The following is a 72089-nucleotide window of genomic DNA, read 5'->3' on the forward strand; positions in this document are numbered from 1 at the left end:
AAGGTAAGGATCGCCCTGCTGTGACCAATTCTCTGCCTTTAGGTCGGTTGTACTGTCAATTGTGTAGTGATTTTTCCATCTGCTACCGCAATTTCAGCTCATTTCAGATCTTTGCATAGATGAGTTTGTATGGTAATTAGGGTTGCTGAATGGGCTGCCTTCATAATTAGAGCATCAACCATTACATTTTCCTTTCCTAAATGATACAAAATCTCAAAATCATAATCCTTCACCAACTCCAACCATCTGCGTTGCCTCAAATTTAACTCCTTCCAAGTGAAGAAATATTGTAAGCTCTTATGGTCGGTGAAAATATGTATCTTCTCTCCACATAGATAATATCTCCAAATCTATAAAACGAATATCACTGCTGCCAACTCCAAATTAGAGTAGGATAGTTATGTTCATGGTTCTTCAACTGACAAGTGGCATAAGCAACTACCTTACTCGCTACATCAACACGCACCCCAATTCTTTCTTGGAGGTATCATTGTAAATAACGAAACTTCTTGACCTATCTGGTACTATAAGAATTGGAGCAGAAACCAACTTCTGCTTGAGATCCTGAAAACTATCTCTACAATCCTTACTAAAAAAAAAAAAAAAAAAACTCCTTTTCTAGTCAAAAGAGTCAAATGAGTGGCTACGCGAGAGAAATCCTTCACAGGTCGACGAAAATAGCCTGCTAACCCAAGAAAACTATGCACTTCACTGACTATGGTTGGACGAGGCCAACTCGTACCTGCTTCAATCTTTGTAGGGTCAACAAATACTCCTTCATTTAAACATCAAATGTCCTAAAAAGGACACTTGCCGAAACCAAAACTCACATTTAGAAAACTTGGCATATAACTTATTTGCCCTCACAGTCTCCAAAACTTTTCGCAAATGCTCTTCGTGTTTTGCCTCTGTCTTGGAGTAAACCAAGATATCATCTATAAAAACTATCACAAAATATCAAGAAATTCTTTGAACACCCTATTCATCAGATCCATAAACACTGCAGGGGCATTAGTCAAACCAAACGACATTACAATGAACTCATAATGTTCATATCTCAAATGAAAAGCTGTCTTGGGTATATCGATATCCTTTATCCTCAACTGATGGTAACCTGACTAAAGGTCAATCTTGGAAAATACTGTAGCTTCATGCAATTGATCAAACAAGTCATCAATCTTAAGAAGTGGATATTTATTTTTAATAGTCAATTTATTCAATTTCCTGTAGTCAATACAGAGCCACAATGATCCATCTTTCTTTTTCACAAATAGCATTGGTGCACCTCAAGGTAACACACTAAGGTGTATGAAACCCTTATCCAGCAACTCCTGCAACTAAATCTGAGCTTCTTCTACTTTGTTGGAGCCATTCTATATGGAGATTTCGAGATAGGAATTGAGCCTGACTCCAACTTGATAGCAAAGTCTATCTCTCTACGTGGTGGCAACTCTGGAAGATTCTCTAGAAAAACATCTGGGTAATCTTCTACCACTGGCTCTAAAGTCAAGGAGACCTCAACCTTTCTGGTGTCAACCACACTGGCCAAGATACTCCAAATACCTTGGTTAAGCAACCTATTGGCTTTCATAGCTAAAATGACTTTGGGCAAAACCGTCCCATCCCCTTTAAACTTAAAGATAGCTTCTGTTGGACGGTTAAAAATCACCTTCTTACAAGAGCAGTCTATACTGGCATGACCCGAAAAAGATCCTGGTTCCTGCAATCTCATGTTCCATTCCCCTGCATTAGAATATATTCTTGTTGCTATACATAGTGTTGTTGCATAACTCATGGGCTCATGAGTCAGCACATGACCTCTCACTTCCTTCTTCAGACCCTGGATGAACCTTTCTACCTTGTCCTCTTCTGTGGCCACCGTTTTGGGAGAAAAACGAGACATCTTGGTAAATTCCCATTCGTACTCTACCACAACATAATCCTTTGCTTCAGATTCATGAACTTCGTCTGCTTATTGTACCTCGTGTCAACGGAGAAGTATTGTTCATAAAATTGCTCCTTGAACTAATTCCAAGTAACCGACCCTCCACTGGTGTCAATTGATCTTTCAGCCGACTGCCACCAAATTTTAGCATTGTCAGTCAACACAAACACCACAGATTGAAGCTTTTGCTCCTCCGAACATTTCATATAGCGAAAATTAGTCTCAATGGATGATATCCACATTTCTACCTTCGTAGGGTTCGTCAACAACCCTTCGAAGGTATAAGGATTGTGCTTTTGGAAGTCCTATAAGTGTTTAGCCTCTACTGACAAGTCTGGTTGATTCTGGACTTGTACTTAAGACACTTGGATCAATGTAGGTGGGTTTTGTTGACTTTGGTGGTTTTGGGCTAATTGCTCTGCCACAAGATCCTTCAAGTGTCCAATCACTATCCTTCTGACTGCTTCTCCTATTACTGCAGCTAAAGCAGTATACTCGACTGAAACAACAGGTGGAACTGGCGTCTATGTAGGCGTAGTCGGATTCCTGGTTTGACCTCTTGTCTGTACTCCTTGCCTCTCTATCCTAAAAGGGTCACGCGGTGGAAGGGGATCCTCTGGTACAAGGAGATTCTAATCCTCTGGGTTCTGCACCCATGATGTGGAAGGATCTTGGGCAGGCAGGACTGGATCTTGTAAATTCTGAATGTTGGGGATGATGCCCTAAAGTCTCGTGTCTTGTAGTCTGTAAACAAAATTTTGTACAAACGCTTATGATGTATAATATGTGTTATTTTCTTCACTACTTGACTTTGAACATTAGATGTTTTATTTGCTTTACCACAAACCAATAAACTAAAATCCTTGGTTGTCATTATGTAACTTAAGCATGTATGTGATGACAACTGACATACAAGTGGATCATGTCTTAAGTGATAACCAAAATGGTCTGTAGTATATGGATACAGGAGGGAAACCTTATCCTGGTAACGCTACGGATGCGGTCCTCTTTGTGGAATAGTTATAAGTGTTATGACTTGCTACAGATGGTTTGATTCTGATTATTTATGTAGGGACATGCGAGCGGGGGCGTCCTTCACAAAGAGTTTGTATAAGACCTGACCACGAAGTGTTAACGTTTCGTTATATAACGCCGTTCATGACAGAGACTTCACTTCACTAGGATGACCATAGGTAACATGACATCAATCTTGAGTAAGTTGGGAACTTCTGCCTTTGAGGGCGGTCCTTTGATTTGCATGGGTGCGAGTGCCAGGTCACCGACTCAAACCTACCACTTTGGAGATTCGTCTGATTTGGGAGCTTGGAACTCAGCTACACAAGATGGAATTCACTCCTTCCTCAAAGTAGGGGTAAGTAGATAGATTGCTCCCTTAAGGGCTGATCCCAGAACTTGAACAATGTGGCGCCACACACCTTCTCATGGCCCGAGAGGTGTCCACACATAGTAGGACTATGTTGTATTGTTCATTAGAGGAATCAATGGTACTTAAGGAGTTAGATGTAACTACAGGGGCAAAACGGTAAAATGGCTCAACAGTACTTACAAGCATCTGTGAAGAGTTATCAGACTGTTGATTGGTTATATTCGATGAACACAGAAATATATCTGTGGTAAGGAGAGTTCAGCTGTCGGTCTTTAGTGAAATGCCTGGCAGTTAATGGATGGTGGATCTCGTGGCTAAAGGTTTTAGTCAGCTATTCATGTACTGTTGGAGCTTCGAGCCATAGGTCTATAAGGTCCCCTTGGTAGCTTAATGGATTCAAGTTGAGAATCAGTTTTGGGTTAACTTGAAATGATCAAATTGACAAGAGGGAGTTCGATTATATATGATATGATTAACTTTATATATGAGATATATTAATTGGAGAAAAATGGATATAAATATGATTTATATCTAAAGGAGGAGAAAACACTATGGTTGATATATGATATTAAACTATAGGTTAATGAATATAATATGATTATATTTATTATTTTATTTTGACAATTATGAGATAATTGTACATGTCGTTTTCTCCGTAACCGTGTGTTAGTGGGAAGTTCCAATCGATTTTCGTAACTGAAGAATAAAATGAAATTGATTTCATTTTGCAAAGATCACGGTTATTTGCTCACGATGTTTTTGCTACCCATCGCTTAGTAAAATCAAAGACTATACGGTAGCTCGCTTTTACTACACGATCGCATATACGCGCGCGCATCTTCTAAATGACCGCCTACCTTTTCCTAAACGATTGTCTAGCACCCGAGCATTTATTAAACGATTGTATAGATGATCGCTGCCTATTTCCTACACGATCGTGTACTTGCTGCTTGTTCAAGGGAGTTCGTGATTTGTTCGCTGCTCGTGAACAAATTTGATTGAGGGATTTACTTGAAGAAGGGTTCTTCAAAGGTATAATCTCTTATCCTTTGTTTTTATTTCAGAAGCATGCTGTAATTTAAGTTTTGTGCAACAAATTTGATCGAGGGATTTACTTGAAGAAGGGTTCTTCAAAGGTATAATCTCTTATCCTTTGTTTTATTTCAGAAGCATGCTGTAATTTAAATCTGTCTCTTATACACATCTAGATGTGTATAAGAGACAGGGTATATTCTTTAACTCTTGTTCATTTATTTAAAAGCATGCTATAATTTAAGTTTTATGCATAATCTATTTTGTATGACTGTAAATGTATGAGTTCATTCACAATGGGATTTGATGATCCGCTTCCGCTTAAAGGTTCTCTATAAACAGAGTTCCTTTAATTGGTATCAGAGCCAGGTTATGTTCTGATTTCCAAATTCCATTGCTGTATTGAATGTCGTTTACAGTTTAGTGGGTTTTAACTTTCTGCAATACATTTAAGTGTTAAGTATTTGTGGATGTTGTTGATGGATGTTTCAGGATAATTGTCTCTATTTATGTTTGCAGTTTACTTTTACAAAAGTTAATTGTAAAGGCCCCTGTGTTTTTTGGCATAAATTCTTGCAATCGAGTCTGTATTCATTTATGTTTTGAGTCGTTTGTAAAAAAGCTTCAGAGGCAAGAGTTGTTGTTTTCTTCGATGGAAAAGATGAAATGATGGTCGCATCGTGTAGCTCAAGCTAGACGATCGTTTAGATTTGGTATGTGTTCGTGTAGAACTATTCTACTCGATCGTGTAGTATTTGCTAAACGATCGAATAGCTAATGCTACGCGATCGTGTAAAGAGTTTACTCGATCATATTGCATTGGCTACATGATCGTGTAGACGCTCGAGGGTAAACGATCGCATAGTATTTGATACTCGACGTAAGGCATGCGCACTAAATGATCGTGTAGGCTATCATGCTCATCGCATAGTCAGTCGCTACACGATCACATGGTATACGATACTTGGCGCTTGCTACTTGATCGTGTAGACTATCATGCTCATCACATAATCGTTAGCTACACGATCGCATGGCATGCGTTACTCGAAGCGCACAACACGATCGTGTGGACTTTCATGCTCATCGCATAGTCCTTAGCCACGCAATCATCACTACATGATCGTTTACACTCGATGTGCGTTACTCGACGATCAAAGGATTTACTACACGATCAAGTGACGAGGCTTCAAGGTGGGTGGTTCAAGACCCGGTTCACCTGTTCGAACCAGTTGACTCAAATCTTTTATAATAGTTTAGCTTTTATTTCCTTTTTAAGACAAATTATCCCAGTCCATCAACTTTTATTAAATATGCATGTGATATATGTTTATCTTATATGCCATAATGTATGTCATATAGTTTTAAAGCCCACCATAGGTTATGCGTTTTTTCATGCATCGTCTTTGAATTAAAAGTGTTATAATATATTAGTTTGCATGATCAAATTACTTAAAGCATTTTTATGCATCATATAATATAAGAGTTATAATATATGCATGCATTAAAGCATCTCCATGCATCATTTATATTATAAATGTTATAATATAAGGTTGAACGTTAGCATGGATTGAATGCTTAGTTCATCACTTTATTATATAAAAGTTATATATTAGTAATGAATGAACATTATATGAAGCACGACACTTAGGTTTATTTATAGAAGTTATAAATACCTTGTGAATGTCTAGCTTAGCAATGTGGATGGTTCTAATTGTTTCATTCTTTATAAGAGTTATAATTAATGAAATTAGAATTAAAATTAATAATGAAGAGTTGCATGCAAACTTTAGGCTCTAATCATATTTTAAAGAGTTTTAAAATTTGATCGAGATAGACCTAAGATCACGTTTCTAATAAGATTAGAAACCTAAGTTTAATCTTTTAATTCGGTCTAATAGGATTAAATTGACTAATAAAAGATCAAATATGTAACAAATATATCTATAAGATATCTTTTTGCTAAGACTGGTTCTATCTAGGCGTGGGTACTTAAGTCAATGGAAATGTTGCACCCCTACCTGGAAAGGTGAATTAGATAGATTTGTTATATACATGCAAATTTGATGAAAGTTTGTTAAAGTGTTTAATAAGACTTGAATCAAACTTGTTTAATCATCAAAAGCAAGTGTTGTTTTTTAGCAAATTTAACAAACCACTTAGTTAAAATCAGTAGCCGAATTTTCTAAGTTAATGAATCCCTAGGTAGAACATTCAGTGGGAGGTAATTGGGGTATATGATACTTCACTTTACTTCTACGCATTTCTCCCTTAAAAGTTCACATCGTGAGATCTATCCTCGGCCTTGAGGCACCTTGGGAGTGTCCCCCTACGGATGGCATTTACGTAGGTCAATAACAAGGTGAATGGAGAGAATGTTTATAGTAAGTGGGAGCGGGACGTGTGACAACATATCCCTCGGTCTCTCTCATTAGATTGGATAAAGTTTTAGTGCATCACCTCGGGCACCCTGGGAGTGTCCCCCTAAAAGATGGTTGTTTTGCACTACTCTTTATTTGATCCCTAACAATGGATAGGGTTGCTTTAGTCTCTTGTCCTAATCGACTTTTCCCTAAGGTTGGCTGATTAGGGTGGGACTCTAGGGCCTAAAATGAGGGGTTACACTTACACAAAATTGTTAAGGATGTTAACATCCCTCATAGAGATTCCATAATCTCTTTTGCGGTATGTATGCGATCGGTATACATGATAATCTCTAAGGATAATTCCAGATATATAGGAGTTCATAGTTAGGTCAGGATTAAGGTCAAGTTACCTAGATCATCGCTTTGAAATAATCGGTCTTAAACAGTAAATAGCGATATAAAGTAAGGGTGACTAATTTCTTGATCCGATCTTATACAAATTCTTTATATAGGACGCCTCCACTTGCATGTCTCCATATGAATGAATTAGGATCACTTCGTTTGTAACACTTTATAACAATTGTAACATCTACAAAATGGGCCGCATCCAATAGTGTCCCCAGAATAAGGTACCCAGCCTTATCCGTATACTATAGACCATTTTGGCTATTTACTCGAACTTGATCCACTCTTATGTCTCTACATAAAGTTTAAGTATTCATGTAATAGTCATGGATCTTAGTTTATTGGATTTAGGTTATTTCTAAAATGAAATGTGCAATTCAAATATTCAATAACAACTTTATTGAATCAAACTTCAATAACATCTATATTGATTAACATAATAAGTTGATTGTTTACAAACCACAGTTTTAGGACATAAAACCCATCGTTCACTCTCTTTTTCCTATCAATCCCTCTCTCACTTTTTTTTTTATCGATTCACTTCAACGCGACCATTAGAGCATCACAATTACAACGGGAAACAAATTCAAGATCAACCACAATTAATAAAGATTTTATATTTTACTTTTTTTTTCAGTCATCATTTTTTTTCAATTGTCATTTTCTTTTTCCTTCTCCTATTTGCCATTCAAATGCTTCTGGAATGATTTATCTTCTTGTATAATTTTTAAACTTTTATGTTGTCCAAATGCTTGTGATTTTGATATGTGTTTTATATTTATATATGCTAGTTGGGAATTCCTTATGATGCAAGAATATTTATGTTTGCTATATGCAAGAGTGGTTTAAATTTTCCAAAGCCACCAAAAGGTATCATTTTTAAAGTCCTAATTATACTCTTACATTATATGAATAGGAAAATATTATCTAGTGGATGTTGGATGCTCTCAAATAAAAGGATATTTGGACCATATAAATGAGAGAGATATCACCTTTCTAATTTTCTTCAAAGTAACCAACCAGTGGGATACAAAGAGATATTCAACCAAGCACATTCTTTTCTTAGAAGTGTCATTGAACGAACTTTTGAAGTGTGATCGAAGTGGTCTATGACACTACACAATTATATAAGAGAATATGATCGAAGTGATCGTCATTTTGAAAAAGTGCGGGATGTCCATAATAATGATTTAAATGAAGAAATGAAGAACGAAATCAATATTTTTTATGCGAGTCATTGAAATAATTATTTTTACATTCAATAATTAGAGGCTCTAAGATACAATATTACTACAAGTTTGATGAGAGCAAAATAGATAACGTAGTTTTTTTTTTGTCAAATTTTGTTTATACTTAATTCAAATAACATTTGCTCATTACAATTATTTATACAACAATTATTTTCTTTCAACTTTTTATCATATAATTTAAGAAAATAACAAGATGTAGTTTGTACTTTTTTTAGGGTTAAATATAGTTTGTAATTTAAACTATAGAAATTCTAAATAAATAACTCATGACAATTTAATATACTAAAAAATAATAATTAAATAATTAAATAATGTCCAATTCGATTATTATAGCTAAACTATAGCAAATCTTGTTTGAACTTATCGAACACTATTACATGCTTTTTTATGTTTCAGATTGAAATTTATCAAACATCAATTAGCTTCCTATAACAGTTGATTTTTCTAAAAGCACAATTACCAACAATTATTTTAAAAGCTACAACAATTCCAAACGGAGCCTAAAACCCTCACAACCTTCCTACACTATATCACTTTTCTTCTAGTTCTTCTCCCTCGACATTATTTCACTGGGTTAGTTTCTATATTGTTGTTTTCTATTTGGTTTTCTACTTTGTTCATTGTTCCCTTTATAGTGTTCCTTTATCATATAATAATTTCAATATTTTCGATGCAAGCTTCTCGATTTTAACTTTTTTTTTAAAAAAAAAAATTGTATAACCAATCAAATGAAGATAAGTTTTCTTTTTGCTTTGTTCATCTTAAATATGTTCACTTTCTATTTATTGATGTGATTGATAGGAGTTCTATATTTTTCTTGATTTCTTTCTATTAATAAGAATAGTATGTTCTTTTTTGTTCTAAATGAATTCAGTTTGTTTCATTTATCTAAAAGTAAATTAGCTAAAACAAAAATTTGTTTCTTTTCTATTTTCTTTGAGGAACAAAAAAAATAATTAAAACCTTATTAAAGACGGGTTAGTAGTCGAAGATACAATGCTTATTGGTTATATATATATAATACTTGTTTATTTTTTTTTTTTTTTAAAAAAATCTTAATTATTAGAATGAACATGCTAATAAGTAACAATGAAAATTTTTTTTTGTTGATTTTTGTTAACTGATGTGAGCCAAAATGTGGAGCCTCCAATTAGTTGTCGATGTTGTCCCTGAAACAGAAAACAACTGAAAAATAGTTAGAACAGATTTTAGCTTCTTGTAAACTCTCTTGAATATTATATATAGCTCTGTATGTAAAGAAAATAGTGAGAGAGTGATTTTGTAAAAGGAGAGTCATTGAAACTTATTTCTTCTTTGAAGAATAAAAATTACTCTGATGAGCTTCAACAGTGGATGTAGGTGAAAATCGAACCATTATACCTTTTCTTGTTCCTTTTCTTATACTCTACCCTTTCTATTTTTGCATGCTAGATTCACCATGGATTTGAGCTTCGAAATCCATCAGAAAACAAAGTTTACAAAAGAAGAATGAGGAGGATGAAGAGGGTTTCTGAAAACGAAGAAGAGAAAGTGAGAGAGAAGTGACAGAGCCATTATGTGACTTCTGTAATCTTTTACAGATTTCATTAAGACTTTTACCACAAGAAGAAGGGAGGAATCCTGGCTCGATGTCCATCATTCATTTAACTTTTCTTTTGGACCAAGCAGATGGATTGGGCTTTCATCATATAAGAAAACATTAAGGCCCATTTAATTAACAACTGATATCAGAGTCAGGTTGAAGTACCAAAGTAACTCCAAGAAAGTTGCAAGAAACACTCCAAGAACCTATCAAAGAACCTGTGATTAATCAAGACTCATTCAAGAAGTAAGTGATTGTTGGGGAATGCTCTAAACTCTCGTGTCCTGTAGTTTGTAAACACAGTTTTGTACGAACGCTTGTGATGTATAATATATGATATTTTCTTCACTACTTGTCTTTGAACATTGGATGTTTTATTTGCTTTGCCACAAACCAATAAACTAAAATCTCTGGTTGTCATTATGTAACTTAAGCATATATATAGTGACATATAAGTGGATTATCTCTTAAGTGATAACCAAAATGGTCTGTAGTATATGGATATAGGAAGGAAACCTTATCTTGGTAATGCTACGGATGCGGCCCACTTTGTAGAATAGTAACAAGTATCGTGACTTGCTATAGATGGTCTGATTCTGATCATTCATGTGGGGACATACAAGTGGGGACATCCTATATAAAGAGTTTGTATAAGACTTGATCACGAAGTGTTAACGTCTCATTATATAACGTCGTTCATGACAGAGACTTCACTTCACTAGGATGACCATAGGTAACATGACCTGAAGCAGGGGTAAGTAGATAGATTGCTCCCTTAAGGGCTGATCACGGGACTTGAACAATGTGGCGCCACACACCTTCTCATGGCCCGAGAGGGATCAATAGTACTTAAGGAGTTAGATGTAACTACAGGGGAAAAATGGTGAATTGGCCCAATTGTACTTATGAGCATCTGTCAAGGTTTATCGTACTGTTGATTGGTTATATCTGATGGACACAGAAACATATCTGTAGTAAGAAGAGTTCAGCTGTCGGTCTTTAGTGGAATGCCTGCCAGTTAATGGATGGTGGATCTCGTGGCTAAATAGTTTAGTTAGCTATTCATTTACCGTTGGAGCTTCGAGCCATAGGTTCATAAGGTCCCCTTGGTAACTCAATGGATTCAAGATGAGAATCTGTTTTTGGGTCAATTTGAAATGTTCAAATTGGCAAGAAGGAGTTCGATTATATATGATATGATTGAACTAGTTCATTATATATGATATGATTGACTTTAGTATGTGATACATTATTTGGAGGATAATGGATATAAATATGATTTATATCTAGTGGAGGAGAAAACACTATAGTTTCTATGTGATATTAAACTATAGGTAAATAAATATAATATGATTATATTTATTAATTTTTAATTGGACAATTATAGGATAATTTTGCCGGCGTTTTCTCCGTAACCATGTGATAGTGGGAGGTTTCATTCAGTTTTCGTAACTGAAGAATAAAATGAAAATCATTTTCATTTTACAAGAGATCGTCTTTTCGCTCACGCATAGTGTATACAGCCTATCACATAACAAATTGAGAGACTACACGATAGCTCAAAGTTTCTACACGATCGTATACACGCGCGCCTCTTTCTAAACGATCGCGTTGGAATTGCTAAATGATCGTCTAGCTCTTTCCTAAAGGATATCACGCCCGAGCGATTACTAAACGATCGCACTATTTACTAAACGATCGTGTACCTTCTTCTAAACGATCAAGCATCGTCTATACGATAGACATAAGCCTTCTTCTACTTGCTTGATCGTTGTATACGATCTTCCTTTCCTCATTCCCTCTACCAAATCCAACAGAGCCCACACCTTCTAGATTCTCACCCCGAGAATACCGAGGGTTCTAAGTGGTGGTGTCATCCTCATTCTTGTGTTCGCGTGGAGGTCGTTCGTGGGTAGATGACCGGTGATTTGGTGAATGATTTCTTGGACGTTCCAACGAGAGTGAAAGGAGCGGTCCCTGTTCGAGAGCGAGATTTTGCTGAAGAAGAGTTCTTCAACTGGTATGTATTTCGTTCTCTTGTTATTTAGTTCTCAAAGCATGTCGATAATTTTTTTGTATAATGAATATCTTGTCTGTTAGATTGTGAATGCGGTAATTCTATCACAATGAGTTTGGAACGATCTGCTTCCACTTAGAGGTACTCTTGTATAAGAGTTCCTTCATCGATGACTGCAAATAGGTATGAAATAAAGAAATTTAATTGTTCAAACGATTTTGCATTATGGTCCAAGAAAATTCAGGTCATTCTCACAGCAAAGAAGGCTTTGAAAGCCTTGGAAGATCCAAAAATGTTGCCTGATACACTAATAGATGAACAGAAACAAGAAATGGAAGATATAGCCTTCACAACACTTATTCTAAACATCATTGATACGGTGTTGATCAATGAATCCACAACTTATAATGTCTGGGAGAAATTGAAGCTATTCTATGACAGAAGGACTTACCTAACAAGATCTATGTTTGTGAGAAACTGTTTTCTTTCAAGATGAACACATCAAAGTCTCTTGATGAGAACCTATATGAATTCAAGAAATTGACTAATAGCTCTAATCAGGGAGAGGAAAAACTTGGGGCAGAAAGGGAGGCTGCAATCCTTATTAACTCAATACATGAAGTTTATAAAGAATTGAAGTTAGCTTTGAAATATGGCAGAGACAGTGTGACAGTGGACTCTGTGATTAATGCTCTAAGGTGTAAAGAACTTGAGCTAAAAATAGAGAACAATGCTGGAAGAGCTGAGTCTTTCTACACAAAAGGGAAGAATTTCACTAGAGGAAGTCGTTTTGACAAATCTCACAAGAACCATCAGGATAAACCTCCTTTGAAGTGCTTCATTTGCCACAAGGAGGGGCACTTCAAGAGGAACTGTCCTGAGAAGGGAAAACCCTATAGAATAAACTCAAGAAGGCATAGAGATAGTGGCAGAAATGATAGAAACAGAGACTATGAAAGAAATGACAACAAAAGGCCAAGAGATGATGGTAGAGGTAATGTTTCAGTGGGTGTAAATTCCTATGAATACACTGAAATCCTAACAGCAACTCATTTGAAACCCGTGGGCTATAAGACTGAGGAAAAGGGAGTCTGAGTCATGGACTCAGAATGTACCTATCATATGACTTCCAAAAGAGAATGGTTTGTGAGCTACAAATCATGGGAAGGAGGCTCTGTCTACATGGGGGATGATCATGACTGTAAAGTTGTGGGAATTGGCTCAGTATGCCTAAAATTAGGAGACAACAGAGAAATACTTTTAAGGGAGGTAAGACATGTACCTAAACTTAGAAGGAACCTAATCTCTCTAGGAATGCTAGCTGACCAAGACTGTTACTATACTGGTAACAAAGAAAATATACATGTAAAGAGGACTGGAAAGACAATTCTACTTGGAGTGAGGATGAATGGCCTATACTACTTAAAAAATGTGTCTTTTCCTAATGTTGCTTTTGTACCCCACGATAGCAAGACAAAAGGCATTGAACTATGGCATAAGAGACTCTCATATACCAGTAAACAAGGCCTGAATGAACTAACAAAACAAGGGCTGATTCAACCTAAAAGCTTAAAGAGGCTAAGTTTTTGTGAGCATTGTGTCTATGGCAAAGCTAAGAGACTCAAATTCACAAAAGGGATCTATACATCAAAGAATAAACTCAGTTACATACATGCTGACTTATGGGGACCAGTTAGAGCTCCTTCATGGAGTGACTCAAGGTACTTCCTATCTCTAGTAGATGATTACTCTAGAAAAGTATGGACCTATTTGCTGAAATCTAAAAATCAAGCCTTTGATAAATTTAAAGAGTGGGTTGAAAAAGTTGAAAATCAAACTGAAAAAAGAGTAAAAACTTTAAGAATAGATAATGGCCTTAAGTTTATAAATAATATGTTCATTAACTTTTGTAATGAGCATGGCATAATCAGACATACAACAGTTACCTACACACCGAAACAAAATGGGGTAGTTGAAAGGATGAACAAAACTCTTATGGAGAGAGTAAGGTGTATGTTATTAGAAGCTAATCTCAATGAAGTATTTTGGGCAGAAGCCTTAGCAGCAACCATCTACACTATTAACAGAAGCCCCTGTACTTCTATTGACATGAAAACACCTGAAGAGATGTGGACAGGTGTACCTCCAGATCTATCAAACCTTAAAGCCTTTGGGTGCACATCATATGTACATATAAGGCAGAGCAAACTTCAACCTAGGGCCCTAAAGTGCATGTTTATAGGATATCCTAAGGGAACTAAAGGCTATAAGCTCTGAGACTTCAGTTCTAATCAGAGTATTGTGAGTAGAGACATGGTTTTCAGGGAAGATGAAATATTTTCAGTATCAGATAAAGACAAACAACCAGCTGAAGGAGTTTTAAATGAGAACTCCACTACCTTCAAGGTGGAGCTTCTACCTATAACTGAAAAGACAACATCAGAGAATGATGTTCAGAATCCCCAAGCTATTGAAACAGAAGTAAGCGAACAAACAACTCAAGATCAAATCACCCAGCCTGAGAACCTAACTAATTATACACTGACTAGAGACAGAAGAAGAAGAGAGATCAGGCCCCCTGTCAAATACACAAATACCGATTATGTATCAGATTTTGCTAACCTTGTAGAAAGCCCACTTGATGAAAAACCTCAGAGCTTTGAAGAAGCTATGAAAAGCAAAAAAAAGTAATAAGTGGCAGCAAACCATGGAAGCTGAAATGAATTCTTTAAGGAAGAACAACACTTGAGACCTAATGTCTCTACCTCCAAACAAAAAATCCATCCCCTGCAAATGGATTTTCAAAAGAAAACTTGTTGATAACAGCTCAGGGTGGATAAAATTCAAAGCTAAGCTAGTTTCCAAGGGTTTTAGGCAGAAAGAAGGGCTGGAATACACTGAAATTTTCTCACCAGTAGTCAAACATACTTCAATCAGATTGCTACTTGCAACAGTGGCCTGTGAGAACTATGAACTTGAACAGATGGATGTGGCTATAGCTTTCCTACATGGAAAGTTAGATGAATAAATCTATATGGATCAACCTAGGGGTTTTGAACTGGCAGGGAAAGAAAATTTAGTCTGCAAATTAAATAGGTCCTTGTATGGCCTCAAACAAGCTCCTAGATGCTGGTATAAATGGTTTGATGACTACATGAACAAGATCAACTTCTTCAGAAGTCAATATGATGTTTGTGTGTGAAAGAAATCGAATATGAGATTTCCATGAGCAGCGGAAGAACGATTATTTCAAATCACAATCATGAATGAACATAACATTTACAGTCGACTTCAAACAAGCAATTATACAATTAATTCAGAAATTATAGCATGAAAACTAAAATGCACAAAAGGAAAAACTATACGAACAATTGTAGATGCGTCTCCACACTTCTTTGCGCATGACCGCTCGAACAACAGCAACCTCGAACGCTCGATCTACATGACCGCAACACAGCACGAACTCTTCGCACTCGTCCTCAATGATCGCCTCGGCCACAAACTCCTTAGCAACAGTACGAACAGCCTCCAGAAAACCTCGACAGTATCGAGTTGGGGCTGACACCACTAACAACGCTACCTTGGTATTCTCAGTGTGAGAATCCAGAGGGTGAGCTCTGTTCGGACTTGGTATGAGGCAGACGAAGGAGAAAATGCCGATTGCGTACACGACTGGGCAAGTGGGAGATGGCAGAGACCTATCGTATAGGTCAATGCCCAATTGTTTAGATAAAGCTAAGCAATCGTCTAGCAAAATCTATGCGACCGTTTAGCTCATTGTTTAGCTCGGTATATTGCCTACAGACTCTACACGATCGTTTACTTTGGGCAAGCGATCGTCTAGCAAAGCTATGCGATCGTTTAGTAAATACTGCACGATCGTTTAGCTCACCCAGCCGTCGTTTAGTAAATCCGTATTTATTTGATGACTACCGTGAGATACCTTTTTCACCGAGAGAGAAATCTCAAAACTTTTTATGAAAAACCTTTTGTAAATCTTCCATCAAAATTGAGAAAACCATTTTCCTTTTAAACTCACGGTTACCATGAATCCAATAACCACCCACTCAATTGGTTATTAGAGGAAAATAATTAATTATCCAATAATTAATATTATTATAAATATAAATGATAACCAACTTATCATACTATATTTATAACCTATAGTTTTAATATTTCATCTCATGAAACATATAAACCATAGTTTTTTTTTTTTCTATTCCATGGTACTTAATGTAAATCTCATTTACATCAATCCTCCACTAGATGTATCTCATACATCAAACCGATTATATCATATATAATCAAAATACCTCTTGTCAATTTGAACATTTCAAATCAACACCAAGAATTGATCCTCAACTGAATCCATTGAGCTACCAAAGGGATCTTATGGACCTGTAGCTCGAAGCTCCAACGATACGTGAATGACTGATTAAACTCTTTAGTCATGAGATCCACCATCCGTTAACTGTCAGGCACTCCACTAAAGATCGACAGCTGAATTTTCCTTACCACAGATATATTATGTGCCCATCTTAACCAATCAGTAGTGCGACAACCCTTCACAGATCGCTCGTAAGTACAACTGGGTCAATAACCGTTATGCCTCTATAGTTACATCTGTCTTCATAAGTACCATTGATCCCTCTAATGAACATAAGTCATAGTCCTACTATGACCGAGACTTCTCTTCCAAAAGGAAGCTGTGGCCACTATGTTCAAACCCCGGAATCAACCCTTAAGGGAGCAATCTCTCTACTTATCCCTGCTTCGGGAAAGGAATGAATTCCATCTTGTGGATTGAGTTCCCAGCTCCCAGATCAGACAAGTCCCCAAAAAGATAAGTATGTTGAGTTGGTAATCTGGCCACTCTCATCCATACTAACCAAAGGACCACTCTCAAAGGCAAGAGTTCCCAAAACACTTAGGATTGAGGTTGTCTCACCTATGGTCGTTTAGGTGAGATGCAAGTCTCTAGTATTAACGGTGTTATATACAGAGTCTAGTCATCTCGTGGTCCAGGTCTTATACAAACTCTTTGTAAGGACACCCCCGCTCGCACATCTCCATATGAATGGTTAGGATCTACCATCTGTAGTAGTTTACAACATTTGTAAACCTCTACAAAATGGGTCGTATCCGTAGTGTCACCAAGATCAGGTATCCCACCTTAATCCTTATACTACAAACCTATTTAAGTTATCACTTAAGGCATGATCCACTTGTATATCACATATACATGCTCAAGTTCACATAAGATAACCAAGAAGCTTTGTTTATTGGATATTAGTAAATGTCAAAATTAAATAACACTTATTTTATTCATTAAACAATGTGTATCTTTACAAAACAACGAGACTCCAGGAGAATTAGGACACCAATCCCAACAGTGTGTTCTTTAGAAAAGCTAAAGATGGAAGCCTGATCTAACTATTACTCTATGTAGATGATATACTTATTGCAGGGAAAGATATTGGAAAAGTAAATCAGATTAAAGAACAACTAAGTTCTGAATTTGAGAGGAAAGATCTAGGCCCAACTAAAAGAATCCTAGGTACGATCATTGAGAGAAGAAGACCTCAAGGAGAACTCTTTGTCTACCAAAGTGACTATACAAAAAGAGTCCTAACTAAGTTCAACATGTTGAATGCTAAGTCAGTTGGCACACCCCTGGCACAACACTTCAAGCTATCAGCTAAAGACTCACCTAATCTTGAAGAAGACATTCAAAAAATGAACAAAGTTCCCTACTCAAGTGCAACAACCAGTTTAATGTATTTGATGGTCTGTACAAGACCAGACTTAGCACACAGCTCAAGTTTGATCAATAGATACATAAGCAATCCTGAGAAAGCCCATTGGGAAGCAACTAAATGGCTCTTGCATTACTTAGTTGGAAGTATGAATAGAGGTCTGCTCTATAAGTCCCCTAACTCCCCTAAGCTTGTACTAAAAGGCTATGTGGACTTAGATTTTGCAGGTGACTAGACAGAAGAAGGTCTTTTACAGGGTTTACCTTTCTATTTGAAGGTAATGTGATCAGATGGAAGTCAAGTTTGCAATCAGTGGTTGCCCTTTCAACTACTGAAGTAGAGTATATAGCCACCTCAGAGGCTGTTAAAGAAGCTTTATGGCTACAGGGGTTAGCTACTAAACTAGGCTATGAACAACCATAAGTAGAACTACTCTACGACAATCAAAATGCTATTCATCTAACTAAGAATCAGCAATTTCATGATAGATCCAAGCACATAGACGTAAAATTACATTTTGTAAGAGACAATCGAAAAAGGCACAGTAGTAGTCACAAAGGTCAGCTCAGAAGAAAATACAGTATATTTTTAACCAAGGCAGTAACAAAAGCTAAGTTCGAACACTGTTTAAATCTACTCAATGTGGTAGATCAAGTAGAAAAATAAAATTACCTGAAGAAGATGAAGCATCAGAGACCATTTTATCTCAAGGTGGAGATTTGTTAACTTATGTGAGTCAAAATCTGGAGCCTCTAATTAGTTGTTGCTGCTGTCCCTGAAACAGAAGACAGCTGAAAAACAGTTAGAATAAATTTTAGCTTCTTGTAAACTCTATTGAATATTATATATAGCTCTGCATGTAATGAAAATAGTGAAAGAGTGATTTTGTTAAAAGAGAGTCATGGAAACTTATCTCTTCTTTAAAGAATAAAAATTACTCTAATGAGCTTCAACAGTGGATGTAGGTGAAAACAAAGCACTATACATTTTCTTGTTCCTCTTATTCTACTCTACTCATTTCTATTTTTGCATGCTCGATTCACCATGGATTTGAGCTTTGAAATCCATCAGAAAACCAAGTTTACAAAAGAAGAATGAGGAGGATGAAGAGGGTTTCTGAAAGCGAAGAGGGGAAAATGGGAGAGAAGTGACAGAGCCATTATGCCACTTCTCTAATCTTTTACAAATTTCATTAAGACTTTTTACCACAAGAAGAAAAGAGGAAATGTGGCTCAATGTCCATCATTCATTTAACTTTTCTTTTGGACCAAGCAGATGGATTGGGCTTTCATCATATAAGAAAACATTAAGGCCCATATAATTAACATTTTTTAATTTGACTGTGATTATAACATTTGTAATTTTTTTATTCAAATAAGTTAATTTGTTTTGATATAATACGTTCCTCAAACTATTTGCAATTAATATTGTTATTTGACACAAAATTAATTTATAATTATTAAAATAATTTCTTGCAACATATAAGGGCGAAAAAGTAAAATGTTGTACTTTCTTTTCATTTTCTATGGATATCCAAATAAGAAATTGTAATTTGGTTACAAATGTACCTAATAATTTAAAATCATTTCCCGTCATTTGAAATCATTTCTATTTAAATTATAATGCCAAGCGGAGTAGAAAATAAGAACCGAAAGAAATCTATCGTTGTTTCTAAAAAAAACATTAAAAAACTAAATTAAGAAAATAAATATTTTATATGGAAGTGAGAACATTTTTTTTAAAAAAAAAAAAAAAAAAAACCTCCAAAAACCTTTCAGGGAGGTTTTAGGAAAATTAAAGAAACACAAGATTTTCCTTATTGAAATTTATTTATTTATTTTATTTAAAATTAGATGAGATGAAGGAATTAGCTTGTAATTGAGCTAAGATTTTTGTGAAATTCTAAATTATTTGTGGAATATAAGTGACTATGATATAAGTAAAAATTTAACATCTATTTAATGGGTCAACAACAGAAATAGCAATTTTTAAATGGAATAACTTGAAAAATAACTAAACTTATTAAATTTTGTAGATGTAGCTAACTATTATTGTTAGTAGACTCTTTAAATTACAATGGGACAAAATTAGTTCCATTTAATAAGATTTTTTATCCACCAAACTAATAAAATAATTAGTGATCTGCACAATTAATTTACATTAATTGTTATTATAATGCAATTGAAGAGTACTCCAACAAAAAAGTGCACCAAAATTTATAGATTTTAGAATGAACCGAATTCACAGGCCAAAATGATAATAACTCAACTAGGATCGTATTTATACTATCGACTTCAAAGTCAGATGTTCGATTCTCTACCCCACATATTGTTAAAAAATGATTCAATAAGTATATATCCACCGAAATTGAAGGTTCAATCTCCTATCAACACATTTATTGTACTAAAAAAAGATTTATATACCTTATGCAACATGAACTTTAGTAACATTAATTCACACAACGACCAAAACAACTTCGTCTTCCTCAGCCTCCTACACTGTTGAATGGTATACATTGGGTTCAACGGTCTCTGCTTTGTCACACATTTGTAGGATGGATTTCTCCTCCTCCGCTGCTTCTTATCAATGTTTTTTTTTTTCCCTTTTCGTGAGGATGATGTTGAAAGATGCATAAATATAAGGGTATTAGTTTTGAAGTGAACAACGGTAAAGAATGATATATATGGATAGTATTTTTAGGGATAATAACCAAGTGTATCACAACATTTTAAAAAAAATTGAAAATAACGAAAGACTTGAAAGAACTTCAAAACCTTCGGGGACTCAAAACATAGTCGAGGCATGTTTCTAGTGAGCTCTGTCCTGAAGACAATTATTCGCTTTGCATGGGCTGCAAACAAACTATAACAATCGTCTCAGCAGGATACAACGACTAACTCCGGTAGAACTACAACTTCGAACTACTCAGATTTGGCAGAGCTCTTGGATACTTGCTCTCAACTTAACTTAAAAACAAAAGAAAGAAATAAAGGAGAGAACTCTTCAATTTGGAACGGAATGCGATAAATGAAGAACCAAGTTGCTATTTATAGGCTAGCAACTTTGTAACTTTCCAAATTATAAAATAAAATCAAATAAATACAAAAATTGAAAAATTTGTCAAATCTAACTCAATTGAGTTGTTACTTGACAAAAGTCAAACATAACTCATTTAAATTGAAAAAACTACAAATTTAACTTTCATACATATTAAATTTGTATATGAAATATCATTTTAATTTGATGTTTCAATTCAATTTGAAAGTTTCTAAACAATAAATTTAATCTACATAATTAAAATTCATTTTGTGTTTCAAATCTTCACCAAACTTTCACTTTCTTTCACTATATATATCTATCAATTCCCCACGAAAGAAAGTGAGAAAAATCAAACACAACCGTTGAGAGCAAACAAACAAACTATGCACCAGTAGAGTTATCTTCTGGATTTGAACCTTATTTAGTGAATATCCATCGAATTTACTGAAGAAATAGTGAGACTAAGCTCTGGAACTATCCTTTTCATTGGTGAATTGAAACAACAGATATCACACACAACTTGTCTTATATCTTTGGGTTTTATATGTTTGTATCCATTTTGGTCCTGGACAAAATTTTGAATTCATGAGAGCTTTAGAGAACATAATCTATTTGAAAAGTTCCCATAGAAACGATCCCACTTCTACTCTTATATAGGTAATATTGATTAAGAGTATCATGTCATTACTCCTCTCGTAAAACAAGATATCAATATAACCTTGACATCAATAGATCACAGGCTCTAGAATATCAGAGAAATGGGAAGAAACTATAAGTTTCTTAGTGTGTCAATTATGAATTATCCAACTACTGTGCCTACTGAACTTAGATCTTAGGATCTTTAGTCAACTAGGTTAGGTTACCACTAGATAACTCATTTCATAGGCTTTAGCCTCATTTCCCTCGATGTATATGTGACTTGCTCTTTTGACAATCCTTTCGTCATGTTGGGGTTGATACCCTAAACTCTCGTTGGGTCCTGTAGTTTGTAAATATCTGTATTGAACAAACGCTTGTGATGTAATAATATGAGATATTTTCTTCATTGTTGTCTATGAAACATGAGATGTTTTATTTTTATTTACCACAAACCAATAAACTAATATCCCTGGTTGTCATTGTAACTTAAGCATGTATGTGGAGACATACAAGTGAAGAAACTCTTAAACAAGAGTACCTCTGAGCAGAAGTAGATCGTTCCAAATACCTTGTGGCAGAATTTCCACATTTACAATCTAACAGACAAGTTATGCAACAAACTATAAATTACCGGCATACTTTGAAATTAAATAACAAGAGAACAAGAACACTTACCAGTTGAAGAACTTTTCTTCACAGAAATCTCGCTCTCTCCAAGGGATGGCTCCTTTCGCTCTCGCTGAAATGTCCAAGCAATCGTTCAGCAACACCACCGGTTGTCTACTCACGAACCGTCTTCATATGAACAGAACAAATGGGGACGACACCACCACTTGGAACCCTCGGTATTCTTGATGTGAGAATCCAAAGAGTGGGCTCTGTTGGAATTTGGTAGAGAGGAGGAGGATATGAAGATCGTATACAATGACCAAGCAAATGGGAGAAGAGTAGTGTCTATAGTATAGATTGTGCTTGATCGTTTAGAAGAAGTACATGATCGTGTAGGAAAAAGGCTGCGATCGTCTATACGATCGTTTAGTAAACGTTCAGCACTAGACGATCGTTTAGTAAAACTTAGGCGATCGTTTAGAAAGATGCGCGCTTGTATACGATCGGGTAATAACTTCAAGCTACTGTATAGTCTCTCGGTTAGCTGAGCGATAGGCAGTATACACTTTGCTTGAGCGAATTACGTGATATTTTGCAAAATGAAAACGATTTTCATTTTATTCTTCAGTTACGAAAACTGAATGCAACTTCCCACTATCACACGATTACGGAAAAAACGGCATTCAATTATCCCATAATTGTCCAAAATAAAATAATAAATATAATCATATTATATTCATTAAACTATAGTTTAATATCGCATATAAACCATAGTGTTAGATATAAATCATATTTATATCTAATTTCCTCCAATTAATGTATCTCATACATAAAGTCAATCATATCAAATATAATTAACTAGTTCAATCATTTCATATATAATCGAACTCCCTCTTGTCAATTTGAACATTTCAAACTGACCAAAAAATTGATTCTCAACTTGAATCTATCGGTACATAAATAGCTCGAAGCTTCAACGGTACCTTATGGACCTATGACTCGAAGCTCCAACGGTACATAAATAGCTGACAAAACTCTTTATCCACGAGGTCCACCATCCGTTAACTGCCAGACATTCCACTAAAGATCAATAGCTGAACTCTCTTTACCACAGATATATTTCTGTGTTCATCAGATATAACCAATCAACAGTACGATAACCCTTCACAGATGCTTGTAAGTACAGCTGGGCCAATTTACTGTTTTACCCCTGTAGTTACATTTAACTCCTTAAGTACCACTGATCCCTCTAATGAACAATACAACATAGTCCTACTATGTGTAGACACCTCTCGAGCCATGAGAAGGTGTATGGCGCCATATCGTTCAAGCCCCGGGATCAGCCTTTAAGAGAGCAATCTATTTACTTACCCCTGCTTCGAGGAAAGAGTGAATTCCATCTAGTGTAAGTGAGTTCTCAGCTCCCAAATCAGACGAATCACCAAAGTGGTAGGTTTGAGTCGGCAACCTGGCCACTCGCACCCATGCAAATCAAAGGACCGCCCTCAAAGGCAGGAGTTCCCAACTCATTCAGGATTGAAGTCATGTTACCTATGGTCATCCTAGTGAAGTGAAGTCTCTGTCCTGAACGACGTTATATAATGAGACGTTAACACTTCGTGGTCAAGTCTTATACAAACTCTTTATAGGATGCCCCCACTTGCATGTCCCCACATGAATGATCAGGAAGTCACAACACTTGTTACTATTCTACAAAGTGGGCCGCATCCGTAGCATTACCAAGATAAGGTTTCCTTCCTATATCCATATACTACCGACCATTTTGGTTATCACTTAAGACATAATCCACTTATATGTCACCATATATATGCTTAAGTTACATAATGACAACCAGGGATTTTAGTTTATTGGTTTGTGGTAAAGCAAATAAAACATCCAATGTTCAAAGACAAGTAGTGAAGAAAATATCATATATTATACATCACCAGTGTTCGTACGAAACTGTGTTTACAAACTACAAGATACGAGAGTTTAAGGCATCATCCCAACAACAAGTGGATCATGCCTTAAGTGATAACCAAAATGGTCTGTAATATATGGATATAGGAGGGAAATCTTATCCTGGTGATACTATGGATGCGGTCTGCTTTGTAGATAGTTACAAGTGTTGTGACGTGCTACAGATGGTTTGATCCTGATCATTCATATGGAGACATGCAAGCGGAGTTGTCCTATACAAAGAAGTTTGTATAAGATCGGACCACGAAGTGTTATAGTCTTGTTATATAACACCGTTCATGGCAAAGACTTCACTTCACTAGGATGACCATAGGTAATATGACCTTAATCCTGAGTGAGTTGGGAACTCCTGCCTTTAAGGGCGGTCATTTGATTTACATGGGTGCGAGTGACCAGATTGCCGACTCAAACCTACCACTTTGGGGATTCGTCTGATTGGGGAGTTGGGAACTCAGCCTGAAGCAGGGGTAAGTAGATAGATTTCTCCCTTAAGAGCTGATTCCAGGGCTTGAATGATGTTGCACCACACACCTTCTCAAAGCCCGAGAGGTGTCCACTCATAGTAGACTATGATGTATTATTCATTAGAGGGATTAGTGATACTTAAGGAGTTAGATGTAACTACAGGGGCAAAACAGTAAATTGGCCTAGCTGTACTTACGAGCATCTGTGAAGGGTAATCGTACTGTTGACTGGTTATATCCGATGGACACAGAAATATATCTGTAGTGAGAAGAGTGCAACTGTCGATCTTTAGTGGAGTGTCCGAAAATTAACGGATGGTGGATCTCGTGACTAAAGAGTTTAGTCAGCTATTCACGTATCGTTGGAGCTTCAAGCTATAGGTCCATAAGGCCCCCTTGGTAGCTCAATGGATTCAAGTTGAGAATTAGTTTTTGAGTCAGTTTGAAGTATTCAATTTGACAAGAGGGAGTTTGATTATATGTGATATGATTAAACTGGTTCAGTTATATATGATATAATTTATATGATGTATGAGATACATTGATTGAAGGAATTTGATATAAATATGATTTATATCAAGTAAAGGAGAAAATGACTATGGTTTAAATGTTACATATGATGACATTAAAACTATAGGTTATAAATATAATATGATAAGTTAGTTATTATATTTATTTATGATTAAAACAATTATGAGATAATTGTAGGCGGTTTCTCCTTTAAACGTGAGTGAAAGTGGGAAGTTTTATTTAGTTTTCATAACTGAAGGATAAAATGCTTTCATTTTTGCATAAGAATCACTTCATTAAGTACACTATTTATCGTTTAGCTCATGAGAGACTACAGACAACCTTCAAGTGTTTGTCTAAACGATCGTGTACACGCGCCATTCTCTAAACGATCGGGTAGCTTTTTACTAAACGATCACGTGGCAAGCGAGCTTCACTAAATGATCGTGTAAACGATCACACCTGATTTCCTAAACGATCGTGTACCTGCTGAAATTTTACTAAACAATCAAGCACAAAGTCTAAACAATAGACATTACACTTTCCCATTTGCTTGGTCGTTGAGTTTTATCGTTGTTTCCTCCAAACCTCTACCAAATCCAACAGAGCCCACATCTCCTGGATTCTCACTCTGAGAATACCAAGATTACTGAGGGTTGGTATCCGAAAGGTTACTTGTTCGTGGAGAAGATTGTTCATGATTAACCAGACGATTGGGTAGACGATCATAGAGACAACGAGAGGTTGCTGTTCTAGACACCACGAGAACGAGAGAAAGTCAGGAGAAAAGTTCTTCAAAGATAAGTCTCTCGTTCCCTTTGTATTTATATATGAAAGCATGTCGTAATTTGTTAGTAGATGCATAACTAGTTTGTGAATGCTTGTAATACTGTCACAATGAATTTGGATCGGTCGTACTTCCGCTCATGGGTTCTCTTTGATAAGAGTTCCTTCACATCAAAGGATCTACAATATTCTCTTTCAACTTCACATAATCAATGGAAATTATTCCATTTGAGAGAAATTACCTTATCGAATTATGCCTGCTTCTAATATGTCACAACTTGGCATTATAGACATCATTCTTGGCTCTCATAGAAGTCACTAAATTGTCACAATAAATACATATTGCACTTATAGGCTTTGGTCACAATAGAATATCTTCAAGAAAATTTTGGAGCCATTAAACTTCTTCTCCCACTTTATCAAGAGATATAAACTCTGATTCCATAGTAGAACGTGTTATACACATCGACATGTTATCATTTATCGTAAATCCATTTGATAACATAGTATGATCAAATTTTTCATGCCATTGTTTAGGTGCTTGTTTTAACCCATAAAGAGACTTAACAAGTTTACAAACTTTGTCTTCAAGTCCTTTAACAACAAACCCTTCAAGTTGTTCCACATAAATTTCTTCATCTAAATCTCCATTTAAAAATGTAGTTTTTACATCCATTTGGTGTATTTCCAAAATTTTGTAAAGCTACTATTGCTATTAACATACTTATAGATGTAATCCTCGTCACTGAAGAATAGGTATTAAAGAAATCTAGCCTTTCTTTTTGGCGAAAGCCTTTAGCTACCAACTTATCAATAGTGACGTTAGCCTTTAGCTTTCTCTTAAAAATCTATTTACTCCCAGTTGGTTTTCTTTCAGGAGGTAAATCAACCAATACCATGTGTTTTTTTGTAAAAGGGATTCTAGCTCACTATCTATCATATAAGTTATAAAATCATGTCCAAAAGAAGTAACTTTCTTAGCTCTTTTGCTTCTTCTAGGTTCAGACTCAGTATTCTGATTGTCTTAACCTTTCAAAGAGCTAGCCTCATTAATTCTTTTGGTACCAATAATTTTATGTCCTTCCTCCTTTAAAGGAAAAATATTCTCAAAGAATTCAGCTTCAATAGATTCCATTATGGTATTATCATTGATATAAGATATTTCTGATTAATTACCATGAATCTATAAGCAACACTATGCATTATGTTGAAAGTAGGGTTTTTTCCCTAGGGGTATTATTGTAATTATCTTCTACCCTAGGGCTCTCTACTGTCTATTTATTCACCCCGTTCTCTTGTATTCAGTGGATCAATTAAAAATAATAAGAAAAAGATCTGTGTCGTGGTTTTTCTCCCTGTTCTAGGGTTTTCACGTAAACTGTGTGTTGGTCTTTCTTTTCTTATATTTCATCATGGTATCAGAGCTTGGGGACGAAACCCTAGCCGTTATGGAAGAGAACCATCCACAGTCATCTTCTGTTGATGGATCTTCGAGTTTTGACATGAAAATTGTTATTCGAGTGACTGTGAAGGAGTGTTTTCAAGCAGCCTTACCAGAGTTACTTTTTGCCGTCCAGTTGCAGTTGACGGAGAGTCGTCGTCAGTGGGAGCTGCCTCACCTAATAGAAGTGTCGATCGGGCTTCTCCATACAAAATCCAACCGAACTCGCGAAGATCAGATAGATCCGGTAACGATCGGGTACGTCCGCGCTGAACCCGGGCAAACCCTCGAAGGACAAACGGATCCTGCGCCATCGCAGCCCTCCAGACTTGCGCAGACATCCGCACCGGTCTGCTCTTCCACGACGAGTCCGTCCATTCTACAAGGAGTAGTGCCAACTTTCACGCCGATTGGTTTTGCGCCAGCCTGCCCTAGGACAGCTTTTGCAGATACAGTCCATTCTTCTTCTGCCCTAGGGGTGTTCGATCAATGACAAACCGACGACCACCTCGAGCAGTCCAACCGACGACGTCCATCCAGCCGACAGTGGCGGCCCTGTTTCCAGCCTATTGTAGTTCCGTCCATTATCTAGACGATGTGAGACAACGGTTGGCTTATCTGCAACAACAGATTTCAGATTTGGATACGATGTTTGGTGCAAATCCCCAACCGGTTCAACCAGTTTATTCAGAGAATTTGGTAAACTCGTTCTCTATTTTGCCCAATACAACTTACTTAACTAGCTCAATGGGAAATTTTGCAGGATTTCTGGTAGAAGAAAAACTGAATGGCTAGAATTATTTCTCCTGGTCCCAGTCGATCAGAATGGCCCTAGTAGGAAGACACAAATTTGGATATCTAACAGGAGAAATTCCGAAACCTATCCCAGGCGATCCTTAAGAAAGAATCTAGAAAGGGGAGGATTCTCTATTACGTTCTGTCCTCATCAATAGTATGGAGCCATAGATTGGCCGACCCTTATTGTATGCAGCAACTGCTAGAGATATATGGGAGGCAGCTAGGGATCTATACTCAAAGCAATAGAACGCATCTCGGCTGTACACGTTACACAAACAGGTCCATGAGTGCAAACAAGGGACCATGGATGTTACTTCCTACTTTAATAAATTATCGGTGTATTGGCAAGAGATGAACCTTTGTCGAGAGGTTGTCTAGAACTACGCATAAGATGAGGCCCAGTACTTGAAACTTGAAGAGGCAAATCGGGTGTATGTGTTTTTGGCTGGATTGAACCCAAAATTTGACAGTGTTCAGAGTCGCATATTGGGTCAACGACCTACTCTTTCTCTCAGAGAAGTTTGTTCAGAGGTTCGACTAGAAGAGGATCGGTCACATGCTATGAACAATCCTGTGGTTGTTTCCACTGGTGCATCAGCCAAATCCACTGGTGCATCAGCCTTTGTTACAAAGGCTTCCAGTGCCGACGGTGATAAAAAGCCCACACCTGTTTGTGAGCATTGCAAGAAGCCATGGCATACGAAGGACCAATGTTGGAAGCTGCACGACAGGCCCCCAAACAGTAGGCGACGACAGTCATATGACAAATCAAACTTTGGGCGTGCACTTGTAAGTGACTCGGTTAATGAAATTACATAGCATCAGCTCTCGGCCGATAATAAGACCAATTTGAGTGCTGTCGGGGTGAGTGTCATTGCACAATCAAGTACATTTCCATCTTTTGGCCTTATTAGCATTAATGACAAGAAACCCTGGATTGTAGATTCAGGGGCCACAGATCATCTCACCAGCTCTTCATAATTGTTTGTTTCATACTGTCCGAGTGCGGGAAATGAACGTATTAGAATTGCAGACGGGTCTTTTTCCCCAGTTGCGGGGAAAGGAAACACCTCTCCTTTTGATGGTTAGTACTATGTGATACACTTCATGTGCCTAAAATTTCATATAATCTTTTATCGGTCAGTAAAATTACAAGAGATCTGAATTGTAAGGCCATTTTCTCACCAGATTCTGTTGTGTTTCAGGATCAGAAGTTGGGGATGACGATTGGCATTGCCCGACATGATAGGGGGCTCTACTTCCTTTCTGATGATGCTTCTTCTAGAGAAGATCATAGAACTGGTTTTATGTCTTTAAATTTTTCTACTTCCGAAAATGACTTTATGTTATGGCATTATTGTTTAGGACATCCAAACATTCAATATATGAAATATTTATTTCCGCATTTATTTCGCAATATTAATATAGCGTCTCTAAATTGTGATGTGTGTATTCATGCCAAACAAAGTCGTATTACTTTTCGTTCTCAACCTTATAAGTCGTCCAGTCCTTTATCCCTCATTCATAGTGAGTTTGGGGACCCCCATATACTACTACCTCCACTGGTAAATGTTGGTTCGTCATCTTCATAGACTCACACACGCCTCACTTGGGTGTTCTTACTTGCTGATAAATCTGAGGTGTCTTCGATCTTTCAACAATTTTATAACATGGTTGAAACACAGTTTCATACAAAGATTGGAATTTTGAGGAGTGATAATGGACGAGAGTTCTTTAACACCTTTTTCCGTGACTTTCTTGTGTCTAAGGGGATTGTCCATCAGAGCTTGTATGCTTATACTCCCCAATAGAATGGAGTAGCCGAGCGTAAAAACCGTCATCTAGTGGAAGTTGCCCGGTCCTTAATGTTGTCTGCCACTCTTCCGTCCTATCTTACTACGACTCACCTCATTAATCGCATGTCTTCTCGTGTCCTTGACTTTCATAATCCCTTGGACCTATTCAAAGAATCTTATTCGACTACTCGCCTGATTTTTGATGTACCTGTGAAACCCGGATCTCCATTTTCCTACTTAAGTAAGTGATTAAGGGGTTAATTAGGAGAAAGTTAAATCCTATGTTATGTAAATAATCTAATAATTTTACAATTGTCATAATAACTGTAATAATTGTCACCTTCTGTGGATCAACAATTATAAGAGTGAATGTAAACTATAATGGTTAGGTATTATAGTTATGATAACCATATTTGATCCTGAAGTACGAGTAGAGAGGACCCTAAAAGGATAAAAAGAAGAGAAAACCTTGAAGACTTAAATCTTGAATAGTGAAGGAAAGGATTGAAGAACTGAGGAAAATATAGAAAATTATTTGAAAAAATTCGTGTGGAAGTTGCACGGAGATAAACCATATTCATAGTAGCTAACGAGATTGGAAAGAATGAAAGTGGAGAAAGCGACACCAGCGAGAGTGGAGGCAGCGAGAGAATGGGAGAGAGCGAGATTGGCTGAGCGAGAGACTGGGAGAGAGCGAAGTTGGAGAAGAAAGGGTGGAGAGAAAGAAGTAGAGAGCGACACTGGCGAGATCCAAGCTAACGAGAAGGCTGGAGAGAGCGAGATCCTTAGCGAGAATACAGAAGAGAGCGACACTACCGAGAGTCAAATTAGCGAGAAGGCTGGAGAAAGCGAGATCCTTAGTGAGAGTGGAGAAAGCGAGAGTTTGAGCGAGAAAGTGGGAGAGAGCGAGAGCAGCCTGAATGCCTCATTCGAACGTCACACCCACGCGATCGAAGGAAACTGCCTGTGCATTGAATGGCCGGGCATTTATGCGTTGAATTTGGCCACGATCTTATAGATTATGCATTGAAAACCCTAAATTGAATACAAACAAAGCTTGAAGACGTAAGGCCAAACGTCAATTAAAATTTAGGTGTCCGATGAAGAGAAATTCTTAAACCCTAAGAAATTGTGTTGGATGCGTTTGGGAATAACACATTGAACCAAGGTGAAGTCAGCTTACATTGATAAAGGGAGGATTAAACATTTGGCCATGCAGCCAAGTAGGTGGTGTCAACACCATAAGAGATTTGGACGCCTATAAATAGAGACTTTGGGATTTCATTTTCAAATCACAAATCATAAAATTCGTAAAAAGAGGGGGAGAGTAGAGTGCATTGGACAGTGAGGGTGAAGGAGAATGCATCAACTTGAGACGAGGAGATCTCTCAATCTACTCGAGCGTTTTATTTAATTCTAAAGCCATTTAAAAGATAAGAGAGTCTAGTTTTCATGGTGAGGCTTCTAGAGCAGAAGCTCTGAGGAATTGGGCTGGAGAATGAGAAAAAGACAGAGGGGTCGAGCTATCGGGTAAGCTAAGCCAGTCTTGATGTTTGGATGATTTCGGCTAAACAATGAAGATTTATGAGCTAATATTTTATGGTAAGCTTCTTGAGACATTTTAGAATAATTTTGTAGAAGAAAGTATCTCAAAATAAGGTTTATAACTATGAGTAATCTAAGCTGTAAATTGGATCTGGATTCTAAAGGTAAAAAAGGAACCCGAGGTAGAAAAGGGAACTATTAGGAAGGCTCCTAAGCAATTAAGGTGAGTGTTATAGTTTTGATAGTTAACATATGTTGTGAGTGTTATAGTTTTGATAGTTAACATATGTTGTGAGTGTTATAGTTTTGATAGTTAACATATGTCATGAGTGTTATAGTTTTGATAGTTAACATATGTCGTGAATGTTAGGTTTCTTTGATAGTAAATGCATATTATGAGTATTCACTTAGCTTTATACTCTGATATTGGAATATATGCATATGTAGATGCAAATTACATGCTTTTGGTAATATGATGTTGCCATGATATTATTTGTGTGTGACTATGGAAACTGCGATTATGCCCAGGATGTGGTTAGCATGCTTGACAAAAGGTGCTTGGTGGGAAAAATTGATCGGCTTCAGTCGACGGGAAAATATGGTCGGCTTCGGTCGGCGGGAAATAATAGTCGGTGACGACCGGCGGGAAATATGGTCAAGTACCTAAGCATGACTAGCGGGATAAATAAAATGGTCGATGTACACAATTGGCGGACATTGGGGTCATAGAAGGTTTCCATAGTGTTTATTTATGATGATATGATATGCATGCCACGTGTAGCATTTTGAAATAAAGGTTAATCTTTGCATGAATAAATCCATGATCATGCATGGTACACTGTGATTATTATTATGTGATTGATTTCCAAAAAATGATGATTTTCAAAGTGATTTCTGTCTTAAAAGAACCACTCACTGGGCTTAGTAGCCCACACTCTTCAAAATGTTTTCTTAATCCCCCCCTCCCCCCAGGTAGCGGAAGATGAAGAGTCTCAGGGTGCTACTAGGTCAAGGTCTGCCATGTGCCCCAATTACACTTTCGAAGGGTTTTTACGGTTTTCGTCGTAACTTTATTGTTAAGTCCTTAAGTTGTATAAACGTTATATCACTTTAGTAAAAAAGATGGCCTACTTAATCCGTTATAGTTTATCTCCTTGACTTAAATCATTCCACTGTGTCTAAGTTATAGTATGGTATCAGAGTTATTCCGCAAGAATCATTAGGCAGTAAGTGTCAGCTCAAGGGTTGATAACTGTTGGAGTCGCATCCCTCTCCAGCTGAGAAGGTGGTCTGGGGGCGGGGTGTGACAGTACCCCTCCGTGTCTTCGGCTGTGTTGCGTTTGTCCACTTTCATGGCCCAAATCGCACAAAATTCACCCTTGTGCTAAAAAATGTGTTTTTGTTGGGTACCCTCTCCACCAACATGGGTATAAATGCTATCATTCGTCCTTTTGTAAGTATTTTATCTCCATGGACATTACTTTCATCGAAGATCAACCCTTCTTCCCCGTTAGTCATCTTCAGGGGGAAAGCTTGAGTGAAGAGCCTAACTGATCGTTCTATGATATCCCTTTAGGGGAACCCGCCCCGATTCCTTCTCATAGTCATGAAAAAGCCTGTCCTGTCCTCCCTACCAACCAGATTCCATGGATAACCTACTATAGGAAGAATCTAGAAATGAAGGGACGCCATTTGTTGAACAGCCGACTCCGGTCCATGAATCAGACCTTGCATCTGGTCCAGGTACGTGTATCCCTGAAATTAATGATGTTGATATATGTATGGAGACTGACAAGTGCAGGGAAGATAAGGATGAAGGAGGTGACAATACTGAAAATGTGATAGATGAGGAGACGGCTAAGAATGATAGCAGTAAAGGAAAAATGCCAGTTTTTTATAAGGAAGTGGAAGATACTACTGAAATCCTTGATATACAGATGACCAATCATGTTGAGAAACCTAGAGAGTTGGAAAATCATGATGCCTCTCTTGATCTTCTTATAGCACTGAGGAAAAGTACTCGTTCATGCGCGAAGTACTTTATGCACAACTACATGACATATAGTAATCTGTCTCCCGAATTTAAAGCCTTCACTACCAGCTTGGACACTATCATGGTCCCAAGTAGTATTCATGAAGCAATGGAGATTTCTGAATGGAAAACAGCTGTTACGGAAGAAATGAGGGCTCTTTTGAAAAATGGAACGTGGGAACAGGTGCCTTTACCTGAAGGACACAAGACAGTTGGATGTAAATGGGTATTCACCGTAAAATACAAATCAGATGGGACAATGACCGATATAAGGCCAGACTGGTTGCTAAAGGTTTCACCCAGACCTACGGAGTTGATTACTCTGAAACATTCTCTCCCATGTCCAGACTTAACACTATTCTGGTTTTGTTGTCGATTGCAGTAAACAAAGATTGGCCACTTCACCAGTTAGATGTTAAAATGCATTCCTGAATGGAGAACTTGAAGAGGAAATCTATATGAGTCCTCCTCTTGGATTCGAGAGTCAGTTCAAGCACAGGGTTTGCAGACTGAGAAAGTCATTATATGGACTGAAATAGTCTCCAAGGGCTTGGTTTGATAGGTTCACCACATTTGTTAAAGCACAGGGATATAAACAAGGGCATTCAGATCATACACTATTTATGAAAAGGTCTGACTCCGGGAAGATTGTAGTCCTAATAGTGTATGTTAATGATATTGTTCTGTCTGGTGATGATGAGGGTGAAATTACAAGGCTCAAAACAAGAATGGCTAGAGAATTTGAGATTAAAGACCATGGCAAGCTGAGATACTTCCTTGGAATGGAAGTAGCTCGGTCAAGAGAAGGTATTTCAGTATCGCAACGGAAATATACACTGGACTTACTCAAAGAAACAGGCATGACTGAGTGTAAACCCGCTGACACACCCATGGAGTATAATGCAAAACTTGGTGTTATAAACAACAAAGTTCCTGTTAACAAGGAAAGGTATCAGAGGTTGGTTGGAAAGCTGATCTACCTGTCCCATACAAGACCAGATATTTCATATGCAGTAAGCGTGGTAAGCCAGTTTATGCAAGCTCCCTATGAGGAGCATATGACTGCAGTTGAGCGTATTCTTTGGTACTTGAAGGGTACTCCTAGTAAGGGTCTGATGTTCAGGAAGTCTGAAAAAAGGACTATTGAAGCTTATACCGATTCTGATTGGGCAGGCTCTGTTGTTGATAGAAAGTCAACCTCTGCGTATTGCACCTTTGTCTGGGGTAACCTTGTCACCTGGCGAAGTAAGAAACAGGGAGTGGTGGCCAGGAGTAGCGCTGAAGCTGAGTACAGGGCAATGAGCTTAGGGATATGTGAAGAAATCTGGTTGAAGAATGTGCTGTCTGATCTTTACCAAGATAGTGAGCTTCCAATGAAATTGTTTTGTGATAATAAAGCAGAAAGAAGCATCGCAAACAATCTAGTCTAGCATGACAGAACCAAACATGTAGAGATTGACAGACACTTCATTAAAGAAAGACTGAATAATAGGAACGTTTACATCCCCTATATTCCCTCAAGTCAACAAGTGGCAGATGTTCTCACCAAGGGGTTACTTAGACCAAATTTTGACTACTGTATCATCAAGTTGGGTCTTATTGATATTTATGCCCCAACTTGAGGGGCAGTGTTGAAAGTAGGGTTTTTTCCCTAGGGGTATTATTGTAATTGTCTTCTACCCTAGGGCTCTCTACTGTCAATTTATTCACCTTGTTCTTTTGTATTCAGTGGATCAATTAAAAATAATAAGAAAAAGATCTGTATCGTGGTTTTTCTCCATGTTCTAGGGTTTCCACGTAAATTATCGTCTCTCTTTTCTTATATTTCATCACATTACATAACCTATAAAGACACATTCAATTGTCTTAGGCCCAAGTTTGGTTCTTTTTGGTAAAGAAACTTGTACCTTTGCCAAACACCCCCATACTTTCAACATTTTATATGAGGGTAGCTTTCCATTTCGCACTTCATAAGGTGACTTATTAGTTTTTTTTTATATGTGGAATTCTATTTAGTATAAAATTTGTTGTCAACAAACCTTCCCCATCACAAATTGTGAGGCAAACACGAATTATTTGACATGCAATAAACCATTTATTTTAAAGTCCGGTTCCTTCTTTCAGCTACATCATTTTGTTGTGGTGTATAAAGTGTTGTAGTTTGATGGATTATACCATTAACTTTACAGAATTCATAAAGTGATGATGATTCATATTCACCACCTCTATCTGATCTGAGCATACTTTCTTCTCAAGTTAATTTTCAACTTCTTCCTTATATGTTTTAACATTAAAGGTTACACTTGTCATACCCCGTACCAGATTACCCTCCAAACCTGGATGGAATGGTGACTGCAGCAGTTACCAACCCTTTTACTTGTACTTACTACCTATCTTACCTGTTAAATATTTCTCAAACCCTGAATACATACAAATTAACTCAGAACTTAACACATTTACATTACAGGATTTCGTAGCATTGTTTATACATAGATAATACAACCTAGTGAGCCCCATCAAGAATACTAGTTACTAGACAGACACATGTGTACTAACTAATATAGGTCTTCAATTATACTTCCTTCAACCTATTTCTTTGAGTGGCAGAGTAGCAGCAGAAAAGTATTTTGGGAACTAACCGCTACCTGAAAAGGAAAACATTTGAAAACGTGAGCTAGAAGTCCAGTGAGTGACTTAATAAAAACGTAAATCTCATACTTAAACTGAAAGTTTGAAAACATAATACTGAAACTAACATATACCAAGAAAGTGTGTACATAAAACCTTTAAAACCACCATTAAACATCATTATTCCTTAGTTGAGAACGAGTATACATCGCTCTAGCTCTCAACATCTGTTATCGACTAAGAGACCCATACTCCAGCCTTTCATTCAGACCTGCCTACGTGCTCATAGAGTTTTCTATGTACCGTCAACACCTTAGGTACATTTATTCAGATACCTTCCTTACCTTTGGTATCCGGCTCACTCAAGCTATCAAGTTCCCAAAAAGCATTTAGAGAATAGTTCTCAAATATAGCATAGAAAACTCTTTAGGATACCTTCCCTACCTTCAGTATCACTTTTCATTATGTTTAGGAATACCAACGCATGTACTTTGACAACCTTAGGTATTTAAAACATAGTACATCAAGCTTCATACGACCTTAGCTTTAACCCTAACGCATGCTTCATACTTTGTAAAATAAGTTAGCTTAAATCATATTGAACTAGCTTGTAAAAAACTATTAGCATGCGTTAGATATGGAAAACATACTTGAAAAACTCATATATTAGTAACATCATGCGTTGATAAACATTCATAAGCATTAGCAATTCCAAACTATCCTTCTAGCCTAGGAGAAGATATGACTGCCTTTATCCTTAGTTAAGAGTGAACTACTAGATCTAACCCTCAATGTCAACCTTAGTCAGGGAGAACCCTTTTGCTCAATCCCTCAATGTCAACCTTAGTCGGGGAGAACCCTTTTGCTCAATCCCTCGACGTTGTATTACCAACGTGCACGTGGTTATAACTGATTACCGTCGTACCTTTGGTACTTAACTAGGATACCTTTTCATTATCCTTCAGTATCTTTAGGATACCTTCTCATTGTTCTTCAGTATCCTTAGGATACCTTCTCATTATCCTTTAGTATCCGTCATATAACTAGTCATAAACATTTAGTTGAACACTAAGGCTTAGTGCTCAAATGATATACTAGTTCATCCATTATACTAGTTCATCATAAAAATGGAGTTACTTAAACATGCTGAAAGTATTTGGACGAGATAACATATTTAAATCATGTCAATTTCCATGGAAAACATGCTTTACTTAGCATGAGAAATAACTTCAAGGAAATCATGGTTTCTAACTCATTAAAACATTAAATCATCACATAGTCACTCACAGCTCGTTGGTCTCTTAACGGGTTATACGCCTCTCTTAGCTCTTCTTGGCCTGAAAGGACATAATTCCCGGTTAAACTATTTAGAATTCTTAGAAAAATACCTCAAATAGTTCATTTACTAATGGAACTTTCATCAACAAAGATAGCATTACTAGCGAGATCCTCATCATGAACGAGATCCTCATGAGCGAGATCCCCATGAGCGAGATCCTCATTATGAGCGAGATTCTCATTATGAGCGAGATCAAGCTTTTCTTTAATAAAACTTCCATCCTAGCGATACTCACCATACCAACAATACTCAGCCCAATTTCTAGTGAGATTTCCCTCTAGAACGAGATCCTCAACACAAAATTAGCGAGATTTCCTTCATTAGCGAGATCTCATTTTACATATGAGTTGTTTGCTTGTTCTTCCCAAGCAGTTGTCTGCTTATGCACCAGATTCTCTATTACAACTTCAAAAATTCATAACTCAAAATCCAGCCCTCTTTTGAAGAAACTTCCTTCTACAAACTTGTTTAAAATTGAGTTACTTTCGTACCTCAAAATTTCAGCCAAAAATTCATTATAGTTTTGCCTAGAGCTTCCAATATTCACCTCGAGCCCTGATTGACCTGAGATTCTGCCTCCTCTGCAAATTTCTCACCTTTTGTTCTTCTCCTTCCGCAATCTTCCTCTGGCAAGATCACCTCGAAAACTAGATTCTCCTAGCTTTCAAATAGCATTGATTTCACTAAATTTGCTCATGTGGATTGCTGAAACTAAGTTTTCGAAGTTTCTTTTCCTTTTAATCTTCCTGCTGCCTCCCGAATTCAAGGATTAACCGCCACGTGCCAAACCAATAAGTGAGTTTCCTTATTTAATATGTTTTTGTTTTCCTTTCTCCACAAATTCTATAAATAACAAGGATTTTCACTTATATGATATTTAATATATCATTCCTTTGGCTAAACATGCTTGTTTAGGAAACTTAGAATTCAGGGTTTACACTTAGCTACACAAGCGCTTATTTCTTCTTGCTTCCATCCTCTATCCCTCCTAAAACATAGCTTCATTTAACCCATTAGAATACATCACATTACTTACTCTTACTTAAAGTAATTAGGGTTCGGGTTTTATCACCTTTACTATGTAATATATACATAGCAATATTTACTACAATCATTAATGAATGTGATAGCGTATCTCTTACCACCTCGTGCGGGAGTACTTTTCATGTCATATACATCACTGTGCAAGTAACTCATTACTTCTTTTCACAGATGAAAACGACTTTCTAGTAAACTTTGATTCAACACAAACTTCACATTTGTGTCTATTATCGATGTTAAAATTCGGCAATAGTCCTAAGTTTACCATTCTATTTAAATAACGATAATTGAAATGTCCCAATCTAGAATGTCATACATCACACAACTCAACAATATAAGCAGAAGAGTTGATATTATTATTATTCTTTGGCATTTGTGCCAGTACATTCAATTTGAACATGTCATCACTCAGATAACTTTTTCCCACATATATACCGCCCTCAAAATAAATTTATTTGACTCAAATACAAGCTTGAACCCATTTTTGTTAAGTAGGGTTCCTAACACTAGATTCTTTTGAATCTTTAGCATATGCTATACGTCATTAAGGGTAAGTATTTTTCCAGAAGTCCATTTTAGTAGGGCCTTTCCTTTACTGTCCACTGAGGTAATTGAAGCACTTTCCATGTACAACTTATCGCTGCCATCTAGCTTTTCATATGTAATGAACAATAACTTGTCCTTACAAATGTGCCTAGTAGCACCCATATCAATCTACCAACATTTGTGTCTGAAACCATATTTACCTCAGAAATGACGGCAACTAAATCATCATTCTCCATGATGTTGGCTTGACTGTTGGAATTTTGTCCCTTTTTATGCTTGCACATTGCAGTAGTATGGTCATTCTTACCACAAACCCAACAATTGCCTCGAATGCGCTTATTAGCATCATTTCTTGATCATGATTCACATTTTTCTTATTGAAATTATGCTTCTTGGATTAATGTTTTGAAGATTCAGTAATGTGAGCCTTAGCTTCAACTTCTAGCGGAGTTTTATCTCCTTTTTTGTTATCCTCTTCTATACGGAGTTTTACCATGAGGTTCTCCATGGATAACTGCTTTTCCTTGTGTTTGAGATAGTATTTGAAGTCCTTCCATGAATGAAGCAACTTCTCAATCACAGAAGTAACTTGGAATGACTCACTAATGTCCAATCCTTCACTTTGCAAATCACTGATGATAATTTGCAATTCCTCCATCTGATTGACTACCAACTTGATATAGATCATATTATAATCTAAGAATTTTTCCACAAGAAATTTCTTAGTACCAACATCTTCTAGCTTGTACTTCTTGTCTAATGCCTCCCACAATAGTTTTGATGTATTGTAGGCATTGCAATAGATATTATACTAAGTGCCATCAAGACCAATAAGTATATAATTACCACACAAGAAGTCTGAATGCTTCCATGCTTGCTTTGTAGCTTTTGTTTCAGGAGTTACAGCTTTTGATGAGTTAATTGGGCAATCTTCCTTCAAAATATAAGCAAGATTTAGTGTGGTGAGATAGAAGATCATCTTCTGTTGCCATATCTTAAAGTTGTCTCCCTTGAACTTCTCTAGTTTTTAAACATGAGGTTTGACAATGAGCATTCCCATCATGACAGAAGTAGCAACATTGGTGGAGGAGTTTGCAAACATTAGTTCAGATATATTAATTTTCTTCTGAATGTTGAGGGAAAATGGTATATATAGAACTGAATACATTAATGGAAACTGATTACACCTCAATTACTATAAACAATACACTCAATGTATAATATTCAAACTCAAATAAAAATCATATGGTGTAACAAGGCTTAGATATGGAAACAACCAAACACTTGAAAGAAATTCAAAACATTTGGAGACTCAAAACGTAGTCAAGACATGCTTCTGGTAACTGTTGTCTTGAAGACAATTATTCACTCTGCACGGACTGCAAGCAGACTACAACAACCGTCTCAACAGGATACAACGACTAATGTTGGTAGAACTGCAACTTCAAACTACTCGGATCTGACAGAACTTTTGGATACTTGCTCTCAACTAAACTCAAGAACAAAAGAAAGAAAAAAAAGAGAGAACTCTTCAATTTGGAATGTGATGCTACAAATGAAGAAAATCAAATAAATACAAAAATTAAAACATTTGTCAAATTTAACTCAATTGAGTTATTACTTGACAAAAATAAAATATAACTCATTCAAATTGAAAAAACTACAGATTTAACTTTCATACATATTAAATTTGTACACAAAACATTATTTTAATTTGAAGTTTCAATTCAATTTGAAAGTTCCTAAACAATGAATTTAATCTACACAGTTAAATTCATTTAATGTTTTAAATCTTCACCAAACTTTCACCTTCTTTCACCATATATATCCAACAGAGAATTATAGCAAAATGGCTCCTTTAATCAAAATTAAAATCAGCGATATCTATATATACAATTTAATTGAAATTTAGCCTTCTTGAATATCAAAATAATCAAACTGTATAAAAAATTATTGCCCCCATTTTTTTTAATCTTAAGATATAGAAATTCATCAAATATAATGGGAAATGAATTTGGCACGATAGAGATTTTTGTTGGCAGAATACCTATGGGTAGCAGATATTCAATCAAGGAGAAGACTTGGGACTGCTCGACACAGACAGATAACTCAACGACAACACTGTCATCATTGTTGGCCATCACAACACACAACTACTCGCCTTTCAACACTATTTCCAGCTACTTGAACAAAGGTAAATATGATTTACTTTATATTTTCACCTTTAACCCAATGTTTTTAGGAGTTTAATACAATATTTTCACTCTTAGGGGGAAATCCAACAATTGTTGGGCTCTATTTGGGCCAAGTCCCCACAAAGCCCAATCTTGAAGGCTTCGATGAGACCCATGGGCCTACTGATTTGCATTAACTCAAAAGCCCAAAAATCAAAGAAGAAAAATCCTATCTATAACCTGTCATTGTCCAATATCATGTTGGGGTGAAAACTTGGGGGAAAAAAATTACTATCGAATGCGATCCCACCGCCATAGGTTCTTTTAAGGGAGATAGAAGTGATTATAAAAATTCTCTTTTTATTATTATTATTATTTTTTTAATACGTTCATAAATTTCGTACCAACTTTTAAATTATCGATACATTTTTTAATTTTTAATTTTGAATTTTATTCTTTTAAAATAAAATTTTATTCTGCACATCTATTTCTTTCTCACCTAATCAAATTCATCTTCTAATTTTCATGAGTCGAATGCATTTGTTAGGGCTTTTTACCCATACAACTTAAATAAATAGATCTAATTATACAATTGTCTAGACTTTCATATTTTTTTACATGAATAACTTAATAGACTATTATTTTACACAAAAGTCTGACTCAATTTACTTTTACCGTCCTTCTTACCATTCACCTTTTTTTTAATAGAAAAATATAATAATATTAATACTAAAAGAAGCATGGAAGTTTCTAGCGGTTATGAACTTCCCAAAATGGTTTTCTTTTCAAAACCAAAAGTTTATCCAAAAACTCGAAAATTGTTGGTATCATAAATGAAAACAAGAATTGGCAAGAAACATTGAAGGATAAAATAAAAGTATCTATATATTTTAATTTTCTATAAATAAACCAGGTATATTTGATAAGTGCATAAACAAAACAATTTGTACAATATATTGTCTAATATACCAAATAATATATGCGGCGTAGATTTATATTTTTCAATATTTTTGTAAACACACAAAAAATAAACCATGGTATATGATATGTATATTTATATTTTCTTGTATATGATAGATATTTGACATATACTTGATATATCAATGGAGAGATGATTTTCAAAGAAAATAAATGTAATCTCTTAAAATGAAGTAAACATTAATTTGAAATATCCTGCATTAAACAAATATTAATCAAAATTAAATTCGAAAATTCGAAAATAATTAAATATTTAAAATTTATTGATGAGAGATAGTGTAACTAATGATATTTCAAAAATAAAATTCTTATATAATCAATAGTAAATCCAAAAACCATATATTTTTATTTTTAAAATATTATGAAATTAAAAGATGAAGAGAATATCAAATGGTTAAAAATGTTCCTAAAATATTGCTAAAATCTAGTTATGGAATATTAGTATATTTTAGGACATTTGCGAAATATTAGTTATATAGTAGGCTAATTCCCTAAATCTTTCTTTTACAAATTGTACCATAATTATTTTTATCCATTTTTTAAAATAAAATTATTTCCCTTAATATTTAAAAATTAATCTAGAGCAAACAAAATATACCTAAACTATATATATATATATGTCTATCTTAGTTAATATATCTAAAACAAGATAATTTAATATTCCTTTACCAAACAATATAATCAATCTTTTCAAGTTTGAAGCTGAAATTTACTAAACACTTTCGCAATTGATTTTTCTAAAAGCACAATTGACGACAATTATTTTAAAAACTACAACAATCTCTGACTACTCTCTAATAACAGTTGGAAGCAGATTTTAAAATACATTTATAGAGGGTGTTTGGGGCAATGAGTTAGTTACTGTAGTTCTAGATTATTATAGTTGAGTTACGATAGTTTGTGTTTGGGGGTGTAGATTATTTTAGTTTGAGTTATAATGGTATATGTTTGAGGTGTAATCTATTTTAGTTTGAGAAAGAAATAGTAAATACTGTAGCAAATAATAAAAAAAATGATGAATGTAAAATAGTAAAAACTGTAGTAAATAGTAAATACTGTAATGTAAAGCTATATCACATTATTCCAGTCTCTTATAATTTCATGTTTTTTTTTTTAAAGCAAAATATCATTGGCTAACACAAAAGGAATAACAAAGTTTGGAAAGCCATCAGTCCAGGAGAGACTTAGAAGAAGAAGTCAAAGAAGCTAAAAGTTGTTAATATTTGCTCAACTTGTAATTAATTATTACTATTATTATTATTTTGAACTCTTGATTAAATAAATGTAGAAATTTAAAGTCGTCATTAATTTATTAATAATTGTTTAAATTGTTTGTTTAAGTGTAGCATAGTCTAAAAGAGAATAATATAGTTGTGGTTAATTGAAAATACAAAGGGTAATATGGTATTTTTATTTTTTCAAACATCCTTGTTTTTTAATATACTAGTTGGGAGATACGTACGATACACGTGACTTATTATTATTATTTTTTTTACATAAATCTATTTATTAATTTTTAAATTATAATTTAGTTGTTTTTTAACCTAACATTTTGATTCAACTTTTATTGAATTTAATTAGCAAATATTTGACTGAAATGAAGTCATTTAAATATAGTGTAAAAAAACTATATATTTTTCTTGTTTCAAGTTAATTTATAATGGATATGAGATATTTTAAATATTGTTGAAAAAACTTTTAGATAATTTTTTAAGGAAAATATTTTTTTTGAATGAATACTTATAATTGAATTTAAAATTGAAATAGTTGATATTAAATTTAAAAGTATAAACATAAAAAATATATAAAAATATATGGATGAATAAAACTAAAATATGATGCAAATAAAATTTGTGAAATAAAATTGATATAAAAGTGACATAATAACATATCTTAATTATTATTTAATGGGTTAATTCTTTTATAGTTTTTCAAAGATAGTGACTTTAGGTGGGGATGCAAATAAAAAGTTAATCATATAAATAGGAAAATATTATCTAGTGGATGTTGAATACTCTCAAATAAAAGGATATTTAGACTATATAAATGAGAGAGATATCACCTTATGATTTTCGTCGAAGTAGCCAACCAATGGAATATCAAGAGATTTTCAACCAAGCATATTCTTTTCTTAGAAGTGTCATTGAACGAACTTTTGGAGTGTAGAAGAAGCTCCAGAGATATGCCAAATTATTCTTTTAAAAAACAAGTGAAGATAATTATTGCAACTATGGCACTACACGACTATATAAGAAAATATGATCGACGTGATCGTTATTTTGACAAAGAGTGGGATGTCCATAATGATGATTTAAATAAAAAAAAATGGAGAACAAAATCGACGTTTTTGATACGAGACATTGAAATATTATTTTCACATTCAGTAATTAGAAGCTCTGAGATACAATATTGCTATAAATTTGATGAGAGCAAAATAGATAACGTAGGTTTTTTTTGTCATATTTAATTTGTACTTAAATTCAAATAACACATTTGTTAATTACAAATATTTTATACAACAATTATTTTCTTTCAACTTTTTATCATATAATTTAAGAAAATAACGAGATGTAATTTGTACTTTTTTTAGGGTAAGTGTAGTTTGTAATTTAAACTATAGCAATCCTAAATAAATAACTCATGAAAATTTAATATACTAAAAAATAATAATTAAATAATTAAATAATGTCTAATTCGATTATTATAGCTAAACTACAACAAATTTGGTATGAACTTACCGGATGATGTTGCATGCTTTTTTTATGTTTCAAATTGAAATTTGCCAAATGCTAATTAGCTTCCTATAATAGCTGATTTTTCTAAAAGCACAACTACCAACAATTATTTTAAAAGTTACGATAATCCCAAACGGAGCCTAAAACCTTCACAGCCTTCCTACGCTATTTCACTTTTCTTCCAGTTCTTTTGCCTGGTTAGTTTCTATTTTGTTGTGTTCCTATTTGATTTTTTTACTTTGTTCATTGTTCCCTTTATATTATTCTTTTATCATAACAATAATTTCAATATTTTCAATGCAGCTTCTCGATTTTAATATTTTCTTAAAAAACTTTTATAACCAAGCAAACGAAGATCAATTTTCTTTTTGCTATGTTCATCGTAAATATGTTCACTTTCTATTTATTGATGTGATTGATAGGAATACTATATTATAGCGAAGTGGGTACAACATAACAAAGTGGTTGTAATAGGTCTAGATTTATTTAGATTTATAGCAAAGTGGCTCCTTTGCACGTGTTCATCCTAAATACCTTCAACGATATCTATATATACAATTTAATTAAAATTGGGCCTTTTTGAGTGTCAATATAATCAAATTATAATATATATATATACCCATTTTTTTAAATCTTAAAATAGAAATATTTGCAATCTGTTTTCAATTTAATGACCTTTAAAATAGGGAAAAGCTAAAAGTGTAAACAAGGAAGAATAAAATGGGAAAAAAGAAAAAGAAGATAATTGGACATTCAGGTGTGTCTCTTACAAAATACAAGCAATTAATCCTTGGGGGTTTTAAAGTCTGCCATGAGGAAAAAAATATACATTTGTTGGCAGAGATATTTGATCATGGAGAAGGCTCGGGACTGCTTGAGACAAATCGGTAAGTCAATGACGACGTTACTTATAATTTGTAGAAATACAAGTTATTATTCTCTCAAAATTGGGACAATTAGGATTGTTAGTGTTACGCATGAAATTCTACATGTATGATAAACTCATATAAAAATATCCTTTAAGTAAAAAATGTTGGAGTTGATGCTCTAAATCTCGTTGGGTCTTGTAGTTTGTAATTGTAATGTACAAACAATTCATTTATTTAATACAATATGAGATGTTTTATTTGACATTTAGTAGCATTAAACTCACAAACCAATAAACTAACATCCAAGGTTACCATTTATAGCTTAAACATATATGTAGAGACATACATGTGGATCATGTTTAACGATAACCTAAATGGTCTGTAGATAGATAAGATTTGATACCTTATCCTGGTGACACTACGAATACGACATGCTTTGTAGGTCTTACAATTGTTGTAAAGTTTTACAAATGATCTGATCTTGATAATTCATGTAAAGACATGTGAGCGGGGGTGTTCTATGCAAAGGAGTTTGTTAAGATCGGACAACAAAATGACTAGTCTTATTATATAACATCGTTCATAATAGAGACTTACATTTTGCCAGGATGACCATAAGTGGTATGACTTGAATCTTGAGTGAGTTGTGAACTCCTGCTTATGAAGGCGGTCATTTGATTTGTATGGGTGAGAGTGACCAAATCTCGACTCAATAAGCCTACCACTATGGGGATTCGTCTTATTGGGAAGCTGGGAACACAGCTACACAAGACGAAATTCACTCATTCCTCAACGTCAAGGTAAGTGATAAATTGCTCCTAAGGGCTGATTCCGGGGCTTGAATAATGTATAGTTGAATTATGACTTATTGTTCATTAAAGGGATCAGTGGTATTTGGAGCTAGATGTAACTATATGGGCAAAATGGTAATTTTGGCCTAGCTGTACTTACGAGCGATTTGGGAAGGGTCGTCGCACTATTGACTGGTTATATCCAGTGGGCACAAAAATGTATCTATAGTGCGAAGAGTGCAACAGCCGGTCTTTAGTAGAGTGCCCGACAGTTAATGGGTGTTTAATAATTTAACTAAAGAAGTTTAATTAATTATTCAAGTACCATTGAAACTTTATCTGCATGTCTATGAGGTTCCATATGTAGCTCAGTAGGGATTAAATGAGGATCAATTTTGGATTAATTTGAATTGTTTAAATTAACTGAGGGAATTAAATATATGTGATATAATTAATTTTACTTAATTATATATACGATATAATTACTATAATGTATATGATACATTATAATATAAAGTTTATTTGAGAGGAAATAAATATTTGAATATGATTCAAATATTAATTATATGAATTAGATTCATATAATCGAATTTAATATAAATGTGATTTATATTAAATACCATTAATGAGAGAATTAAAACTATAGTTTTATATTGTATATGATACAATATTAAACCATAGGTTATATGTTATATATATATATATATAATTTATTTATTATTTTATTAATTTTAATTTTGAATTTTAAAGGAATAACTTTCCTCCCCTTTATTCTCTCTTCATCTCACGATCAAAGTAGGTGGTTGTGAATGGGATATTTTTTCTTCTTCTTTTTGTTTACAGAAAGCAGAGAAAAATTCTCTGAATCTCATCTCTTTTCTCCTCTAAAACTCTCTCTCTCCCAAAATTCATAGAGCTCACACAACTCCTATGGTTCTCATCCCAAAAGAGAATACATGAGGCTCCAATTGGTGGTGGTCATCTTGATTCGAGGGATCGTCTTCGTTTGTGACGCTTTGGAAAGAAAAGAAAATTTGTGAAGAAGATCGGATCTTCAAAGGTAAGGTTTTCTAAAAACCCTAATTTTCCTTTTCTCATTTTTTTGGCATGCAATAAATTTTAATTTGAATGCATAATTTTTTTTCTATAAAATTCGATTATGTGAAAACCAAAATATTGGGACGATCCGCGTTTCCACTCAGGGCCTTCACAAGTTTTTTCAATTGGTATCATAGCGTGGTTTTGGTCCCAATTTTTGTAATTTTCCAAAATTTAATTGCAGTCATGGTAGGTTTGCATTTTGGATTTTTGTTCATGTGATGAATGTGTATAGAATGTAAATGGTTACGATTATTGGATATTTTCGGGATTGACCCTTTTAGGTTTATCGTTTTTTCTATTACAAGTTCGTTTGTAAAGGCCCATGTTTTGGGCATATAAATTGTGATCAAGTCTGTATTTGTCTGTGTTGAGTCACGCGTGTTGTTCTCGGTGAAATCATTGATAAAATGAGGCCCAATTCGGTGAATTTTTTATGAAGATCGCGACTGTACAGTATCGACGGTACAACAGCATTGCAACGCTAAATGAAGATCGCGTCTGTACAGTGTCGACAGTACAACATCATTGCAACACTATGCCCTAGCGTTGCAACACTACGATGAAGGGCAGGCGGATCATTCTTTTCGTAGCATTGCAACGCTAGGCACAACATTGCAATGCTCTGAGACGGAAATGATGAATCGGTTCTAGGCTTGACTGGTTCGCATGCGGTTCACTTAGTTTGAGCGGTTTGGGTCCGGTTCAGATGTGGGCGGTTCGTTTTTAGCGATACAAGGCCCGGTTCACTTGTTTCAAATTGGTTGACAATTATTATTGTAATATTTAGTTTTTTTTAATTAATTAAATTAATATAAGTGTTATATTAATTTAATTAATTGTTTAAATGTCCAATCCCGACCCCTTGTTTTTTTTTTTAAATTATACATATGATGTATGATTTATTTTTATTATTATATGTCATAATGTATGCCATATAGTAAAAACTCCATCATAGGTTATGCTTTATTCCATGTAACATTTACATTACAAATGTTAGAATATATAGTTGCATGATTTAATATTTATAGCATGCTCGTGCATCATATAATATAAATGTTATAATATATGATTGCATACGTTAATAACATATCCATGCATCATTTATATTATAAGAGTTATAATATATAGTTTGAATGTATGCATGTATGTATGTTATTAATTATTTTATTGTTTTATTATATAAGTGTTATATAAGTTTAGTAATGAAATGGAATTGCATGAAGCATGACACTACTTTAGGTTATTTTATAAATGTTATATTTTTACTAAGGTGTCAATTAATATAATTATATGGTTTTAATTTATTTAATTTATTTTATAAAAGTTATAATAAAATAAAAATTAAAATCAATAATTCATAATTGTATGCAAACCTTAGGTTAAAATCATTTTTTTAAAATAGTTTTAAAATATGATTCGCATAGACCAAAGATCACATTTCTAATGAGATTATAAATTAGTTTAATTTTTAATGATTAAATTGGTTTTAATTAAAAGACTAAATTTGTAACAAATGTATCTTAAAGGACCTTTTATCTAAGGCTAGTTCTGTATGCAAACGAAACACATCTACTTGAAAGATGAATTAGATAGATTTGCTACAAGCATGCAATTATTGATTAAAGTTTATTAAAGTGTTTAATGGACATTAATCAAGATTGTTCAACTATCCAAAGTAAAAGTTACATTTGGTCAAATTTAAACAATCACTTAGTTAAAATCAGTAGCTGGATTTTCCTAAGTTAAAGAACCGTACACAAAACGGTCAATGAGAGGAAAATGGGGTATATGATACTTCATTTTTTCTTTTCACGTTTCTCCCTAAAAGTTCACACCGCCTCGACGCACAACCTTGGAAATTATTGGCACACTCTCGAAAATAATTGTCGAAAAATAAAATTATGCACAAATACCTTGTATTCTTCAATAATCTTCAACATAATGAGATGCAATAGCGTTGATTGTGCAATCTTTAAATTAGAGATGCAAACTCGACGGAGAATTCCAAGTGGGCGGAATCTAATAAAAGCTCTTAAAATAGGATGTGTTATCTTTGTCATGAATCAGGTGCATGGTTAGTGCATTTATAGGATTCTTCTTCCCTATGAACCTTTGTCACCGTTGTATCAGTATCAATACTCAACTTTTTGTATTTTGCATTGTTGTGTCTTTGATTGACGTCCTTTAATAATGTTGCTTTTTTTAGGATTATAGACTTTTTTACCCTAGTTTGAACTTCTCGATCATGTAAATTAATATGTAAAGATTTATGGGAATCAATTTAGAATCTAAGAGAGAATAAAACAAATCTTCGTAATGTAAATAGTTAATTTAAATTAAAGGGATTTTTAGGGATATTGTTGTCGATAATTTCCACTCTTTAGGAGAAATTCAACAAAGAGCCCAACCAATTGCTGGGCTTTATTTGGGCCAAGTCCCCAACAAAGCCCACTCTAAAAGACTTTTGTCACAATTTTCCCTTTGTTGAGACCCGTGGGCCTACTGATTTTCATTCGGACTAACAAGAGAAGTTTCATTTGAAAAAATTCATTTAACTCAAATATCATGTTGGGTAATGGTGGGGTGAAAGCTTGGAAAAAAAATGCTATTGAGTGTGATCCGACCGTCATAGATTGCTTGTAAGAGAGATAAAAGTGATTTAATTTAATTTTTTTTTTTTATTTTACCGTTTTGTTGTATTTGGTAAAATAGATTGCGATTAAATATGTTAAAATCAGTTTTAAAAACACCTTCATTTCACACTTATTTTAAAATTAATTTCCTACAAGCTTTTAGATTATCCTAAAATCAGATATATTTGTTAATTTTTAATTTTATTAATTTAAAATAAAATTTGATTTTGCATATCTATTTCTTTCTCACCTAATCAATTCTATTTTCATAAGTTGAACGCATCCATTTTTCAAAAAGGGTTTTCTACCCATACAATCTAAATAAATTGGTCTAGTTACACAATTGTCTAAATTTTCCTATTTTTTTACATGAATAATTTAATGGACTATTATTTTACGCAAAAGTTTGACCCAATCTACTTTTTCAACCTGTCTTATCATTCACTTATATATATATATAAAGTATAATAATATTAATACCAAAAGAAGTACGTAAAGAAAGTTTCTTGTGGTTATGAACTTCTCAAAATAGTGTTCTTTTCAAAACCAAAAGTTTATCCAAAAACTTGACAATTGTTGCTATGATAAATGAAAGCAAGAACCGACAAAAAGCATCGAAGGATAAAACAAGGTATATTTGATATATACAACATTACATATTTGAATTTGCAATAAATAAATCAGGGCATATTTGATAAGTGCATGAACAAAACATTTTGTTCGTCTAATATACCAAATAATATATGTGATATATATTTACATTTTCCAGTATATTTGTAAACACGCCAAAAACTAAACCATAGTATATGAGATGTATATTTACACTTTCCTGTATATAATCGATATGTTCGACATATACTTGAGATCTCAATGGAGAGATAATCGATTTTCAGCTGGAAAATAGAAGAAAATATATAAAATCTCATAAAATGAATGAAACATTAATTTGAAATATCCTACATTAAATGATTATTAATCGAAATTAAATTCGAAAATGATGTTAATAAAGAAGGAATTAGATATTTCGAAATTTGCTGATGAGAGATAATGTAACTAATGATATTTCAAAAAATAAAATTCTTGTATAATGGATAATAAATCTTAAAATTGTATATTTTCTATTTTAAAAATATTGTGAAACTAAAAGATGGCAGATAATATCACAAAGTTAAAAATGTTACAAAATGCTGTTAAAATCTAGTTATGGAATATTAGTATTTTTTAAGATATTTGTGATAATATTAGTTATATAATAGGCTAATTCCCTAAATCTTTCTCTTACAAATTATACCATTTTGATTTTTATTTTTTAAAAAATAAAGTTATTTCCCTTAATATTTAAAAATTAATCTAGAGCAAATAAAATGTACCATTTTAAACAATTATTTATATTATAAATTATAAAAAAAAATAGTTTTTAATAATAGGTCCATTTTATTATTATATCTACAACAAGATAATTTAATATTTATTTACCAAACAATATAACAAATTCTTTCAAGTTTTCAAGCTGAAATTTACCAAATATTTTCACGGTTGATTTTTCTAAAAGCAGACAACAATTATTTTAAAAACTACAATCCTATCTAAAAATGGTAGGAAGTAGGTTTTAATTTTAAAATAAATTTGTAGTTATTTATTTATTTATTTTGTAATTTTTCTCTCACATCAATGTAAAGCTAAATTATGGAAAAAATTTCTCACTCGTTAAAAAAATTTGTTGAAAATCATGAGTGAAAAATCAAGTTCGCGTTATATGACTCACAAAAGTACTTTGAATTTGTCAAAGTATTTCAACTTTGTCAATAAGTTAATATTATTGAGAAATTTCTCGAAACTCACCTTTCATAAAACTAAAATAATAAGTAGAAAAAATATCATATATAAGTATAGGAGTCTCCTAAAATTTCATGGTACTAAATTACAATTTCAAATTAACAATATAAATTGTAGTTTCTTCACAAATATAAAATTCATTGTTGTAAATAATAAAAAAAAAATGACAAATATTAATTTATATTCCTGAACTTTGGGATTGTATTAATTTATTAAAATCCTAAACTAATAATTGTTTCAATTTGAATATTGAATTTTGGATTGTATCAATTTAGACCATAAACTAATCGTTATATCAATTTAAACCTTAAACTTTCATAAGTTATCAATTTAAACTCTGAACTTTTCTTATGTAATGGCATTCATAAAAAGTATCTAATGAATTATGAGTTCAATACATCCTATTTAGCAGAAAGATGGACATTCCTTGCTCATTATCAGACAATCACTTATTCACAAACCTCGAGTGGAGCAGTCTGCCCCTACAGTGTTTGATCAGTCGATTCTTTTTTTTTTTCTTTGGGAAGATGGTCAAGGTTGCTTACTGGTCAAGGTAGCTTACTTCCAAGCCATTACACTAGATGCGCATGAAATCGTAGTAGTTGGCTCAGAATGCCTCTGTTGCAATAAATAAACGATATCGAATTAATTGATAAAGAGACGAAACTAACAACTGCCGTAATGAACCTAAACTAAGACGGAAAGAGGCAATCCAAAACCAACACATTGCTTCAATGGCTCGATATGAAAGATGACCAACTCTACAACTTTTAGTACTTTTTCTTAGTAGAGTGCCTGTTTCCACTCACTAAGGTAAGAATAGTTAGCCACTCTTCAAGTCTAGTCCTTTCCAGAGCTTCTCTTACTTACTTCATTCCATCTGGATACTGCATAAAAAGAGAACTTTCTGGAAAGCTGCTCGATACAAAGATAATAGATGAGATCTCCCTCTTGATTTCACCTGTTTTAGTCTATGATTTATAAAAAGCTTCCGCACAAAATAGGAAATTGTCTCTCTGACATCCCGACGAAGAGAGTCATTATTTGTGTCACATCCTCTAATTCGGGGGGTGGGACCTTACCTTCCCTACCAATTGCTAAGATGAATTAGTTCAAGAAAGAAAAAAATAGGAATGGGTCTCAAAATTCCCGATAACAGAGTACTCCGGAGATATCATCTTCGCTCAAGGGGAGGTCGGAAATGAAATAATGTTTCTTATCTCAATGATATAATTTGCACGACTAAACAGTAATAATTAGAAAAGTAGAGTAATAGAAATAAAAATGTAGATGGTTATTATTGCCATAAAAGTAGGAAATTATATAACTAAATTAGAATGGTAACCTGACAAACTACCCCCTAGTGAAAAATTAAAAAGCAGACTTCTACATAAATTTTGCTACAAGCAATTATAAATCAAACATTTATTTACAATCCAACTAAATTTTAAATTCCACCCCTAACCCTAAAAGCAAACTTGACAAAAAAAATAAAAATAAAAAATCTTATATGGACATCTAAAAATTATACACCAAAACCTTTATTACAAACTAAAAAGACTCCTCCTTCCCAAAATCATTACACAAAATAATTAAGTACTAAAAGTGAACTAGACAAATACGGGCGTAGTTCAACTAGATAAGAAATATACTATCGACTAAGATGTTAACTATTCGAATCCCTTATCCTTAAATTGTTGTACTAGAAAAAATCGATCTAGAATCCAATTGTAACATGAGGATTAATTTACTCAAAACCATCCAACCAAAATCTCAATCATTTAGTTGTACTAAAAAAAACTCGATCACAGACTAGAAATCTCAAATAACTTGTAAGGGACAAGATCAACAATGAACTCAAACTTTTGCCATTTGTTATAAACTGTTTTGTAATAATATTCACTGCAACGTGTGCAAACTTCTAGTTATTTATATTCTTTCTAAAACGACATACAAAAATTTATATCATAAACCTAAATCACGTAGAAGCCGTTCTATGTCATAATATGATATTTGAATTTTATTGCTGGCAAGAAAAGATTTCTTTCCAATAATAACATTTCCAACGACCTAAGATCATCTTTAGTTATATACCAATTACATAATTGAAAAAGTTGAGGTAAACTTAAGTGAATAGGCTATAGTATGCATGTAATAATCATAGTTACATTATCAATCGAAATTCCATCTTTATGGTATAATTTTCAATTCTTGGTTTTGTTAAATTTCAATTTAATGATCCATATAGTTTTAGTTATATACCTCCCCTTGTCTCTATCATAATATTGAACATGTGACACATCTTTTTATTTATGTTGAAATCATTTTGATATATTTCTAAATTTGTTGATGGTTTGTTAAATAGTTTAGGATTGAGTAGAGAAAGTAATAGGGAACTTTACTGGTTTTAGTACTCCTTGAATTTTCTCTAATAAACCACTTTTTAATTATTGAATTTTCAGAAGTTACACTTAACATTATTTTTCTAGTTTGATATAGTAACTGCTGGTTAGATATTTTTTTTAAAATTTATTTTACTCATAAGGTTGGTATGTGAAAAAAACTCAGTTATTTAGAAATGTAAAGTTTTCAACCTAGAAGAAGAAAGTGGACCTTGACAAAATAGTTTAGAGAAGATTTGTGAGATATCTAATTAAATTATAAAATCAAATTATTTTTATTATAACAATATATGACCAAATTAAAACCAAAAGCAAAGTATAGGGGCTAAAATCTTGATGACTTCATCTAAAGTAAAAGGAATAGTATTAACAAAAACCATTTTGGATTTGGTAGAGAAATATATGAATAATCTGCGAAGGATTGACTTACTGATTATGAAGTGGACAGAAATATATCTACAGTGAGGAGAGTGTAACTATCGAGGTATAGTGGTATGTCTCGATAGTTAACGAATATTGATTAATACGTCTATAGTGTTTAGCCAATTAATCTTACATCGTTGGAGCTCATGATTTGTAGATCCATAAGGTCTCTCTACTAGCTTGTAAAATTACTTCTTGGATTAGTAAATTGAGCGGATTTAAAATGTTCAAATTCAAAATTAGGGTTTTGAATTTGAAGTTATATTCAATATAATTAAAACGTTTAATTTTGTCGAAATTATACGGAATCAGAGAGATTAATATATTTAAATGATGATTTAAATATTGATTAAACATGAATAGAATTCATGTATTAATTAGATGTTTGATGAATTTAATATTTGATATTAAATTACTATTTATTTAATTAATTAAATTTGTTTAATTATTTATTTAAATTAAACATTTTTCAAGTTTTGAATTTCAAATTCTGATTTGAATTTTAATTAAATTTAATTTGGTTGAAAGTTAAATTAAATTGAAGAATTAAATTTAAAAATAAATTTGTATAGTGGATTAATCCAATAAACACCTAGCCCATCACAAATGCTTTTTGAAGTGTCATTTGATTGAATGTGTTAGTAGTTGCATGAGTTGATTGTTTAAAAGACTTTCAATTTTTGAGATTCGAAGAGAATTTTGAGTTCTTTGGAATTATCTGAAAATTTCTGAAGCTCTCTCCCACAAACCCTCTTCTCTCTTTCATCCAAATTCACCTCATTCAGTGTTTTCACTACACAATTCGAGTTAGAGGAAAGTAGAGAAGATCATTGTGATGGTTTACTATCAATTTGGAGGCCAAATTCGTGAAGAGGAGCAAGAATTTGAAGAGTTTTCCATCAAAGATAATGAGCTCTTGAAACCCTCATTTGAAAATTGGTTTATTCATATTTTTAAACTCAAATTAAGTGTAACTAGAGTGCTTATTGATTATGATTTCTTCCGTTGCATGTTAATATACTCTATCAGGGAGTATGTTTCAGGTGCAAGCAAGAGGGGCATACGGTTGACAAATGCCTTGGTAGTCCTATTGGAGGTGGTAGGGATCAACCTTTAGGATCAAGCCGGAGGGATTTAGATAGCCAACAACAGCGGACGGGGTAAATGCTAGGACTTAGCACGAGGTCGAAAGGATCGAGGCAGTGGCAAATGGTACTCTCTCCATTCTAAACCCTTATATTATGATGTTAATTGTGATTATGTTTTCTCGCATTTATTTGTAGCTTCAGTTTCTTTAAGCATGCTAAGTTAAAATCAGGACTGTTAAGCCATGCTTGTTAGTAAAAGGAATGCCAAGTGTAGGTGATAGACTCGGGCACTCAAGCTTTTGACGTAGTCTTAGGTATGAGGGAGTTGGTGGAGTTTTATCACCACGTGGAGGTCGTATGGAAATGAGCTCAATTAGTTAGGGGAGTGTGAAACTAATCGACCGTAAATTGAAGCTGGAGATAGTTAATTTGGTTTTGTGATTTTGGAGACATTGCTTGTATGAAGAGGACATATGTATGGGCCATGGAAATTGAGGAGCTTTTATATCATGAACAATGAAGGTAGTTGCTTGAAGGAATTTAAATTGGATTTGAAGTTTAAAAAGAAAATATGTAGGGTTGTTTTTAAATATAGAAAAATAAACCAAAATCTTTACAAGATATAACAAAATTTTAGAACTATTAATGATAGACACTGATATAAGTCTATCAGTGTCTATCAGCGTCTATCATTGATAGTTCTAAAATTTTTCTATATTTTATAAATATTTTCAACAGTTTACCATTTGAAATAATTTTCCTGTATATTAAATAAATAAATAAAAGGACAAGAATTAGGATTTTGGAAATTTAAAGGAATTTGAAATTTAAGGGAGAAAAGAAAATTGGATTATATATGTGTGTGTATGTGTATGTGCGCATGTGTGTGTAAGTGTTAGGAGTTTAAGAAAAGAGAAATAAAAAAAATTAATTTAATTGACACACACCCTCTCTCCCTTGGAAAGCCCCCCCCAAACCTATCTTCTTCCATCTCGTGGTGGAACTCGTCGCTGCCATTTTTTTCAGTCGTCTCTCGTCTCTCCGTTTTTCTTCAGTGACTCGAGCACCAATGCCGCACGCCACTCCAATGTAAGTTAGTGTTGGGAATATCCTAGAACTCGCAATTAGTAAATTTTGTGTTAAACATTCTATTTATCAATAAAATATTATTGAGTATTTTATTCAATAAAGTTGTTGACTTTGCATTCTATTATGAAAATCCAATAAACATATCCATGACTATAGTATGAATACTTTAACTTTATGTGGTGACATAAACATGATCAAATTAATAGTATATAGATTAAATGGTCGATAAGTATATGGATGAAATTTTGTATCTCATCCTGATAACACTATTGGATTCAGCTCATTTTGTATAGGTAATACAAATGATGTGATCCGTAGATCATTCATGTAAAGACATGTGAATTGAGGCATCCTATACAATGAGTTTGCATATAGACTGGACCACGAAATAGTTACTTTTCTTTATAACGACCGTTTATTGTTAAAACTGACCATTTCATACTTAAGGTAACCTAGGATAACTCGTTCTTAATCCTGAGCTAACTATGAACTCTTGTTTATTTGTGATTATTCTTTGATCTGCATGGGTGAGAGTAGTCCGATAATACTGCTCAATAAGTCTTCCATTTTGAGGATAAGACTGGATGAATAGCTGAGGACATAGTCGTGCAAGATGGAATTCACTCTTACCCATTTTAGGGTTAGCAAATAGGTTGTTCTCTTAAGTACTGATTCTAGGTCTTGAACAATCGGGGTCCCGCCCTTCTCATGATAGATAAAAGACATGATTCATAAGTAGTATTATGAATCGAATTGTTTATTAGAGGGTCAATGAGAACTTAAGGAACGAGATGTATTTATAGGGGTAAAACGGTAATTTTGACTCAGTTGTAATTATGAACGACCTATGAAGGATTGACTTACTGATTATGGTTTATATGGATAGAAATATATCTATAGTGAGGAGAGTGCAACTATCGAGCTATAGTGGTATGTCTTGATAGTTAATGAATAGTAATTAATTCAATTAAAGAGTTTTAACGAATTAATTACAGATCATTGGAGCTCATGATCTGTAGGTTCATTAGGTCCCTCTACTAGCTCATTAAATTGGAATAAAAAATTGAGTATTGATGTATGAAATTAGGGTTATGAATTTGAAATGTTCAAATTCAAGTTTTAGGATTTTCGATTGATTGTATATGGTACACTTATAAACGTTTAATTCAATCGAAATTAAACGAAATTAGAAAATCAATTAATATTTAAATTATGATTTAAATATAAAATTGATTTATTGGTGATATTGATATTTTATTAATTTAATATTTAGATATTAAATTAATATTATTTTAATTAAAAAGTTTAATTAAAAATCATTTAAAAAGTGGTTTTATATAAATTAATTATTTTGAATTAATTTTATAAAATTAAATTAAATAAAATTATTTTTGAAATCATTTTAAGTTAATGAGTTTTTCCAATTTTAGGAAAAACCCATTAACATGATTGATGGAATATCATCAAATTCCAATTAATTTTGGTGATGATCTTCAAGCTGGAGCTGCCCACCATACAACCCTATATATTTGCATGTTATTTACCTATATATTGAAGCTCCATGCATGAAGATCAGAGGGAATGTTGAAATATATTTTCTGAATTGATAACCTGAAAACTCTACTCTCGTTATTCATCAATTCAACTTGTTCAAGTGTTTCCACCACACATTCTAACTTAAGCATAATAGAAAAGATCTTGGTGGTAGTCCTCTTGCTATTTCAAGCTCTTTCTTAGTAGATCTCAGTCGAATTTTTGAAAGATATCTTCAAAGATAATATATGTTTCAAACCCTCTTTTGAATATCATATGTACAACATGCTTAAAACTCAAATTAAATGTAGTTTAAGTGCTTATTGATTCTGTAGTCTTCCGTTGCTTGATATATCATTCCTTCAGTTAGGCACCCTTGTAAAAGAATTGCCTCTTTCTAATGCAAGCTAGGTATATCCTAAACAGATAACCGAGCCAGTGTAGGGTGAAGATGAATTGAGAGTTAGATGTCTCATTTCTATTAATTTAGGCCTTTAAGTAAACTAAAACTAGCTAGTATTTTCTTTCATGTTTTTGCAAGAAAAAGACTTTTTCTTTTCAAAATAAGCTTCAACCTTTTGTTAGCAAAACTTTAAATTTCTAAATGCTTGCTTATATCTTTACTTCCTTGATTGTTGGGAAAAGAGATGATTATCAATTTATTGTATAAGACAATTGAATGTATTGACCATTTGAATGTGAGGATAAAAATGTGCCAATATGAATAAATCAGTTTAATGAATGAAACTTAGAATAAACAATAAACAATCTGTGTTTGCTTGAATGTATGCATACTTCTATTTTTTACTTACACGGGACGACAAAGATCTAAGTTGGGGTTATTTTGATAGGTCTTGTAAAGAGCTAACTTATTTGTACTAATTCCCTCAATTATTTACTTAAAATGTCTATTTTGATAGGTAAATTCCAATCCTGAAACAAACGGAATTATTTCGAAGGATTTAGAGCTAATTCGAGCCAAACGACACCAAAGAATCACTTAAGAAGAAGATCCAAGACAAATTACCACTTTGCCCCTCAAGAGGAATAATTCAACACACTTCAGCAATACTCGGAGCGTCGCAACGCTCCTCACAACACTAAGCCTAATGCTAGCTCGACACTTAAAGACATAATGCACCCATTTGCTACAAAATAGAGCAGCATCGCAACGCTTAACCCAGAGTTGCAACACTCTGGAGATTGACGGAATCGTTCGTGCGTTTGCACATCTTGCTATCAAGACCCTAGCCCAACGCTTCTTGGTTTTTTTATGATTTAGCGTTGCAATGCTAGCCTTGGCGTCGCGACGCTACACCTACAGATATAGATTCAGTTGTTTCATTTTCAGCAGGGGGAAGAACGAGAAAAATATATATATATTTTTTAGAGAGAGGTTAGATCGAAATAAAGAGAAAATTACTCAATTTTGTGTTTGTATGATAGATTTCTTGCAAATTTTTCAATTCTCTAGTGAATTGCTTAATAGAATTCATCATACTTTTAAGGATTCCTTCAAGATTTCTCATTTTTATGGCTAGGTAATTCTATTTCTTGGGAATTCTTAATTCTAGGTTTAATTCTTTAAGTTTTTTTTTTTTTTTTTTTTTTTTTATTTTCTTGAATTGTTTTCATTCTTGAATGTTCTTAGGCTAAATTTGAATAGAAATTAATGGAGGATAATTGATGCTTTGATTCCATTGAATTCTTGTATATAATTCTTGCTTGGCACTATTGCATAATTGTGAAATAGGTTTTACAAATTAAGCTTTCTTGTGTTAATTAGGACTTTTTCCGAATTTAACTCTTGAAATTCTTAATTAGAACATTCATTCAATCATTCTTGAAACTTACTCTAATGTGTTTCTTGAATGTCATGATCATGATAACCCATGTCCTTAAAGCAATCTAACAAAAGAACATGATAAATACTATGTGGAAGGGTTTTTGGCTTAGATTAGGGCTTATTGATGTGATTCATATTAATTAGCTATATGGGTCTTTAAGGATCTTTTCCCCCCTTATTGAATTATGGGATGTTGAGTTTTTAATAAATGATTCAAGAACAATGATAAGATTAAACCTAATAACAAGAATTCTTTTTTCTGTCAACTCTCTTCTAACAATAATAGTACATTTGTGTTACAATTTGCCCTTATCTTTATTTTAGTTAGCTTTTAGTTTCTTTACAAAAATAGTCAGTTTGTATTACAATTTGCCCTTAACGACAGCTGCATTCTTTCCATTACAAATATATTTTTGTGTCAATTAGATATAACCAAGTCAACAGTACGATGACCCTTCACAATTGCTCGAAACTACGGCTTGGCCAAAATTACCGTTTTGCCCCTATAGTTACATCTAATTTCTTAAATATCACTGATCCATCTAATGAACAATAAGTCAGTCCAACTATGACCAAACTCCTCTCGGATCAAAAGAGGGTGTGGCGCCATATTGTTCAAGTCTCGAAATCAGCCCTTAAGGGAGCAATTTATCTACTTACACAGACATTAGAAAAGAAGTGAATTTGTCTTGTGTAATTGTGTTCCCAACTCCCTAATCAGAAGAATCCCCAAAATGGTAGGTTGAGTCGGTGATCTGGCCGCTCTCACCAATACAAATAAAAGGACCACTTTCATGGGCAAGAGTTCACAACTCACATAGGATTCAGGTCATGTCATCTATGATCATCCTGGTGAAATGTTAGTCTCTAATATTAACGGTGTTATATAATGAGACTATTCATTTTGTGGTCCAGTCTTATATAAACCCTTTAGTATAAAACACCCCTTCTTACATGTCTCAATAATCAGGATCAGATCATTTATAAAACTTTAGAACAATTGTAACATCTACAAAGCGGGCCGTATTCGTAGTGTCACAAAAATAAGGTACCTAGCCGTATCCATCTACTATAGACCGTTCAGGATATCACTTAAATACAATCCATCTGTATGTCTCAACATACATGTTTAAGCTATAGAAGATAACTATGGATGTTTGTTTATTAGTTTTATGGATTAGTGCTATTAAATGTCGAATAAAATACCTCAAATTTTATTAAATAAATAAATTGTTTGTACATTAAAATTATAAATTACAGGACCCACGAGATCTAGGGCATCAACCCCAATATCTACTCCCATCCGAGGTGATCTTATGTAATTTAAACATGTATATCGATGAAGGAACTCTTAAACAAGATAATCCATGAGCGGAAGTGGATCTTTCTGATTTCATTGTGATAGAATTACCACACATACATTCTAACAAACAGATATGCATTGTAACACTAATTACTGGCATGTTTTAACAAGTAAAATACAAAATACCGAGTAAACGTACTAATTGAAGACAATCTTCAATCAAACTCAGTCCAGTGAAAGCGAACTCCTCGACGCTCCTTATCGCCCAACAAACAGTTGCCTAACAGCACCACGATTGGCAGCGCACGAACCAACAGTAACTGGGAATGACACCATAACTCAAAGCCCTCGGTATTCTCGAAGTGAAAATACAAAGGGTAAAATTTGATGGAATTGGTAAAGGAAGGAGGAAAAGACGATCGTGTAGTACGAACAAGTAAGTGGGAGATCCTAGAAGACTAACGTATAGTCGGGTGCTTGTCGTTTAGAAAAAGGTACATGATCGTATAGGTTTAGCTAAGCAATCGTCTATTGAAAGGTAAACGATCGTTTAGGTCTACTCGGCACACTAAGCGATCGTATAGAAAACATAAGCGATCATTTAGAAATCGCGGGCGATCGTTTAATGCACGGATGTGTGATCATTTAGGAAGATGGGAACTATTGTATAGGTTCTCAACGCTATGTGATCATATAGGTTCACACCTTGAGCGATTTTTCTTGCGTTCTTTTTCATGTCTCGCAAAATGAAAATAATTTTCATTTTATTCTTCAGTTACAAGAACTGAACTCGAACTTCTCATTTTCGCATGATTCCGGAGAATTACTCGGCCAATTATCTCATAATCGCTTAATTAATTAAAAAATGAATATAATCATATTATATTCTTAACCTATAGTTTGATATCATATATCTACTATAGTATTTTCTCCTCTACTTGATATAAATCATATTTATATCTAATTTCCTCCAAAATAATGTATCTCATACATTTAGTCAATTATATCATATATAATTAACCAGTTCAATAATATCATATATAATCGAACTCCCTCTTGTCAATTTGAACATTTTAAACTAACCCAAAAACTAATTCTCAACTTTATCCAAGCTACCAAGTGGACCTTATGGACTTATGGCTCGAAGCTCCAACGGTACGTGAATAGCTGACTAAATTCTTTAGCCACGAGATCCACCATCCGTTAACTGCCAGACATTTCACTAAAGACCAATAGCTGAACTCTTCTTACCATAGATATATTTTTGTGCCTATTGGATATAACCAATCATGAGCACGATGACCTATCACAGATGCTCGTAAGTACAACTGGGCCAATTTATCGTTTTACCCCTGTAGTTACATCTCACTTCTTAAGTACCACTGATTCCTAAGGGACAAGAGGATGTAGATCAACTTTAACATGGCAACAGGTGAGAAAGTCTCCTCATAATCGACTCCTTCTATCTGGGTATAAACCTTTGCCACAAGTCGAGCCTTGAAGGCGTGCACAATTATCCCATAATTGTCAAATTAAATTAATAAATATAATCATATTATATTCATTAACCTATAGTTTAATATCATATATAAACCATAGTGTTTTCTTTTCCACTAGATATAAATCATATTTATATCCAATTTTCTCTAATTAATGTATCTCATGCATAAAGTCAATTATATCAAATATAATTAACCAGTTCAATCATATCATATATAATCGAACTCCCTCTTGTCAATTTGAACATTTCAAACTGACCCAAAAAATTGATTCTCAACTTGAATCCACTAAGCTACCAAGGGGACCTTATGAACCTATGCCTCGAAGCACCAACGGTACGTGAATAGCTTACTAAACTCTTTAGCCACGAGATCCACCATCATCAGGCATTTTACTAAAGACCAATAACTGAACTCTTCTTACCATAGATATATTTCTGTGTCCATCGGATATAACCAATCAACAGTACGATAACCCTTCACAGATGTTCTTAAGTACACTTGGACCAATTTATCGTTTTGCCCTTATAGTTACATCTAACTCCTTAAGTACCATTGATCCCTCTAATGAATAATACAACATAGTCCCACTATGTATGGACACCTCTCGGGCCATAAGAAGGTGTGTGGCGCCACATCGTTCAAGCCCGGGGATCAGCCCTTAAGAGAGCAATCTATCTACTTACCCCTGCTTCGGAGAAGAAGTGGATTCCATCTTATGTAGATGAGTTCCCAGCTCCTAAATTAGACAAATCCCCAAAGTGGTAGGTTTAAGTCAGCGATCTAGCCACTCACACCCATGCAAATCAAAGGACCGCTCTCAAAGGCAGAAGTTCCCAAATCACTCAGGATTGAGGTCATGTTATCTATGGTCATCCTAGTGAAGTGAAGTCTCTGTCATGAACGGTGTTATATAACGAGACGTTAACACTTTGTGGTCAGGTCTTATACAAACTCTTTGTATAGGATGTCCCCGCTTGCATGTCCTCACATGAATGATCAGGATCAGACCATCTATAGCAAGTCATAATACTTGTAACTATTCCACAGAGCGGGTCGCATCCATAGCATTACCAGGATAAGGTTTCCCTTCTATATCCATATACTACAGACCATTTTGGTTATCACTTAAGACATGATCCACTTGTATGTCACCACATACATGCTTAAGGTACATAATGAAAACCGGGGATTTTAGTTTATTGGTTTGTGGTAAAGCAAATAAAACATCCAATGTTCAAAGACAAGTAGTGAAGAAAATATCATATATTATACATCACAAGCATTCCTACAAAACTATATTTACAAACTACAGGACACGAGAGTTTAACATCATCCCCAACAAACTTAAGCATGTATATGAGATATACAAGTAGATCATGCCTTAAGTAATAACCTAAAAGGTTTGTAGTATAAGGATAAAGGAGGGATACCTTATCCTTGTGACATTATGGATACGGCTCGCTTTGTAGTACAAGTGTTGTGAACTACTACAGATGGTCTCATCCTGACAATTCATGTGGAGACATGTGAGCGAGGGTGTCCTATACAAAAAGTTTGTATAAGATTGTACCACGAGATGATTCATCTCTTTATATAAAGACATTGATAATTGAGATTTATATCTCACCAAAAGAACCATAGGTGACATGCCCTTAATCCCGAGTGTTTTGGGAACTCCTGCCTATAATGGTAGTCCTTTGATTAGTATGGGTGAGAGTGATTAGATTGCCAACTTAACAAGCCTACCATTTTAGGGATTCGTCTGATTGGGGAGCTGGGAACTCAGCTACACAAGATGGAATTCACTTCTTCCCTGAAGTAGGGGTAAGTAGATAAATTTCTCCTTTACGGGCTCATTCCGGGTCCTAAACATAGTGGCCACACCCTTTATTGGCTCGAAAGGACTTAATCATAGTAGAACTATGACTTATTGTTCATTAGAGGAATTAATAGTACTTAAGGAGTTGATGTAACTACACGGGGCAAAACGGTGAATTGACCCAGTTGTACCTACGAGCGATTTGTGAAAGATCATCGCACTATTGATTGGTCATATGGACACAGAAATATATCTGTAGTGCGAAGAGTGTAGCTGTCGATCTTTAGTGGAATGACCAACAGTTAACGAATGGTAGATCTTGTGATTAAAGAGTTTAATTAGTTATTCATGTATCATTAGAGCTTCAAGCTACAGGTCCATGAGGTCCCCTTGGAAGCTCAATAAATTCAGATTGAGAATTAGATTTTAGATTGATTTAAAGTGTTCAAATTAACAAGAGGAAATTCAATTATATGTGATATAATTGATATGATGTATTAGATACATTAATTGGAGGAATTAATATAAAAATATGATTTATATTAAATACCATAAAATAGAAAAAAGAACTATAGTTTATATGTTTCATATGATGAAATATTAAAACTATATGTTATAAATATAATATGATAAGTTGGTTATTATATTTATTTATAACATATTAATTATATGATAATTAATTATTCTTTTTCTCTAATAACCGAATTGAGTGAGAGGTTATTGGAAGTTTTATGGTAACTATGAGATAAAAAGGATAATAGTTTTCCATGTTTCATTCGGAATAATCTCACAGAAGGGTTATCAAGTAAAAGTGTTTTACTAAACGATAGCTTAGAGAGCGTACACGATCGAGTTATGAGTTTACTATATGGTAGTTACTCGCTTACTCGTTGATACACGATCGAGTAGCAAAGTCTATATGATAGGTTTCGTTCTTTTAAGCGATCGAGTATTTCGTCTATACGATAGACAACTTTCATCTCCCACTTACTCGATCGTCTACCTCCTGCTTTCCTCAATCCAAAATCATATAGAGCCCACAGCTCCTGGATTCTTACAACGAGAATACCAAGGTAACCATTGTGGTGGTGTTCTAATTTCGTTCGATGATCGAGTTGGACTCGATTGGGATCGAGGTTCATTCAGACATTCGTTGAGATCATATTCTGATCGTTGTGTTCGAGTTCGTGCTGATTAAATGATTTGTTGAATGATCAAGGGATACTTGAAGAAGAGTTCTTCAAAGGTTTGCATACTATATCCCTTGTATCTTCATTTATAAGTAGCATGCTATACTTTTCTGTTTATGCATAGTCGTTTCCGTTTAGACTGTAATTGTTTGTGTTCTTTCTCAATGGGATTTGGAATGATCCGCTTCTGCTCAAAGGATGTCTATTAAGATTTTCTTCTGAAGGAACTCTTATACAAGAATAACTATGAGCGGAAGCGGATCTTTCTAATTTCAATGCGACATAATTTCCACACATACATTCTAACAAATAGATATGCATTGAAAACACTAATTACTGACATGCTTTAAAAGAAAAATACAAAAGACTGAAAGAACGTACCAGTTGAAGACTTTCTTCACAAGAACTCGGTCTAACCGTGAATGAACTCCTTTCGTTCCTACTCGTCCGGCAAACAATCACCTAGCAGCACCATGATCGTCTACACGATCAGCAACACACGAACAACAACGAATGGGGACGACACCACCACTCGAAGCCTTCAGTATTCTCGAAATGAGAATCCAAGATGGAAATGGTAGAGGGGAGGAGGAAAAACAATCATGTACTATGAACAAGTAAGTGGAAGAAAGGAGAAGACTATCGTACAGTAGGGTGCTTGATCATTTAGGTCAGGGTACACGATCGTGTAGAAAATCTAAGCGATCGTCTATCAAAAGGTAAGCAATCATTTAGAAACGCGGGTGTGCGATCGTTTAGAAAGGCGGACACTATCGTATAGGCTCTCAAATCTAAGCGATACAAGGCTTTCACACAGTGAGCGATTTTTCGTATATCTAGCAAAATGAAAACTATTTTCATTTTATTCTTCAGTTACAAGATATGAATTGAACTTCCCACTATCACACAAATCCGAAGAAAACTTTGGCCAATTATCTCATAACCGCCTAATTAATAAAATAATGAATATAATTATATTTTATTCTTAACCTATAGTTTGATATGATATATGTATAGTGTTTTCTCCCCTACTTGATATAAATCATATTTATATCCAATTTCCTCCAAAATAATGTATCTCATACATTTAGTCAACCATATCATATATAATTAACCAGTTCAATTATATCATATATAATCAAACTCCCTCTTGTCAATTTGAACATTTCAAACTGACCCAAAAACTGATTCTCAACTTGTATCCAAGCTATCAAAAGGACCTTATGGACTTATGGCTCAAAGCTCCAACGGTACATGAATAGCTGACTAAACTCTTTAGCCACGAGATTTACCATCTGTTAACTGCCAGACATTCCACTAAAGACCGACAACTGAACTCTTCTTACTACAAATATATTTCTGTGTCCATCGGATATAACCAATCATGAGTACGATAACCCTTCACAGATGCTCGTAGGTATAACTGGTCCAATTTATCATTTTGCCCCTATAGTTACATCTCACTCCTTAAGTACCATTGATCCCTCTAATGAACAATGCAACATAGTCCAACTATGTGTGAACACCTCTCGGGTCATGAGAAGGTGTGTGGCGTCACATCGTTCAAGCCCTAGAATCAGCCCTTAAGGGAGCTATCTATCTACTTGCCTCTTCTTCGGGGAAGGAGTGAATTCCATCTTGTGTAGCTGAGTTCCTAGCTCCCAAATTAGATGAATCCTCATAGTGGTAGGTTTGAGTCGGCGGCCTAGCCACTCACACCCATGCAAATTAAAGGGTCATTCTCAATGGTAGAAGTTCTCAACTCACTCAGGATTGAGGTCATGTTATCTATGGTCATCTTAGTGAAGTGAAGTCTTTGTCATGAACGATGTTATATAACGAGACGTTAACACTTCTTGGTCAGGTCTTATACAAACTTTTTGTATAGGACGCCTCGCTCGCATGTCCCCTATACGAATGATCAGGATCAGATCATCTGTGACAAACCACAACACTTGTAACTATTCCACAAAGCGGGTTGCATCCATAACGTTACCAGGATAAGGTTTCCCACCTATATCCCTATACTACAGACCATTTCGGTTATCACTTAAGACATGATCCACTTGTATGTCACCACATACATGCTTAAGTTATATAAAGGTAACCAGGGATTTTAGTTTATTGGTTTGTGGTAAAGCAAATAAAATATTCAGATGAGCAAAATCAAGAAGTGAAGTAAATATCATATATTATACATCACAAGCGTTCGTACAAACTGTTTACAAACTACAGGACACAATACCTTCATCAGCCAACCACCTCGCGAGTCAGACGTCTTTCGGGTCGGGTCGTCGGGTCGTGAACTGAGATGGGAGTGCTTTCTGGGTCTGTGAGCCTTTTTCACCAAATTGGAATTGTCCTCTTTGCCGGAACCGAGTAATTACAGCCTAATTTTAACTCTAATAACTCTAGAAAATTTACAGACCCTTTGCCACACAATAAAGCCTATAAAATTCCGAGAAATTACAATAATAATTACAACCAGAGAGAGAAAAATGGATGCCAAAACCAAAATTATCCATTTTAGCACGCACAACATTCATCACATGAATCAATACACACCATATGCATGAATTAACCAAAAATTGAGCACTTTAAGCATGCTCTGATACCAATTGATGGAACAGACACATGCGCAGCGGATGAAAAAACGGATCTAAAGTACTCTAATTAGATTAATTATAAAGATAAGCACGCATACAATTAAACAAGTAAAAGGAGAAAAGAATACAACCTTTGTAGTCTTTGAAAATCTTCTCCAAATCAGCTTCAATCTCCTCACGAACGGTTTGTAAACCACCACGAGAGTCTTTCCGACTATTCTCTGGCCTTAGAACGGGATGGTGGGATTTGGTGAATGACTAATTTGGAGAGAAAAAAACTAAAGCTTTGAGAGAAAAAATGATGAGATTATCACATCATCTCATCTAAACCCACTATGACCAAGAAGACTTCAAAAGCATTAAACACTCATTTTAAAGACCATTACATGCAAACATGCAACTTTGAGTTTGATGAGAATTTGACACTCAAAATTTCACTAACTCAAAATGTGAGATTTAGTGGGATAAGTGTCTTCAAATAAAGACAACACTTAGCCATGCAAAAGTTGACATTTCCCACTCACAAATGTTGGATCTTTCCATTAACTTGATCAAAGTTTGACTCTCAAAGTCTAAAGTAAAAAAATTTGACTTTTTGACTTTCAAACATCAATAGTCAATAAATTGACTTATAATATAATTTTGACCAAATCCATTTAATTTAAAAAATTAATTCTAATAATCAATTTTAAAATTAAATTATTATTAAATGATTAATTAAACAATTTAATTAATTTAAATTAATATTAAATTCGACACTTATCCCAATTTATATGAATCACTATTCATAATATTGATATTTAAATCTGATTTAAATATATCTCATTTTCTCTCTCTTTATGCTTAATTCACAATTAAACATTAGGTTAAATATATCGTATATATTTAACGCTTTGCTTCAAAAATCGAATTTGAACACTTCAAATTCGTTTGTCACACTATTCTAAGGTTTAGTCCGATATGAGCTAGTAGGGGGACTTCATGGACCTACAGATCATGGGTTCCAACAATCCGCAATTAACCGGTTAAACTCTTTAACCTAATTAACCATCATTCGTTGACTACTGGGTCACTCCACTAAAGCCCAATAGTTGCACTCCCATCACTAAAGATATATTATGTCCACTTGATATAACCATGATTAGTAAGTCAACCCTTCACAGGTTGTTCATAATAACGGCTGAGTCAAAAGTTGTTTTACCCCCAAGATTATATCTTGCTCCTTAAGTTCCACTGATCCTTTAATGAATAATTGGTTTGTGATCCAATCACTAAACCGAGTCCCTTTCGAGCCAATGAGAGAGTGGGGTCCCTTGTTCAAGACCTAGAGTCAACACTTAAGGGAACAACCTCTCTACTATCCCTAAAAATGGGTAGGAGTTAATTTTGTCTTGCACCCTATGTCCCCAGCTAGGAACACAATAAAATTGCTTTAAAGTAAAAGAAAGCAATAAAATGCGATAATAAAATAAAGTGCATTAAACCTAAGCTAAGATGGTACAAGATACAAGCTTCCTATAATTCCTAATATATATAATTTTGGGCATCTAAGATTCCAGTTATTTGCATTCCCAAAAAACAAACGAAGAAAACATTTGGAAAACTTGAGCTACTAAGCCTAGTGAGTAGTTCTTATGACCCTAGGGTTTAGAGTAGTGCGCTATATAAACTCTCTAACCCTAGAGGTGTCATTTGATATAATTTTAGGCTTATTGAGTCGGCACTGTTGAGCCAACCCTCACCCATGCAAATCTGAGGATAATCTCGAATAAACAGGAGTTCATAGTTAGCTCAGGATTAAGGTCAAGTTACCTAAGTCATCGATTTGAAATAGTCAGTTTTAAACAGTAAACAATGTTATAAAGTAAGAGTGACTTAATTTTTAGTTTGATCTTATGCAAACTCATTGCATAGGATGCCCTCACTCCTCATGTCAATATATGAATGAATTAGGATCACTTTGTTTATAGCACTTTACAACAAATTGTAACAACTACAGAGTGGGCCGCATCCAATAGTGTTACCAGAATAAGGTACCTAGTTTTATTCATATATTATAGACCGTTTTGGCTATATACTTAACTTGATCCACTCTTATGTCTCCACATAAAGTTCATGTATTCAAATAATAGCCATGGATCTTTAGTTTATTGGATTTAGACTTTACAAGTGCAATTCACATATTCAATAACAGTTTTATTGAATAAACATAAATAACATCTTTATTAATAATAGAATATGTTTTACAAACTGCGAGTTTTAGGACATACAACCCAACAGTTCCAAATATAGACTTGTCTATCACCTAATTCTGTGACAACAATGGGGCAATAGCCAACTCTAAAGAGTCTCGCAGCCACAAATGGGGATAACATATTGAGAGGAAGTATCACTTGATACGGGAGATTATGTAATGAAGAGATTTGATCGTCACAAAGATCACTTTGGAGCACAACATTTTTTATCCATTTATGAAGGCTCTCTCGACTAAAGTGCTCAAGAATCATCTAGAGAGTCTAGGTTTACGAGGTATGTACATTTTATAATCTAGGGTAAATGGGAGATGTGTAATGGGTATATAGATACCTTAGTTTATTGTATTTATTTAACATTCCCACCGTTTTGGGTTATTGATATTATGTACATCCCACTAACTAGAGTTTTAGTTCAAGTAGGAGTTTGTTAGGTTTTATATCCTAAAACTCGTAGATAATAAATGTAAATAATTGACTGCCGTCAATAAAGAGTTATCGATGTTATTCCAATAAGTGTTATTGATTGTGTTGTATGCGTTTTGTCTTAATAACCCTAAATTCAGTAAACTAATATCCTATGATGTCTTATGAGTCTTGAACTATATGTGGAGACATACAGGGATCAATGTTCAAGATACAGCCTAAAAGTTCTATAGTATAGGTATAGACTGGGTACCTTATCTTAGTGATACAATGGATACAACCCACTTTGTATTTGATATAAATTCAATGATCCAACATGTTCGTGTAGGTGATATGCGGTGGAGGTATCCTATGCAATAAGTTTACATAAGACCGGACCACGAAATAGTAACTGCTAGATGCAACTCCGTTGACTAGTTAGGTTTCTATTTCAATAGGATGATCTAAGTTACTTAGTTTAAATCTTGAGTGTATTATGAACTCTTGTTCATGAGAGATTGTCTTTTGATTTGTATGAGTGAGAATGACCAGTTCTCCGACTCAATAATCCTACTATTTTGGGG

The 72089-nt window shown here is 34.3% G+C and overlaps 1 protein-coding gene across 1 annotated transcript; it reads left to right on the top strand.

Moving 5' to 3' along the window:
• The first annotated feature begins 27176 nt into the window (after positions 1 to 27176).
• LOC120073610 lies at positions 27177 to 34806 on the top strand. Its single transcript, XM_039026420.1, is given in 9 exon segments — positions 27177 to 27463; positions 28474 to 28698; positions 29008 to 29087; positions 29090 to 29348; positions 30661 to 30680; positions 33310 to 33611; positions 33680 to 33791; positions 33794 to 33863; positions 34179 to 34806. Coding segments are annotated over 9 exon segments (1983 nt in total).
• The last annotated feature ends 37283 nt before the right edge of the window (positions 34807 to 72089 follow it).

Source organism: Benincasa hispida, chromosome 3, assembly GCF_009727055.1.
Source record: "Benincasa hispida cultivar B227 chromosome 3, ASM972705v1, whole genome shotgun sequence".
Classification (NCBI taxonomy): Eukaryota; Viridiplantae; Streptophyta; class Magnoliopsida; order Cucurbitales; family Cucurbitaceae; genus Benincasa; species Benincasa hispida.